The 70,085-nt window shown below is 35.8% G+C and overlaps 6 protein-coding genes, 4 non-coding genes and 1 pseudogene across 10 annotated transcripts; 5 read left to right on the plus strand and 6 right to left on the minus strand.

Moving 5' to 3' along the window:
* Window positions 1–9,487: 9,487 nt before the first annotated feature.
* Window positions 9,488–10,952, minus strand: LOC132046003 (acetyl-coenzyme A carboxylase carboxyl transferase subunit beta, chloroplastic-like; annotated as a pseudogene).
* A 4,827-nt stretch (window positions 10,953–15,779) lies between these two features.
* TRNAT-UGU (transfer RNA threonine (anticodon UGU)) lies at window positions 15,780–15,852 on the minus strand. The gene has a single exon. It is a non-coding gene; the product is annotated as a tRNA-Thr (tRNA).
* Window positions 15,853–17,480: 1,628 nt separating this feature from the next.
* TRNAF-GAA (transfer RNA phenylalanine (anticodon GAA)) lies at window positions 17,481–17,553 on the plus strand. Its single transcript has one exon. It is a non-coding gene; the product is annotated as a tRNA-Phe (tRNA).
* A 1,175-nt stretch (window positions 17,554–18,728) lies between these two features.
* Window positions 18,729–19,406, minus strand: LOC132045999 (NAD(P)H-quinone oxidoreductase subunit K, chloroplastic). Its single transcript, XM_059436556.1, has one exon. It carries the CDS (start codon window positions 19,404–19,406, stop codon window positions 18,729–18,731), a length of 678 nt encoding a protein of 225 aa, XP_059292539.1.
* A 2,172-nt stretch (window positions 19,407–21,578) lies between these two features.
* Window positions 21,579–23,470, minus strand: LOC132046002 (ATP synthase subunit beta, chloroplastic). Its single transcript, XM_059436560.1, has 2 exons — window positions 21,991–23,470; window positions 21,579–21,925 (listed from the first exon to the last, which is right to left on the minus strand). Exons 1-2 carry the CDS (start codon window positions 23,468–23,470, stop codon window positions 21,579–21,581), a joined length of 1,827 nt encoding a protein of 608 aa, XP_059292543.1.
* A 520-nt stretch (window positions 23,471–23,990) lies between these two features.
* On the plus strand, window positions 23,991–25,704 carry LOC132046001 (ribulose bisphosphate carboxylase large chain). The gene has a single exon (XM_059436559.1). The coding sequence runs from the start codon at window positions 24,244–24,246 to the stop codon at window positions 25,702–25,704; it is 1,461 nt and encodes a 486-aa protein (XP_059292542.1). The 5' UTR covers window positions 23,991–24,243.
* A 618-nt stretch (window positions 25,705–26,322) lies between these two features.
* Window positions 26,323–27,853, plus strand: LOC132046000 (acetyl-coenzyme A carboxylase carboxyl transferase subunit beta, chloroplastic-like). Its single transcript, XM_059436557.1, is given in 2 exon segments — window positions 26,323–26,366; window positions 26,368–27,853. Coding segments are annotated over 2 exon segments (1,530 nt in total).
* Window positions 27,854–29,088: 1,235 nt separating this feature from the next.
* LOC132046004 (photosystem I assembly protein Ycf4) lies at window positions 29,089–29,643 on the plus strand. Its single transcript, XM_059436561.1, has one exon. The coding sequence runs from the start codon at window positions 29,089–29,091 to the stop codon at window positions 29,641–29,643; it is 555 nt and encodes a 184-aa protein (XP_059292544.1).
* Window positions 29,644–30,842: 1,199 nt separating this feature from the next.
* On the plus strand, window positions 30,843–31,988 carry LOC132045998 (cytochrome f). The gene has a single exon (XM_059436555.1). The coding sequence runs from the start codon at window positions 31,026–31,028 to the stop codon at window positions 31,986–31,988; it is 963 nt and encodes a 320-aa protein (XP_059292538.1). The 5' UTR covers window positions 30,843–31,025.
* A 3,544-nt stretch (window positions 31,989–35,532) lies between these two features.
* Window positions 35,533–35,606, minus strand: TRNAW-CCA (transfer RNA tryptophan (anticodon CCA)). The gene has a single exon. It is a non-coding gene; the product is annotated as a tRNA-Trp (tRNA).
* A 195-nt stretch (window positions 35,607–35,801) lies between these two features.
* Window positions 35,802–35,875, minus strand: TRNAP-UGG (transfer RNA proline (anticodon UGG)). Its single transcript has one exon. It is a non-coding gene; the product is annotated as a tRNA-Pro (tRNA).
* Window positions 35,876–70,085: the final 34,210 nt, after the last annotated feature.

Consider the following 70,085-nt stretch of genomic DNA (forward strand, 5'->3'; position numbering starts at 1 on the left):
AAGTTTTTTGGGAATTTTTTATAATTAATTTATTTTGGGTTATTAATGAAAAAAAGAATAATTAAAAAAAAGAATTAGTTATTCAAGTTTGTTTTTTAATGACTAAAATTTAAAAACGGGGATAAAATTTGGGGGAAAAAAACTGTTTATTTTACAATGGTTCCAAAGATCAACAGAAATGTTTATTTTGGCTGCCGAAAAGAAAGAAATTTCGCTTTTTGGATCACTGTTCAAAAAACGGAAATTTTTAAAAAACCGTTTCATAAAAATTCTTTAAAAAAATTTTTTTAACGAAAAAATTAAAAATCTTATTAAATAGGGTTTTTTAATATTTCGAATCAAAATGGGATTAAAAAATTATAAAAATTTGAAATGGGTTTTTGGGAAATAGGGGAGGGGGAGTAGAAATAAAAAAGTCGTCAAAAAAAAGAGGGTAACGAAAAAAATAGATTATTTTTTTTTTTCGACGATTTTTTTTTATTTTTGGGTAAAAATCTTTTGATTTTGTTTGGGAGCGAAAAAAAATTTAACCTCTTTTTTTTCTTAAATTAGTTATTAAATTGAAGAATGCTATTTTTCTGTTTAAAATTTGGGCCGACTCATTTTCAAATTGTTTTCGATTATTAAGAAAGGTAATAAAAGATGTTACCTGTTTCGTTTTATAGCAATAGTATTAATCGTTGTTGTTTTAAAGTTATATTCAATCTGTCTAGATAATATTTTCCTTGTTCACTGACAAATCGATTAATTAAATCATGTTTCTATATCAATTTTCGATCTCTGATTGATCGGGGTAAATGCCGACGAAAGATCGCTGCATTTAGATTTATTCATAATTTTTTTATTCTTTACCTCTAAAATTCATTTTGATCGGACAAAATTAAACGATTTATTTATATAGATAGAGTTTATATAGAATTAAGAATATAGGATTTTATTTCTTTCTATATTTTATTTGTTTATATATATATATATGTAATAATACGCATACAATTATTCCTGTTCTTAAAATAAAATTTGACATATATGACTCAATTTTATCTATTTCTTGATTTCCCCATGAATTGTATAAGTTTATAACAATAGGGACAGGGACTCCTTCGGTTCTACCGACTAGGAGTGTTATGCCGATTTCTTTGAGTAATATATCTGAAACGCATCTACGATCTCTAATATCATTTTCGAACATAACTGGTACATTCCAAAATACTGTTACTGAACATCTTTGAATCTTGGCCATGAAACCTTCCTTGATTTATGATTCGTTCAAATCTTCTGGGTTTCATTTAGATCCATAATAAGAACCAAAATAGAAGCTGCTAACTTAATTAAAAATGTCTTAAATATTTCGTTGCGAATATTAATTAGTAATTAAATAAAAATAAAATAATAAGTATTATCGAATGATTTTTTGAAAACTATTTCAAAGTATTTTTATATCTGCAGGGATATTTCCAAGCTAAATTTTTTTTATCTGATTTCTCGTTTTTATGATTTCGTCTATTTCTTTTCTAATTCATTTTTTTATAATAAAAATGAATTAGAAAAAAAGGTCTCGATCGTTGATCGTATCTTCTAAATTTTTTTATTCTTTCTGATGTTAATAATTCAGAATTAAAAGGAAGTGTTAATATCTGAAATAAACGATTAATCTCTATTAATAAAGTTCTGCTAATCGAAACGAATCCATAGAGTGTTTTAGTACTCGGTGCTACTGAAAGATATGTTTTTAGATCTGCTATTTGACTTTCCTTCTTCTTCTTTATTGTATTACAATATATATAGTAATATATATAACTATAGATGTACATGTAGTTAAGAAGTTCTTGCATTTGTATATGTAACCTCATTTTCAAAATTAGAATTGAAATATTAAAATCTACTAGAATGATCTTATAGATTCTATTTTAAAATGGAAACGTTTTATAAATTTGAAATTTTTAGATTTGCTCTAAAAAAAGTAATTTTTTTAATTATATATATGTTTGTTACTGATATGATATGAAAAAGGAATAAAAGATAGGAATTGGAAATGACATTGCAAAGGAATTATATGTTTGGTAGCGCGTTTGTTTTTTGGGTACAAATGTACGGGTGTTCTCTATTATTGCTCTTCTGAAAGGAACGAGGAATCTATTTTAGATCTATCTTTTAATAAAATTGACATACATATATTCCTGAAATTTATGATATACTATGATATAGTATATCGTATAGAAAAAATATTCCCTTAAAGAATGTCCTTCTAGTTTTCGTTTTTTTGAAAAAAAGAAAGCGCTCTAGTTTCAGTTCCCGGGAACTCCAATGTCGTAGGTTCAATTCAGAGGATGTCACTTGTTTAGATTGGTCAAATTCCGTTCGCAAATAAATTGACAGCAATCTGAATTAGATTCCAATGAAGAGAGGTGTCAAAAAAAGAGATGTTAATTAAAGTCCCAAACTCACGTCATGAAAAAAATAGCCAGGATTCTAATAATGGAATTAGATCTAAGACGATTCCAAATAAAGAAATCTCAATCATTTTCATTTTTGTTTTATTTTGAAAGGGAGAAAGAGAGACTATCATTTCCAGCTTTAATCGTACGATTTCAATGACAAAATTATAACAGGGAAAGAACTTCCCAACATATGAAATACCCTATTCTTTTGACAAAAAGACATCAATTAATTCAAAGTCGTTGTTAATGAGGAACTGAGGAGTGCTTTCGCTAGTAGAAAATCGAAATAATCCAGTTATAGTAGGGCATGAATGACTCATTAAAATATGTTTTTTTATACATAGTTTCTAGTATTTCCTGAAGTTTCAATAAAAAAATTTTTAAGATAGATACAAATACTAAAGTTCCAAGAATCAAAAATTATTCTAAAATTTGTGAGTATCATTATGGGTGGTATGAACAAAAAATAGATAAAAAGAAAAAAATTCCAAATTCATCGTCTTTGCATCTGTACCGTATCCAGATTCAGAATTGATGCACTGATTCATTGAAAAAATTCTTTACTTTTCTAAGAAAAAAATAATACATAAAAATAACTCTATTATATAACTTCAGTTGCCAAAACATAGAACTTTTTGAATAAAGTAGATTAATATATAGAGCAGTTTTCTTCATTTAATCTACGAAAATAAATTAAAGCAAACTCTTACTTATTAAACGAGACAGTCAAAAAAATAGTTATTTATTTTAACGAGATTTTTAAAACTTGTAATTAGGCAATTTTTCTTATCGTTTCTCTAGGTTTTAGGTTTTTTTTTCTTTCGATATTATATAGAAAAATAGAGTGAAAAACCTATCATCTTTGTAGTTAGTTAAAGAAATCCTTGAATTGAATACTATGCATTCCAAAAAAGATTTAGTATTATTATTTTTTTATTATTTGTTGTTCTTTGAATTGATTCTAAAATCTCATTCTTCCTTTCTTGTTACTGGAAATTAATTCCTTTAAAATAGCCAAAATGAAAGGGGGGTCATATTATCATTACAAAAATCTTCTACAATTATATATGCAATAAAATGAAATTGATGGGTTTTGGATTCAATTGACTTAAATATGAGAATTTTCTTAATGAATTATTAGAATTAGAAATTCCTCTTGAATTTTCATTTTATCTAATCTTTAGTTTATTTTTCTAGTCCAAAAACAAAATAAAGGATCGCTTTATAGATTATAGATGTTAGTGGAGAAGGCATGGACATCGATAAGCAAGAAAAAACGAAATAAATTATCTAACACTTCATTTATACTAATTCAAATTGCGTTGCTGTGTCAGAAGAAGGATATACTGACGGTAGACTCTAAAAATACTTTTTTATTACGATTCATAAAAGTAATCTCAGTGAATTTGAGTTTATTGATTCATCTTACAGAATCGATTCCTTACGAGAATATCTGGAGTTCAGCATGTCTGGAAGCACAGGAGAACAGCCTTCTGCTGATATTATTACAGTATTGATACTGTCATTCATAGTATTACTTGTCTTCCATTGCTCATTGGTGACAGGTTATTGTCGTTAATGGGTTTACGACGCATAGGCCTCGCCAAACGAGCAGAGAGCGACAAGCGCATTCCATTAATAACAGGCTGTTTTTGAATAATCGACGTTTAGATCTTTTAGAGGATCAATGATATAGATATCAAATCCTTTTTAATTGTCTGACATAGAAATTTTGCAGCTCATCCAATGAAAAACCGAATTAATTTAGATATGAATAATAATCGAACGAAAAAAATGTTGAATTAAATCGTACTTTCAATTATTTTTGTATTTGTTTTTTTTTCAATTATTTTCAATTAAAATTAAAAAAGAGCGTAGAATAATAAAATAAAAGAAAGAGTAGTAATTATTCATTATCCGATGGATTATATATCATAATTATTCTGATCGTTTTATTATCACTCGATGAGGAAGGAAGATAAATGGCTGATACTGGAGGATTCTCCTTTGGGTAATAGGTGGCCGTAGCTGGTATTCTTGCGATCGGTTTTCTTTTATGGCTCATATTCAGGATTGTGTTCATCCCGTAGAAATTGGATGAACTGAGTTATAGACGGAAACATAAGAACTCAACGGGGTCTATCCTCTTCTTGTCTGATTCGAGGGGGTCCGTTGAAGTGCTAATATCAGAACAATTTTATCGTGTTTTGAAAATGAACTTAATTAGATTAGTAGGCCATGAATATATAGTATTTATTATTACCTTTCAAAGATAGAAAGGGGAATCAATTTAATTTATTTTCTGTTTTCATAGTTGATACAATATTTTATCATTAGATCTATCATTAAACTTGTCTATATTAATAGAAGTTTTTCTATTTTTATTTATTTAGTATTTCATCAAAATTGAAATAAAAATAAATAAAACTACAAAAAAGTAACTATTATTATACTATTAATTAATAATTATATATACTATATATATTAATATAGATATATTAAAACGTTATATATATAGAAACAGTAATATATATGTAAATAAGAATAGATTTTTTAACGAATGCAATTAAGAATGAAGATCGACATAGCAGGAATTTTGCATCCCTTTCTTGTGTCGAAGACTCGCAAGACAAATAATACTTATAGTCCCTAAATTTGCTATTTCGCCAATTTATAGTTCCTTTTTTTCTGCGCTTGCTTCCCCTTATCTTAGTATCTAGTCAAATTTTTCCATTCTAATTACAAAAATCCTTGATTATTGATAGATTCTATCAATTTCAATTGTCATTAACGACAGATATACATTACTCTCCCATTTTTTCAATATACCTTGTATTGAAAAAAAGAAAAGGGGATAAATGAATCTGTCTTAATATACATACTAGATTAGATAATAGACAGTAATTCTTGACATCTGTCGAAAAGGAATCGAAAGTTTCCAAAGAGAGATAAAGGCTTTGATAATTTTTTGCCCTTTCTTTACGAATTTGATAAGCTAAGAAGATTAAAAATTATCGATAATTGAATCTTCAAACTGTTCTTTTTAAAAACCCAAAAAGATTTGTAAAATAAGATCTAAAGAAGTTTTGACGATAATTGGATCTGTACTTTGACCTGACCCAATTAATATTGGGATTGCGTTAATGGTTGATCGAGTTTGGGATTCGCCCTTGAAACAAGACTCATTTTCAGGTACATATGCATTACTTATTTCTTTCTGACTTTTCTTTTCGTAAAATTTGTTTATTATCCTCCTGCCAGCATTATAAATTGTATTGTTATTTTCTTCAATCTGCCCTTTCCTATTTACCTATGTATATAGATATTTAAGAAGTGAACATCTTATTGTAGTTCGGGCAAATTAGAAAGGTTATTTCACTTATTTTGACGGGAAAAATTCCATCAAAGAATATCTTTTATTGGGGTAATTCTGAAAAGATTCTATCTTCTTGATCTCGGGTAAAATTTACGATCACAAATCCCAGGTAAATAAGTTTCCCACATTCAAGCCCTTTCCCATTAGCTAGAACTTGTTTTAGCTGCATATCATAAGGAATTTTACAACTGCTTCAAATACAGTATCGGGAGGGGTTTTTGGAACATCCACGGTCTTTAAGGTAATTGGCACAATACGCCCAGTTGTTCGTGGATTCTCATAATTTGTTAAGTAAAATTGATTCCTCAAATGGATGCCCAAGTTATTATATATATCATGAGGAGATTAGATATGGAGCGAAAATCTCTTCTTGGCCCAAGAAAAAGGTATTTCTAGTTTGCATGGTCCAACATATCCCGAAAATTCTTACAATAAAAGTTAGTAGGTCGATAATATACTTCTAGCCGCTATTTGTTTACTGAAAAAATTTCCTTTTATTGAAATATACAAGGTTTCTCGGCAAAAAAGAGTAAAGTAAATACGACTTTGATGTATAAAGTAAGAAAGAGTAGAATTGATTGCGAATCGTGTGTCATTTATTGCATGATAAATCACAAGTGACGATGACATTAATGATTTAAATAACGAAAGATCCACATTTAAAAATTGTATCAAGAATGATTGAAAGGTAGAAATTCAGACAGATAAAAGCCCATAATGAAAATATCTTGTAAATATACCAATCATTGCTCTACCGTGAGGCGAATGGAATCCGATACATAAATCAGTTAATAAAAGAATCGAAAGCTTTTACTTGTATCAATTTAAATATATAGGAATCTTTGAAATCCCAAGAATTGAATAAAAAGTTTCTTTCTCTACCTAAAAGGGAATTCACCATTTAGGAATAACGAAGATATTAGATCTGTCGAGAAGCGCAAGATTGTATGGACATATTTCGTATCTTGATGAATTGATCGTTCTCTGCGGGATTCTGCATTGTTCAGCAAATCGGCTCTCTGGGTATTACTATTGTCATTTCCAGCTGGAATAGTCTCTAATTGTATGAATTTTTCTAGAACATCTTTTCTTGAATATCATTCAAGAAGTTTCGCATTGTCTAGTCTACCTCACTAATCTAGTTTTCAAATTTATTACAGCAGAGAGAGATTAACTAGGGCAAAAAGATATAGATGTAAAATAAAAAAGGAATGAATGCTTTGCCATTTGAATTCGTGAATTGTTAATGAATTTGTTGCGTATTTGTTGATTCTATTAGATTACTATTTTTATCGAGCATGAGTTTCCCTATTCTAATTAGAATGTATTGAGTTTATAATTTCTTTATTTTTCTTGATTTAGTACTTGTCTTTGCTTTGAATCCAGAAAGAATACAGAAATAGACTCAGAATACACTTCCAATTCTGGAATCAAGAAAAATTGTATTTCCAGGATGTTATTCCCCTTTTCGATCACTATTAAAAGAATTTCTTTTAATTTTTAAAATAAAATATGATTCTATTTTTCGAGACGAATAAACTCCTCTTCTCTATTAAATATATAAAAACGAGCATAAAGAATAGATGAATACTAACTGAAAAAGAAGTTAAATTCTTCGTTTTCTTTCATTGCCAAAGGATTTAGTCTTAAATTTTTAAAGAATTCATTTAAAAATATTTAATTATATTGACGCAAGAAGTAAGCTTCGTTGTTTCTTTGCTCAATTTCGTGTGTGTGTGTCTTCAGTCATGAAAGGAATATTCTTGGACTTCGAATTTCCATATATGACAGGAGTCAGTAGAAACATCTTCTGTCTTCGATTCTGATCGACTGAATATCTTTCAAAGGAACCGTAAAGATGCGACGGCTTTTCCAGTGAAATTCCCAACGAAAATACGTACTTTTCGGTCGAAAAGATCATAACCATTACCAATTTTCCAAAGTGAGGCACATAAATAGCAACATTGGAGCTTTATGAAGTTTATCATTGGAAAAATGATTTGAGATAACCAAAGAATAAAATTTCCAAGAAATCCAATGAATCAGAAAAAAGGGAAAAAGCCCGAGAATTTGTTTTTCGAGACCGTTATAAATCTAGAATTGATCCCCAAACTATATAATTAGATCATTATAATTTTGGAATTGAGAAATTCCTTCTTTTTCAAAGTCTCACATTCATACATTTTTTGTGAACCATTTTTGAGTAATTATATAATTGTTTATATCTAAAATAATAAATCCCCATGGATCCTTATAATTATATACATATGTTAAATAAATACATTGATAATTATATATACAATTAAATACATATTGACTTGAATTTCCATACTAGCAATTATCCATTTTTCAAAGAGCGCAAATTGAGTTACCCCATATACAAGTTTACGTATAAAAGCTTTTAGCTATGTTTGCAGGGAATCTATGTGTTATACAATATTCTCAAATGTCTTATAAATCGAAGTTTTTAAAAAAGGGATTTTATAGCGATTCGGTTATCCGATCTAAAAATCCATTTTTTGAATATGAAGAAAGAAGCTACAAATGCCGGAAATTGTGTTTCTAAAGGCATAAAATAGTGGGTTGTTGAAAGTTGTCATAAAACGGGGTACTTCAATTTATTTGTACCGTTATTGTTATATTCTGAATTTAAAGATATCTTAGAATATCTTGTATTTTTATTATTCTATTATATATTATATAATTATACTAAGTATCTTTAAATATATATCTAATACTAATATATACCCCAATAGAAATATATAGAATAGAACCTACTATAAATAGAATAAAAAATACAAGAAACGCCAAATAAAATAAATTTATTAATCTTCAAAATCAAATAGATGTATTATCATACTTCTGTTAGATTTTATTATTCTCTTGTTCTTTTGTCTTTAATAAGTCATTAATAAAGAAAAAATTTTATTCCATTAAAATTTATACAAAAATTTATTGAATCTGATTCAAATACAGGTAATTTCGGGAAATAAACGATGCAAGATTCTCTATAGATCTATATCTCTATTTGAATTGTCTATCCATATGCAGCAAGAGAGGAAAAACTTTGCTTAATTTTTAGTCGAATTTGAATCCTCCGAAAGCAAAATTCACTTTTATCTTGTTGATAAAGGTTTACTGAGTAGTAAACAAGAATATCGATAAAAAAGGATTCGAAAGAAAAATGAATTTTCAGGGTTTCGTTTAATTCTCGATAGTCCAACTGTTCTATTTGATTTCATTTTTGTTCAAAGGAAAATGGAGCTGAAATTACCATTACAACATCTTTAAGGATTACGCGGTACATATTCGTTTTCCATGCAAAAGATCAGTTTCTTTCGGCAGGCTTTTTCAATGTTTGCACTTCTTTGTTTCCGCAAATTTAATAGGCATAGGTCTCGGCAATAATTCAACTTCTTTACAGTAGTAGGAGATGAAGAATTGAATTTTAGAATAACCTTTACTTGATTGATAACAATATAAACCGAAGAATTTTGCCATTTGCATCAAACTTAAATTCCTTTTGTCCTCCGAAGAACACACTAAATAAGATAAAACATTGGTGCATATCGATCAAACGAGTTATTTTTTCGTTATGTCTTATTCTCATAAACAAAAATCCATAACCCCAAGAGGGAATACATTTAGTTGATGTACCGTTTGAATAGCTAACCCTGTTTTTGAGCAGAGGAATACGCTTTTGGTTTTTTCCGAAATTTAGGGGATTCCGCAGAGAACCATGTTCATCCATAGGATTTGTTGATCATCGAAAGCTCAATTCCTTCTGAACTGGTCATTTTCAAATAATGTCCACTTTCACAAACATTTCATTTTCGACTTTCTTATACATTACATCCATAACAATTATCGCATTGAATCCACAATTGATTGTAGTTTTTAAGTTATATCGAAATTAGAACATATGATTATTATTAGTTCTTATTTGCTATTTGCTTTCACGAATCTTCCACTTTTCCTTTCACGTAAAAATGAAATTATAAATGTAATTTTCATTGGAATTACTATCGCTTAAAAGGTGATCAGAGGTGCGTGAGAACGAAAATAAGAGTCAATGGCCCATTAATGTGATTATTACAATTATATTTATATTTAATGCAAATTATAGTGCAGAGTCGTTGTCACTTTTAGATATTCAGATAGAACTACAATAATCTTAAAAATTTTCTAGGTCACGTCAAATGTTGTTAATCTCAAATTTTTCTTTATATCAAAATATATAGAATAACTATTTTTATTACTATCCCTAACAAAAAAGGTGTCATCCAAGGAAATTCGAATGTCCTTGAGCAACTAAAGATCAACATTATTGTATCTAGAACGCTCACCTTACCATAAAAGTTTTTATACATATATATAAACTGGTCTTTACTTATAGTAGTCTTTTCAATTAGAGCAAAACTATCCATTGCTTCGTACTAAATTCTGCCTCCTGTCAGACAAACGATACGATTTTCCATAGAGTTTCTAGCCTCTATTTACATGAAAAAATAAAAAATACACATCATTCAATGAAAAAAATAAAAATGCAAAAAAATTTGAATAGTTAATTTTCTATTCAGAGTAAGCAAGCATGTCGATGCAATTGCTAATTAAGATTATAAAGCAATTGAAATTAATAAATTCAATTTAAATGAAAATAAGGATTTTCTATATTGTGTTCTCATTAAAAAAAAAAGAAATATTTGTTCTTCGCTTATGAATATAATGATATGAAGAACTTTCTTAGTAAAAACTGCATTAATATATAAAAAATTTTTATTTCCTAATACGGAATGAAAAGAAACAGGATAACATGAAGCAGACATTGCGCTTCCGACACAAATCCTAAAAAGAATACAAAAATCCTAAGAATCTATATATTTCGTATAGAATTTCTGTGGACATTACACATATAAAATTGTAGTTGTGTTTAATCTCTTTTTTCAGATTTTGTATATCTAGATTAGTATGATCTATCAAAAACAGTATATACACTAGAAATTTGGCCTCTTTTTAAAAAAGATTGAGCCGAGTTTATCGATAAAAATAAAAAAATACTGAACCCCAATTTGTCTTGGCCATCTATTCGATGTGAGTTAAGGATCTTCCATTTCACAAGCAGCAGCAGTTAGATCCATTTGCAGTCTTTAGGATAATTTCTTCTGATCAAGTCCTCTTTATTGCTTGTACACATTTTCTAGTTTCTGGTTATTAAAGGATTCGGTGCATTTCCCAAAGGGGGCCTATTTCGCCACCCAAAAGTAGAATACCCCGATTCAGCGAAGATAGCCAAAGGAATACTTCGAAACACAGGTAGAAACCTGTATGAGATCATCCAGCGAAAAATACACGGCTTCGGTCTTTCAACATATCATCGGAAAACAGTCTAAATTGACGTCTCCTTTTAAGTTTACCTATTACGTTACGCAAAATTCATCGATAGACGTAAGTTTGACATTACGGAGTGTCATATCTCGTCTAAAATAATAGCGGGAGCATCGGCGGGGTGAAGAGTAGGCCAACTAATGAGCCAAAATATTTGGTGAATCCCCAGTCATCGCATTACGATAGAACTCCATTTCAAATACCTTTCATCATTTGCATTTGCAAACAAATTTAAATAATGTCCTGATTTCACTCTGTGATTTAATATTTCGGCACAAAAAAAAGAAACGGTCTTCCAACGAAAAATGGGACCTTTCTCATCATCTTGGTAAACCACGTAGAATTCATAAACCCGTTCACTATTCTCTCGGATAACCCAACTTGTAATACATCCTATAGACGTCCATACCTTTCTTCTTCAACTTGATCATAAAGGTCTCAAAGTTTAGAAATGAAGGGAGGCAGATTTCCAAAAGGTAAGGCTTGAACCCAATATTACCATACAATTGAGGTAACATGTGTACAGATTTTCTTCAAAAGGTCAAGGGAATACGCAATAAATTGAGTTTTCCTCCTGGAACGGGCTCGATGCAGCATCTGCTCTTGTAAAAGTCTATGGTCCTATGTCCATGTACCAGCAGAGATTCAGTAGTTACTGCAATGTCGTGGAATTTTTTTGCCAATTATCAGTATCCTTGGTCATTAAGATTACTTTACAGCCTTGGAATCCAACATTTCGTTTCTAGTCTTCTGCCTGCGGTAGACAGTCTCCTCCCCCAAGTCATGAGAATTCTTGCAATAAAACAAAATATAAATTAGGAATAGATTTAATTAACTCCTTTTTCATTGTGAAATCTTCACAAATTATCATTCAGAATGATTCTTTTCTTAGACCATGATATTTGATTCGCCAAATACATCATTATTGCATATTCTTATGTATAGAACTTTTTTAGTTTTGAATCTTTGACTTTTTATAAATCGAAATATTTAATATTAAATAATAAAATCACTTTGACAGTAATATATGTTGTATATGAAATCCTAGATATGACAATATGCGGAATTATCCATGAAAATGAAAATAGGGGAGTTGATATGATGTATACGCATACTGATATGCTAAAATGAAAAATATGAAAAAAAAAAATGAGATCGAAATATGAATCATAAATAGAGTCCCATTCGAATTGCTAGATAAAATAGTCTCTGTCATTATGACAAATAAATCAAAGATTTCCAAAATTTTTTTATTCATATATTTTTTATTTTAAAACTAGTTTTCGGTTCGGCTAGTTGAGCTTGAAAACGACTCATTCTTCATTGAAATTTAATTAAGTAACAAATTGAATTGTATATTCTAAGTGGGCAATGAAATGAGTTTACTCTCATTTATTATTGAATTAACTAATGAATTTTATCGAAGATTTTCTGCACTGAAAATTTCAAAATAAAATTGAACATATTTTATTATGAGAATAAACTTACATTGGATCCAAAGTTTTAATACGTGAAAAACAACCTGGGATGCATTGCCAAACATTGGTCTGAAAATTGATGTAAGCCTTCTTCAAGTAAGATGCCTAATATAATGTCTGGTGTTGCTGTCGAGATATGCTGTCAAGAAATTAATGTGACGGTAGGCATGTTACCATTAGAAATACCGAGTTGAGCTGCAGTTATGAGCGCGACCGAGGGTTTAAAGAGAGGATGGACGTGTTGATATGGGAAATCTCAGTAAATTTGTCGCATGGTTTATTCTTGTGACGAATTTCAATGCGAATTGTAGTTCCTGCTGATAATTTGTGTCCTGTCGATATTAGCATAACATTCCCATTCATAAATTCGCGCCTGTAGTTTTTATATTAGCTAGATTACAAATTATCTATTTTTGAAATAGGAATTAAGTAGTAGAAGTATATTCAATTTATAAATAACCGAGTTTCATATCCTAAAAATAGTATTTATAAATTGAACTACCCGAACAACAAATCACCTGAATATTTTCTTTTCCAAAATAGTTAAAGAAAAAAATATTTGAGTTATCCGATATTTTTATCACAAAAACTGAATTACAAGAAAGATATTTAAATTTATCTGATAGTTTTATCTATAAATCCATAATTACAAAGCCAGAAATCAAACCAGAACTAAGTTAGAGCATTCTTTTTTTCATATTAGCCGGTTTTCTACTGAAACCCGTAGCAAAAACCAAAATAAATTCCATATCAAAATTTGTAAATAATTGAACACTTACTAAGAACCAAAACTCCAAAAAATAAAATACCCAAACCAAAAACTGAAGAGGACGAATAGGTACACGAAATTACAATTTTTAAATGGTGCATTGATCCACAAGAGCTCAGAAAAAAAATATTCTATTTTATATATTATTTAACTCTTCTTTAGTAGAAGTTCATATATAGTTTATAGATGACTGGATATAAGATATAAGTTATGTTTTTATATCTGATATGGATCTCAAGGGGATATTTATCAATATCAAACATGCAAAACCTAGTGGCTATATATAATTAGCATTGACCTATGTTCTTCATGTAGCATTCTATTAAATTCTACCAACTGATATGTTTATAAAGAGGATTCTAATAACCCTGAAAAGATAATGGTGGATCCGGTAAAAACACAGAAATATTATAATATTTTTTAATAGAATTAGTTAAACTTCTCATATATTCTATAGTACATAAACATTAGGAATTATAGAATTAAAAAATATTGGATTTGTCATATAAAAGTAAATGCATTGTATTTATGCATGTTGGGTCTTTGAAAGAGTTATGCATTTCAAACGATAAATTTTATTATTACAACTGTAATATAATTTGATACTCTTTGATCTATTATATCTTTCTAGCCGTATATGATGTTTTAGACCTATTAATAAATTAAATTTATTATTGCTCAAAATATAGTTTTTAATGGGTTATAGATACAATGAATTAAATTAATGGATAAAAAATTTAAAATTTTAGAAAATGATGCAGAGAAGAATAGTGAATTGACCCACGAGTCAGCAAACTTGAAAAGGGAATTTAAAAAAAAAAAACAATTGGGGAAAACGAAAAAGGGGGGTTTTAATGGATTTATTTGGGAAATTTAGTGAGGCAAAGATCAAAAAGGGAAAATAAAAAAGTATTTTCTTATTAGAAATTACTCACGGTGCAATTTTCTTAAAATTTTTTAAAATATTTCCCCGAAAATTTAAACCCACTGATTTGTTTTTTTCATGAAAGAGAGGATTTTTCATTAGATTATAATATTATTTCTAAGTTAAAAAACCAAGAGATAAAAAGAGATATAATGTCTGATCGAAATATTTAAGAAATTATCTACATGATAAGATAAAATATGGATCAAAAACAAGGGCTATAGCTCAGTTAGGTAACTCGTTTTACGTGCAGCAGAGGAGCATCACGAATCAATTGATTGATCTTATTAATAAATCGTTTCTTTTCCCATGACTTTTTTTAGAAAGAGGAGAAAATTTAAGGCCTATTAATCCATTTAGTAGGAATTAAAGAACCCATCATTCTGGAGATATTGATAGGGAATACCAGTCTATTTAAGCTAGGCAGAATGAGAAGGAACCAAAATGATCTTTCGTCCTAGAATTAAGGGGTAAGCCCTATTTGATTTACAGATGTTGAAATTATTTAACTTATTGATCTAGACAAAGAAAATTCTCGAAACAATTTCTGTAGTTCTTCTGTATTGATTAGAATTATAGAATTAAAATATATTGTGACATAAACGTAAAGAGTGCTTAATACTTTTTAATTTAAAAAATATATAAACAACTAAAAATATTATTATCAGATTTTTAATCTACAAATCATTAAAATATTTTGTTGTCATATTGTTTTAGTGTTTTTATCAAAATATTATTGATACAATGGGAGAGGATATATTGTTAGATAATTTAGAATTCAAAACATTTATTGCAAAAATAATAACACACATCAAAATGTAATTAAATACAAACTTGTATATAAAATAATATAAATAGAAGTCATTATATAGCTCAAACATATATCTATGAGCGATATTGTTCCACAAAATATAAGAACACAATGGCCACTCCAAATACAAAAATATAAATACCTATTTGTTTGACAAAAGAAATAAATTCTCACATATACTTTTTTGCCAAACACTTTTTTGCATTACACATTTGTTTCCAACACAGTTGTTTTTGATAAAAAATTGTTTAATCATGTTTATGATTGTTAAATAATTGGTCTCAGAGCCGGGCCCATTTTATGTTTGCATCAACCTAGTGCACAAAAATGATATTATTTTCTCTTTCTTCAAAATCTTGATCTGAGAAATCTGATGTTAAAAATGATAGTAAAGACAGTGGTAATTTAAATATATTAAATTTTCCTTTTTAGATTTGTACTTAAAGTAGAATCAATGTGCTTCAATAATGCGTTGCATTTATGATTTGCTAATAATTATATAAAATAAAAGAAAATAAAAGATAAAAAAGTATAAAAAGACTGTCATTGGTCTAGAATACATTAAAAATCATGTAAAAAAACGAAAAACTATGTAAAAGCCGGCTATCGGAATCGAACCGATGACCATCGCATTACAAATGCGATGCTCTAACCTCTGAGCTAAGCGGGCTCAACTAAAATAGTGTATACAAATTCACTAAACTACTAGATCGTATTAATTAACTATTCTATTCATATTTTTCCTTATCTATTTAGAATTCATCATATTTTCGATATTCTAGAACAGAATATAGCTCAAATAAATAGTGACTATCATTAAATAAATAAAACAAAACCTTAATTAATTAATAGAATATAGCAATAGATCGACTTTCTAATTTTGATTTCATGAGTTTCTAAATAAGAAAATTTGAATTAGACCGGAAAGCTTTTTTTTTTAAAGTTAAATGATATCTGATTTGAAATTCTTGGTTTTTTTGTTCTAACCTCATGCGATTATTATTATTTTATACTTTTTATCTTTTTATTTTCTTTATTATTTTATATAATTATTAGAATGAATATTCAAATATTCATTTCGAATATAATTTTTTCTAATTATTCGAATTTCAAATCTACGAAGTAGACTTATAATCTTTTTCCGTTGCACATTGTAGAATTCTAAGTTTCAATAATGATCATAAATTTCTTTTCATGGAAGTAAAAAAAACAAATCGACCGTTCGACTATTTCTTAAAATTTAAAACAACGATGAGAAAAGGAAGAACATATATATGTTCTCTAATATATAACCATATTGAATTGCAAATACAAAAATGATAGAATCTTTGTTGATTAAACTAAATCAATATGGATGGGGCTAAAAAAAATGCAAGAAGATACCAAAGAAATAAAATAAGTATCTATATGTAATGAATTCCAAGGTTTCGGCATAAGAAAAAGTGGAAAGACATCATAATGAGATCCTAATCTCAAAGCAAAAAGGGGGATATGGCGGAATTGGTAGACGCTACGGACTTAATTGGATTGAGCCTTGGTATGGAAACCTACTAAGTGATAACTTTCAAATTCAGAGAAACCCTGGAATTAACAATGGGCAATCCTGAGCCAAATCCTGAGTTACGCGAACAAACCAGAGTTTAGAAAGCGGGATAGGTGCAGAGACTCAATGGAAGCTGTTCTAACAAATGGAGTTCAATCCCTTGTGTTGAATCAAATGATTCACTTCATAGTCTGATAGATCCTTGGTGGAACTTATTAATCGGACGAGAATAAAGATAGAGTCCCATTCTACATGTCAATACTGACAACAATGAAATTTATAGTAAGATGAAAATCCGTTGACTTTTAAAATCGTGAGGGTTCAAGTCCCTCTATCCCCAACCCTACTCCCTAAAAAAGTCTGTTTGACACCTTACCCTTTTTTTAGTTATTCAAGAATTCATTATCTTTTTTCATTCATCCGACACTTTTACAAACTCGAATTTCTTTTCTTATTATAGACAAGTCTTGTGGGATATATCATACATATACAAATGAGAAAGAAATATCGAAGATCCAATGAATTCGGTCCAAAACTTTTTTCATTTACTACTTTTGCGTTTCTTTTAATTTAGACCTAAGTCATTTAATTATTTCGAATCTAAATCATTTTTCATTCTAAAACTTAGAAAGTCTTCTTTTCGAAGATCCAATGAATTCCCGGTCCAAAACTTTTTTCATTTACTACTTTTGCGTTTCTTTTAATTGACATAGACCTAAGTCATCTCATAAAATGAGAATGATACTTCGGTAATGGCCGGGATAGCTCAGTTGGTAGAGCAGAGGACTGAAAATCCTCGTGTCACCAGTTCAAATCTGGTTCTTGGCATAGGATTGATTAATTTTGATAAGTTTCTAGTCTTCAAATTAAACGTATCTTTAGTAAAAAAAGTGCAATCATCCTTTATCCCCCTCTCTTTTTTTGTTCATGTTGTGGATCCATCCGTTCAAAAAAAATGTATAAGACTTTATACCTAATACATATTCGAAAGGAAAGTTCTGGTTGAAAGAATAAAAAAAAAAAGTAAAAAAAAGATCTATATCTATCTATATCTATAGTATCTATCGTTGAAGGGCAGAAATACCCCCAAGATTCATTAGATACAATAGAAATAGAATTTTAACCCCCCCATTTATTGTATTGCTTTCCGATCTTATTTATTCATTCCCAGTTATGTGACTAAAGTTGACTAAGTTATGTGCGCGATACAAAGTTCATAATGCAGAACTCTTTTTTTTTTTTTTAGTTCATCCTATTGGCTCGGCTTTTAGGAAAAAAGTATCTTTCAAATTGGAGATTAAGCTATCTATAATAATATGAATACGACCTTTATTCTTCTGTTTGTTTGATCTAAAAACGAATCGAATTAAAAATATTCCGCGAAGGTCCGTAGTTGTAGAAACTAAGACTCATTTTTTATCATTCAATAAGCATCTTGTATTTCATAAAAATTGGGGGCAATATAATCCTTACGTAAAGGCCACCCTATCCAACTTTCGGGCATTAAGATCCGTTTCAGCCGAGGATGGCTATCATAAGTGATTCCTAACATATCATAAGATTCCCGTTCTTGAAAATCCGTACTTTTCCAAACCCAGAAAACAGATGGAATTCTGGGATTACTCCTGTGAGTAAATACTTTTATGCAAACTTCTTCCGCTTGATTGACACCATATTCTATTCTCGTAAGATGATACACACTGGCTAAGAGGCCACCTGGTGCCACATCATAGGCACATTGGGAACGTAAATAATTGTAACCATATACATATAAAATTACAGCAATAGAATGCCAATCTTCGGGCTTTATTTGTAAAGTCTCTATTCCTTGGTAATCGAAGCCCAACGATCTATGAACCAGCCCCCGTTTGGCTAGCCAAACGGACAAAGTGCCCTGCATCTTTTTTATTTCCCCCACACCTTTTTTATATAAATTTAAGTCTTTCACATTTACCATGAGTTCTAATTTATGAAGATTTTTTTCTTATTCTCTCAAATCCTCCCTAATTCACTAATTCGTGGGAAGATACTGGGCTTTTGTATTTAAAAAATGTTTCAGTAGAGATCTCTGAAGTAGATGATGGTGGATAGAGTAATTCTTGATCATAATTTCCAGTCTGCGTACTGCGTACAACAAAAAACTTGTGATTGGTAGTAAAACACCGATTACCCCGTTGAGGTCTAATTCGATCCTTATAGATTTCTCTAGCTATTTTCTTACGAAGCTTTGTTATAGCGTCTATAACAGCCTCTGGTTTAGGTGGACAACCCGGCAAATAGACATCTACAGGAATTAGCTTATCAACCCCTCGAACAGTACTATAAGAATCGGTACTGAACATCCCCCCTGTAATTGTACACGCTCCCATAGCAATAACATACTTTGGTTCAGGCATTTGTTCATATAATCTCACTAAAGAAGGAGCCATTTTCATTGTTACTGTACCTGCTGTTAAAATAAGGTCCGCCTGCCTAGGACTTGATCTTGGTACTAGCCCATAACGATCAAAGTCAAATCGGGAGCCTATTAATGAGGCAAATTCAATAAAACAACAACTGGTACCATAAAGAAGCGGCCATAGGCTGGAAAGTCTTGACCAATTTGAAAGATCATTTAACGTAGTTGAAATAACTGAGTTTTTTGTTGTTCGATCAAGTACGGGAAACTTAATGGAATTCATAATTGTTTCAATGGTTTTTTTTACTTTTTTTTTTTTTTGTTATTGTACAAGTATTCAGGAAACGAACTAAGACCATTCCAACGCTCCTTTTCGCCATGCATAAACTAAACCAAGAATTAGGATAAGCACGAAAATGAAAGCTTCTATAAAAGCGGATACCCCTAGTACATCGAAACTCATTGCCCACGGATACAGAAAAACGGTTTCAACATCAAAAACAACAAAAACTAGAGCAAACATATAATAACGGATTCTAAATTGTAACCAAGCATCCCCGATCGGTTCTATACCTGATTCATAACTAGAAAGTTTCTCCGGCCCCTTCGTAATTGGAGATAAAACCCCGGAAATTAGAAATGCCAAAACAGGAATAGCACTTGATATTATTAAAAATGCCCAGAAAATATCATATTCGTAAAGCAGAAACATAGACGAACTCCTATGAATGTGGAAAAAATACCCGCTTAGTCACTTCCAATCGGAGTGGATTGGGCAAGGGATATATAACTCTTGCTTCAAAACCAAAATTAAGGTTAATCGAATTAATCGAATTATTTATTTTTGTTTGGTTGCTGTGGTAGACGTCCCCTTTTAAGATTTATTGATTGTAATCTTATTTTCAGTACACTTATTACTTAATATTTCCATGTTTCTATTACTAATAGTTTCTCATATTAATAATATAATATTAATATGATTAATAACTAGTAATTTTTTTTATTTCTGTTTCTTAAATTTGTTTTATGTTTTATTTAAAAATAAAACATAATTGATAAAAATATCTTCGTTTTTAAAATTATGACGTATCAAAAAATCCACTTACGACTAATGAATAAAAAACGTTTATTCTAAATTATAAGTATATATCTAGATATATCGATAGATAGTGATTGGATCCACCGAAATCAAATGAAATCAAATTTGGTTTTACGTTTTATTCTGAACGATCCCCAGGACTTATGGTTTAGGGTATGGGAGTTTTTTTTATGAACCAACAAATTGAAAGTAACCAGTTAGAAATAAAGAATACAATAATTAAGTAATAAGTCAAAAATTATCCAATTATTTGGATTTGAATGTCATTTATTAGAATAAATTTATTAGTTAGGGCTATACGGATTCGAACCGTAGACCTGCTCGGTAAAAGAGCTCGAACTTATTATTATCAAAATGATTCGAACTCTTTCAAAGACCCAACATGCATTTTTTTTTTGCATTGGGCTCTTTCATTAACTGATAGAAAGATCAGTTAGTCTACCATATTTTTTCTTAAAAAAAAAAGATAAGAAATGGTTCCAAGTACTCTGATTGATTATTTTTTAATTCTATAATTCTAATACAATACAGAAGAACTACCAAAGTGTTTCAAAGAAGGGTTGGGTTCTCTTGACGTAGGTTTGCTTTTGGTCTAGATCAACTTAAGTTAAATATAGTCTCTAACATCCTGATTAAAAAATCAAATATGAAACTTGCTACACCTTAAGGTTCATAGGACGAAAAGATCATTTTTGAGTTCCTTATACTCATTCTGCCTAGCATTAAGTAGACTGGGTATTCACCCTATCAATATCTCAAATCAATGATGGGTTCTATTAATTCCCTACCTAAATGGGGTACTTTAATAGGACCTAATGTCAGGCTATTGTTCTCCTCTTTTTCCTAAAAAAAAGTCATGGAGTAAGACATCGATTTATTAATAAGATCAATCAATTGGTTTGATTGCGTGATGGACTCCTCTGAAAAACTTTGGCGCACGTGTAAACGAGGTGCTCTACCTAACTGAGCTATAGCCCTTGTGTTTATGATCCATATTTTATCTTATCATGTAGATAATTTCTTGTCAAGATTAATATTATACGATCGAACATTATATCTCTTTCATCTCGTTGTTTATTGGTATTGCTTAGAAATAATATTGGATTTATAATCCTATCGATGTGATAAGTATCCCCTTGCCTTCTCTTTACGATGATAAATAACCTACTTAACTCAGTGGTTAGAGTATTGCTTTCATACGGCAGGAGTCATTGGTTCAAATCCAATAGTAGGTATAACTTATTAGACACCATTGATCAATGGTGTCTAATAAGTTTTTGTAGCCATCTTTTTTTTTATTTTATTATTTTTCTCGCTTTTGGATCCTATTTTTTTATACGTCAGCTAGTTACAAAATCAAATCATATTGAGAGCCTCGACGCGTGTCCGAGCCCGTCTGAGAGCTAGATTTGCCTCAATTGTTTGTCTCTTGCCTTCAGCTTTTCTCAAGTTCGCTTCTGCTATTTCAAGAGTTTGCTGAGCTTCTTGTGGATCAATGTCACTATTCTTCTCTGCATCATTTACTAAAATAGTAATTTCATTATTGCCTATTCTAGCAAAACCGCCCATCAGAGCCATTGTTAACCATTGGTTATTAAGGCGTATTTTCAAAATACCTATATCAACAGCTGTGGCAATCGGCGCGTGATTTGGTAATACGCCAATTTGTCCACTATTAGTAGATAAAATGATTTCTTTTACTTCTGAATCCCAAACAATTCGATTCGGAGTCAGTACACAAAGATTTAAGGTCATTTCTTCAATTTACTCTCCATTTCTAAGTTCGTAGCCTTCGCAGTAGCTTCATCGATGTTACCCACTAAGTAAAAGGCCTGTTCAGGAAGAGAATCAAATTCTCCGGAAAGGATCAATTTAAACCCTCTAATTGTTTCCGCTAGACCAACATATTTTCCCGGAGAACCTGTAAATACTTCTGCTACGAAAAAAGGTTGTGATAAGAAACGCTCAATCTTTCGTGCTCTTGCGACGGTTAAGCGATCCTCTTCGGATAATTCGTCCAACCCCAGGATAGCTATAATGTCCTGAAGCTCCTTGTAACGTTGTAAAGTTTGCTTAACTTGTTGCGCAGTTTCATAATGTTCCTCGCCAACGATTCGAGGTTGTAGCATAGTTGACGTTGAATCTAAAGGATCTACCGCTGGATAGATACCTTTAGCAGCTAATCCTCTTGATAGTACGGTAGTCGCATCTAAATGTGCAAATGTGGTGGCAGGAGCAGGGTCAGTCAAATCGTCTGCAGGTACATAAACTGCTTGAATAGAGGTTATGGACCCTTTTTTCGTAGAAGTAATTCTTTCTTGTAAAGTACCCATTTCGGTACTAAGGGTGGGTTGGTAACCCACAGCAGAAGGCATTCTACCCAATAAAGCGGATACCTCGGATCCTGCTTGTACAAAACGGAAGATATTGTCGATAAATAGAAGTACGTCTTGCTTATTAACATCTCGGAAATATTCTGCCATAGTTAAGGCAGTCAGACCAACTCTCATACGAGCTCCCGGCGGTTCATTCATCTGACCGTAGACTAGGGCTACTTTGGATTCCGCAAGGTTTAGTTCATTAATGACTCCAGATTCTTTCATTTCCTTGTAAAGATCATTTCCTTCACGAGTTCGTTCGCCTACTCCACCAAATACGGATACACCACCATGAGCTTTGGCAATGTTGTTGATCAATTCCATAATTAGTACTGTTTTACCCACGCCAGCCCCACCGAATAGTCCGATTTTCCCCCCACGACGATAAGGGGCCAAAAGATCTACTACTTTAATTCCTGTTTCAAAAATAGATAATTTTGTATCTAATTGTATAAAAGCAGGCGCGGATTTATGGATAGGAGATGTTGTGCTAGTATCGACAGGACCTAAATTATCAACAGGTTCCCCAAGTACATTGAAAATTCGTCCTAGAGTCGCTCCGCCGACTGGAACACTTAGAGGATTTCCCATATCAACCACGTCCATCCCTCTCTTTAAACCCTCGGTCGCGCTCATAGCTACAGCTCTAACTCGGTTGTTTCCTAATAATTGCTGTACTTCACAAGTCACATTAATTTCTTGACCAAGCGTATCTCGACCCTTAACCACCAGAGCATTGTAAATATTAGGCATCTTGCCCGGGGGGAAGGCTACATCCAGTACCGGACCAATGATTTGGGCAATACGTCCCAGGTTGTTTTTTTCACGTATTGAAACCGCTGGATCCGAAGTAGTAGGATTTATTCTCATAATAAAAAATATGTTCAATTTTGTTGCGAAATTTTTCGAATACAGAAAAAATCTTCGATAGTAAATTCATTGGTTAATTCAATAATAAATGGGAGTAAGCACTCGATTTCATTGGTACCACCCAAGCGAATATGCAATTCAATTTGTTACTTAATTAAATTTCAATGAAGGAATAGTCGTTTTCAAGCTCAACTAACCGAACCGAAACCTAGTTTTAAAATAAAAAATATATGAATAAAAAAAATTTTTTTGGAAAGTCTTTGATTTATTTGTCATAATAGGCAAGACTTTGTTTTATCTAGCCAATTCGAAATGGAACTCTATTTATGATTCAGTATTTCGATCTCATTAGCCTTTTTTTTTCATATTTTCATTTTAGCATATCCGGTTATGCGTCCCATCGATATCAACTCCCCCCCCCCTATTTTTCATTTTCATGGATGAATTCCGCATATTGTCATATCTAGGATTTACATATACAACATATATTACTGTCAAGAGTGATTTTATTATTATTTTAATATTAAATATTTCGATTTATAAAAAGTCAAAGATTCAAAACTGGAAAAACAAGTATTAGGTTGCGCTATACATATGAAAGAATATACAATAATGATGTATTTGGCGAATCAAATATCATGGTCTAAGAAAGAATCATTCTGATTAGTTGATAATTTTGTGAAAGATTCCTGTGAAAAAGGTTAATTAAATCTATTCCTAATTTATGTCGAGTAGACCTTGTTGTTTTGTTTTATTGCAAGAATTCTAAATTCATGACTTGTAGGGAGGGACTTATGTCACCACAAACAGAGACTAAAGCAAGTGTTGGATTCAAAGCTGGTGTTAAAGAGTATAAATTGAATTATTATACTCCTGAATATGAAACCAAGGATACTGATATCTTGGCAGCATTCCGAGTAACTCCTCAACCCGGAGTTCCACCTGAAGAAGCAGGGGCTGCGGTAGCTGCTGAATCTTCTACTGGTACATGGACAACTGTGTGGACCGATGGGCTTACCAGCCTTGACCGTTACAAAGGCCGATGCTACCACATCGAGCCCGTTCCAGGAGAAGAAACTCAATTTATTGCGTATGTAGCTTACCCCTTAGACCTTTTTGAAGAAGGGTCTGTTACTAACATGTTTACCTCAATTGTGGGTAACGTATTTGGGTTCAAAGCCCTGGCTGCTCTACGTCTAGAGGATCTGCGAATCCCTCCGGCTTATACTAAAACTTTCCAGGGACCACCTCATGGTATCCAAGTTGAAAGAGATAAATTGAACAAGTATGGACGTCCCCTATTAGGATGTACTATTAAACCTAAGTTGGGGTTATCCGCGAAGAACTATGGTAGAGCAGTTTATGAATGTCTACGTGGTGGACTTGATTTTACCAAAGATGATGAGAATGTGAACTCTCAACCATTTATGCGTTGGAGAGACCGTTTCTTATTTTGTGCCGAAGCTATTTATAAATCACAGGCTGAAACAGGTGAAATCAAAGGACATTATTTGAATGCTACTGCGGGTACATGCGAAGAAATGATGAAAAGAGCTATATTTGCCAGAGAATTGGGAGTTCCTATCGTAATGCATGACTACTTAACAGGGGGATTCACCGCAAATACTAGTTTGGCTCATTATTGCCGAGATAATGGCCTACTTCTTCACATCCACCGTGCAATGCACGCTGTTATTGATAGACAGAAGAATCATGGTATGCACTTCCGTGTACTAGCTAAAGCTTTACGTCTATCGGGTGGAGATCATGTTCACGCGGGTACAGTAGTAGGTAAACTTGAAGGAGACAGGGAGTCAACTTTGGGCTTTGTTGATTTACTGCGCGATGATTATGTTGAAAAAGACCGAAGCCGTGGTATCTTTTTCACTCAAGATTGGGTCTCACTACCAGGTGTTCTACCTGTGGCTTCAGGGGGTATTCACGTTTGGCATATGCCTGCTTTGACTGAGATCTTTGGAGATGATTCCGTACTACAATTTGGTGGCGGAACTTTAGGCCACCCTTGGGGAAATGCACCGGGTGCCGTAGCTAACCGAGTAGCTCTAGAAGCATGTGTACAAGCTCGTAATGAGGGACGTGATCTTGCAGTCGAGGGTAATGAAATTATCCGTGAGGCTTGCAAATGGAGTCCTGAACTAGCTGCTGCTTGTGAAGTATGGAAGGAGATCACATTTAACTTCCCAACCATCGATAAATTAGATGGCCAAGACTAGAAATTAGATTAGTAATTCACGTCCGTTTTATTAGTTTAATTGCAATTAAACTCGGCTCAATCTTTTTTTTACTAAAAAGATTGAGCCGAGTTTATCTAGTGTATATACTGTTTTTGATAGATACATACTTAATCTAGATATACAAAATCTGAAAAAAAAAAGAAGATTAAACACAACTACAATTTTGTATTGTAGTGTCCACAAGAAATTCTATACGAAATATGGATTCTTAGGATTTTTGTATTCTTTTTTTAAGTTTCGTGTCAGGGCTTGAACCAAGTATCCCCACTTCTTCTACCCATTCTGCATGTTGTCCTTTTCTTTTCATTCCGTATTGGAATAAAAACCTTTTTTTTTATATTAGTATACGAGATTTTACTAAAAAAGTTCTTCATATCGTTATATTCATAAGCGAAGAACAAATATTTCTTTTTTTTAATGAGAATTTTACACAATATAAGAAAATCCTTATTTTCATTTAGAATTGAAATTTATTAATTTCAATTGCTTTTACTTAATAATCTTAGCAATTAGCAATTGCATCGACATGCTTTGCTTACTCTGAATAGAAAATTAACTATTCAAATTTTTTTTTGCATTTTTTAATTTTTTCATTGAATGACTATTCATCTATTGTTATTTTATTTTCATGTAAATAGAGGCTAGAAGCTCTATGGAAAAATCGTGGTTCAATTTGATGTTTTCTAAGGGAGAATTGGAATACAGAGGCGAGCTAAGTAAAGCAATGGATAGTTTTGCTCCTATTGAAAAGACTACTATAAGTAAAGACCGGTTTATATATTATATGTATAAAAACTTTTATGGTTGGGGTGAGCGTTCTAGTTATTACAATAATGTTGATCTTTTAGTTAACTCCAAGGACATTCGGAATTTCATATCGGATGACACCTTTTTTGTTAGGGATAGTAATAAAAATAGTTATTCTATATATTTTGATATAAAAAAGAAAAAATTTGAGATTAACAATGATTTGAGTGACCTAGAAAATTTTTTTTATAGTTATTGTAGTTCTAGTTATCTGAATAATAGATCTAAAGGTGACAACGATCTGCACTATGATCCTTACATTAAGGATACTAAATATAATTGTAATAATCACATTAATAGTTGCATTGACTCTTATTTTCGTTCTCACATCTGTATTGACAGTCACTTTTTAAGCGATAGTAAAAATTCCAATGAAAGTTACATTTATAATTTCATTTTTAGTGAAAGGGAAAGTGAAAGTGGAAAGATTCGTGAAAGCAAAAATGACAAGATAAGAACTAATAGTAATCGTAATAATTTAATGAGTTCTAAGGATTTCGATATAACTAAAAACTACAATCAATTGTGGATTCAATGCGATAATTGTTATGGATTAATGTATAAGAAAGTCGAAATGAATGTTTGTGAAGAATGTGGACATTATTTGAAAATGACCAGTTCAGAGAGAATTGAGCTTTCGATTGATCCGGGTACTTGGAATCCTATGGATGAAGACATGGTCTCTGCGGATCCCATTAAATTTCATTCGAGGGAGGAACCTTATAAAAAGCGTATTGCCTCTGCTCAAAAAAAGACAGGGTTGACTGACGCTATTCAAACAGGTACAGGTCAACTAAATGGTATTCCCGTAGCTCTTGGGGTTATGGATTTTCAGTTTATGGGGGGTAGTATGGGATCCGTAGTAGGCGAAAAAATAACTCGTTTGATCGAGTATGCTACCAATCAATGTTTACCTCTTATTTTAGTGTGTTCTTCCGGAGGAGCACGAATGCAAGAAGGAAGTTTAAGTTTGATGCAAATGGCTAAAATTTCTTCGGTTTTATGTGATTATCAATCAAGTAAAAAGTTATTCTATATATCAATTCTTACATCTCCTACTACCGGTGGGGTGACAGCAAGTTTTGGGATGTTGGGGGATATCATTATTGCCGAACCCTATGCCTATATTGCATTTGCGGGTAAAAGAGTAATTGAACAAACATTGAAAAAAGCCGTGCCTGAAGGTTCACAAGCAGCTGAATCTTTATTACGTAAGGGCTTATTGGATGCAATTGTACCACGTAATCCTTTAAAAGGTGTTGTGAGTGAGTTATTTCAGCTCCATGCTTTTTTTCCTTTGAACAAAAATGAAATCAAATAGAACAGTTAGTTTATCAGAATTAAACGAAAACCCTGAAAAATTCATTTTTCTTTCGAATCCTTTTTTTATCGATATTCTTGTTTACTACTCAGTAAACCTTTATCAACAAGATAAAAAGTGAATTTTTGCTTTCGGGAAGTTCAAATTCGACTAGAAAAATTAAACAAAGTTTTTTTCCTCTCTTGCTTGCATATGGATAGATAATTCAAATAGAGATATAGATCTATAGAGAGTCTTGCATCGTTTTGCATTTCCCGAAAATTACCTGTTGTTGGATCAGATTCCAATAAATTTTGTATAAATTTTTAATGGAATAAAATTTTTTTCTTTATTAATGACTATTAGAAGACAAAAAGAACAAAAAGAATAATAAATCTAACAGGGAGATTATGATAATACATCTATTTGATTTTGAAAGATTAATAAGTCCATTTATTTAGTTTGGCGTTTCTTGTACCTATTTTTTTATTCTATTTATAGTAGGTTCTATTCTATATATTTCTATTAGGTTGTATATTAGTATTAGATATATATTTACTTAAAGATACTTAGTATAATTATATAATATATATAATAGAAATAATAAAAATACAAGATATTCTAAGATATCTTTAGAATTCAGAATATAACAATAACAGGTACAAATATTAAATTGAGGTACCCCATTTTATGACAACTTTCAACAACTTACCCTCTATTTTTGTGCCTTTAGTAGGCCTAGTCTTTCCGGCACTTGCAATGGCTTCTTTATTTCTTCATATTCAAAAAAATAAGATTTTTTAGATCGGATGAGACCGAATCGTATAAATCCCTTTTTTATTTTAAAAACTTCGATTTGATAAGACCCATTTGGTAGAATATTGTATAACACATAGATTCCTACAAACATAACTAAAAAAAGCTTTTATGCATGTGTAAACGTATTATATGGGGTAACTCAATTTGCGCTCTTTTGAAAAAATGGATCATCATTGGACCGCTGTATGAAATTCAAGTCAATGTATTTAATTGTATGTATATAGTTATCAATGTATTTATTTGTATGTATATAGTTATAGGGGATCATATAAAGGAAGGAGATGTTATTATTTTAGATATAAACAATTATATAAATTACTCCTAAAGTAAAGGTTCACAATAAAATAGTTATAGTTGATGAGAGTTACTTTGAAAACAAAAAAAGGAAAGTCATATTTTCTCAATTCCAAAAAATTGTATAACTGGATCTAATATATATGAGTTGGCGATCAGAATCTCTATGGATAGAATTTATAACGGGGTCTCGAAAAACAAGTAATTTCTGCTGGGCCTTTATCCTATTTTTAGGTTCATTGGGATTCTTATTGGTTGGAACTTCCAGTTATCTTGGTAGAAATTTTATATCGTTAGTTGCGTCTCAGGAAATCATTTTTTTTCCACAAGGGATTGTGATGTCTTTCTATGGGATCGCGGGTCTCTTTATTAGTTGCTATTTGTGGTGCACTATTTTGTGGAATGTGGGTAGTGGTTATGATCTTTTCGACCGAAAAGAAGGGATAGTACGTATTTTTCGTTGGGGATTTCCTGGAAAAAGCCGTCGCATCTTTTTACGATTCCTTATGAAAGATATTCAGTCGATCAGAATCGAAGTTAAAGAGGGTGTTTCTGCCCGGCGTGTCCTTTATATGGAAATTCGAGGTCAAGGGGCTATTCCTTTAATTCGTACTGATGAGAATTTTACTACACGAGAAATTGAGCAAAAAGCTGCTGAATTGGCTTACTTCTTGCGTGTACCAATTGAAGTATTTTGAAATGAATTCTTTAAAGTTTAAAGACTAAATCCTTTGGCAGTAGGAAGAAAAAACGAAAGAATTGCTTTCTTTTTTTTTCAATTGAACATTCATCTATTCTTTTATGCTCGTTTTTTTTATATATTTGATAGAAAAGAAAGGGAGTTTATTCGTCTCGAAAATAGAATCATATTTTTTATTTTAAAAATTAAAAAAAGTTCTTTTAGTAGTGATCGAAAAAAGGGGGAATAACATCCTGGAAATACAATTTTTTCTTGATTCAAATTGGAAGTGTATTCTGAGTCTATTTCTGTATTCTTTCTAGATTCAAAGCAAAGACTAAGTATTGAATCAAAAGAAAAAGATAAAAGGGATTATAGGCTCAATACATTCTATTTGAATTAGAATAGAAACTCATGCTCGATAGAAATAGTAGATCTAATAGAATCAACAAATGCGGTAGGTTCATTAACAATTCACAGATTCAAAATGGCAAAAAAGAAAGCATTCATTCCTTTTTTTTATTTTACATCTATAGTCTTTTTGCCCTGGTTGATCTCTCTCTGCTGTAATAAAAATTTGAAAACTTGGATTACTAATTGGTGGAATACTAGACAATGCGAAACTTTCTTGAATGATATTCAAGAAAAAAGTGTTCTAGAAAAATTCATACAATTAGAGGAACTATTCCAGCTGGATGAAATGATAAAGGAATACCCAGAAACCGATTTACAACAATTTCGTCTAGGAATCCACAAAGAAACGATCCAATTCATCAAGATACACAACGAGTATCGTATCCATACAATCTTGCACTTCTCGACAAATCTAATATCTTTCGTTATTCTAAGTGGTTATTCCTTTTGGGGTAAGGAAAAGCTTTTTATTCTCAATTCTTGGGTTCAAGAATTCCTATATAATTTAAGTGATACAATTAAAGCTTTTTCGATTCTTTTATTAACTGATTTATGTATCGGATTCCATTCGCCTCACGGTTGGGAACTAATGATTGGTTATATTTACAAAGATTTTGGGTTTGCTCATTATGAACAAATTTTATCTGGTCTAGTTTCTACCTTTCCAGTCATTCTTGATACAATTTTTAAATATTGGATCTTTCGTTATTTAAATCGTGTATCTCCGTCACTTGTAGTGATTTATCATGCAATAAATGACTAAAAAACGATTCACTGATCCAATTCTACTCTTTCTTACTTTATACATCATAACCAAATCAAAGTCGTATTTACTTTACTCTTTTTTACCCACGAGGGATTCCTTGTATATTTCAATAAAAAAAAATTTTTTTTCAGTAAATGTAAATAGCAGAATTGTGGCTAGGGAAGTATATTATCGACCTACCTAACTTTATTGTAGAAATTTTCGGGATAAATGATTGGACCATGCAAACTAGAAATACCTTTTCTTGGATAAGGGAAGAGATTACTCGCTCCATATCTGTCTCACTCATGATATATATAATAACTTGGGCATCCATTTCAAGTGCATATCCAATTTTTGCCCAGCAGAATTATGAAAATCCACGAGAGGCAACTGGGCGTATTGTATGTGCCAATTGCCATTTAGCTAGTAAGCCCGTGGATATTGAGGTTCCACAAGCGGTACTTCCTGATACTGTATTTGAAGCAGTTGTTAAAATTCCTTATGATATGCAGCTAAAACAAGTTCTAGCTAATGGTAAAAAAGGAGCTTTGAATGTGGGAGCTGTTCTTATTTTACCTGAGGGGTTTGAATTAGCCCCCCCCGATCGTATTTCACCCGAGATCAAAGAAAAGATAGGAAATCTGTCTTTTCAGAATTATCGCCCCAATAAAAAAAATATTCTTGTGATAGGTCCTGTTCCTGGTCAAAAATATAGTGAAATAACCTTTCCTATTCTTGCCCCAGACCCTGCTACTAATAAAGATGTTCACTTCTTAAAATATCCTATATACGTAGGTGGAAATAGGGGAAGGGGTCAGATTTATCCTGATGGTAGCAAAAGTAACAATACAGTTTATAATGCTACGGCAGGAGGGATAATAAGCAAAATTTTACGAAAAGAAAAAGGTGGATACGAAATAACCGTAGTGGATGCATCGAATGAACGCCAAGTAATTGATATTATCCCTCGAGGCCTAGAACTTCTTGTTTCAGAGGGCGAATCCATTAAACTCGATCAACCATTAACGAGCAATCCTAATGTGGGTGGATTTGGTCAGGGGGATGCGGAAATAGTACTTCAAGATCCATTACGTGTCCAAGGCCTTTTGTTCTTCTTAGGATCGGTTGTTTTGGCACAAATCTTTTTGGTTCTTAAAAAGAAACAGTTTGAGAAGGTTCAATTATCCGAAATGAATTTTTAGATCTGTCTATTTAGCTTTATCAAATTCGTAAAAAAGAAAGAACCAAAAAAATTATCAAAAGCCTTTTTGTCTCTCTTTAGACTTTCGATTCCTTTTCGACCAGGTGTCAGGAATTACTTGTCTGATAGTCCTAATCCTAGTATGTATATTAAGACGAATTCATTTTATCCCCTTTTCTTTATTTTTCAATACAAATTTGTATTGAAAAATGGGAGGGGGTGTAATGTAACTCTGTCGTTAGTGACCAATTGAAATTGATAGAATGTATCAATAATCAAGAGTTTTTTTGTAATTAGAATGGAAAAATTTGACTAGATACTAAAATAAGGAAAGCAAGCGCAGAAAAAAGGGAACTATAAATTGGCGAAATAACAAATTTTAGGGACTATAGGGAGTATTATTTGTCTTGCGAGTCTTCGACACAAGAAAAGGATGTCTAAAATTCCTTTTCTTGTGTCGATCTTGTCATTCTTAATTGCATTCGTTAAAAAATCCTATTCTTAGTTTACATATATATTACTGTTTCTATATATATAACGTTTTAATATATCTATATTAATATATATAGTATATATAATTATTAATTAATAGTATAATAATAGTTACTTTTTGTAGTTTTATTTATTTTTATTTCAATTTTGATGAAATACTAAATAAATAAAAAATAAGAAAAAACTTCTATTAGTATAGACAAAAGTTTAATGATAGATCTAATGATAAAAAATATTGTGTCAGCCGGGAAAGCAGAAAAATAAAATTAAGTGATTCCCCCCTTTTTTTCTATCTTTGAAAGGTTAATAATAAATACTATATGTTCGTAACCTACTAATCTAATTAAGTTCATTTTTCAAAAACACGATAAAAATTGTTCTGATTATTAGCAGTTCAACGGGACCCCCTCGAATCAGACAAAGAAGGAAGAGTTGGGCCCCGTTGAGTTCTTATGTTTTCACGTCTATAACTCAGTTCATCCAATTTCTACAGGGATGAACCTAATCCTGAATATGAACCATAAAAGAAAATACCTATTAAACCGATCACAAGAATACCAGCTACAGTACCTATTACCCAAAGAGGAATCCTTCCAGTAGTATCAGCCATTTATCCCGCTTCCCTCCACATTTCATCGAGTGGTCATGCTAGAAACATAAACAGTCAGAGATAATTATGATATATAATCCATCCGAATGGGATAAGAAAATTACTACTCTTTCTTTTTTATTTTATTATTCTACGCTCTTTTCTTAATTTTAATTGAAGAAATAATTCGAAAATAAAACAGCAAGTACAAAAATGAGTAATAACCCCCAATAGAGACTGGTACGATTTAATTCAACATTTTGTTCGTTCGGATTTGATTGTGTCATAGCTCTATAATTGAATTCGGTTTATCGTTGGATGAACTGCATTGCTGATATTGACCCCAAAAAAGAAACGGTAGGTACAGCTAGTCCATGAACAGCCAACCAGCGCACTGTAAAAATTGGATAGGTCCTATCTATAGTCATTGGGTCCTCCTAAAAAGATCTACTAAATTCGTCGAGTTGTTCCAAAGAATCAAAACGGCCTGTTATTAATGGAATGCCTTGTCGGCTCTCTGTAAAATACTCGTTTGGGCGAGGGCTCCCAAACACGTCGTAAGCTAAACCGGTGCTGACGAATAACCAGCCCGCAATGAATAGGGAAGGTATAGTAATGCTATGAATGACCCAGTATCGAATACTGGTAATAATATCAGCAAAAGAACGTTCTCCTGTGCTTCCAGACATACTGAACTCCAGATATTCTCGTAGGGAATCGATTCTGTAAAAGATGAATCAGTAAACTCAAATTCACTGAGATTACATCTTTGTGAGATCGTCAATAAAGTACCAAGGGTATTTTTAGAGTCTACCGAATCAGTATAGCTATCCTTCTTCTGACACAGCAACGCAATTTGAATTAGTATAGAAATGAAGTGTTAGATAATTTATTTCGTTTTTTTCTTGCTTGTCGATGTATAACCATGTCCCACTTCTTCAAATTCCTGTATCTGTAATCTATAAGGGCTTTGATCCTTTATTTGTTTTGGACTAGAAAATAAACTAAAGATTAGATAAAATGAAAATTCAAGAGGGTGGTTTCTAATTCTAATAATTCATTAAGGAAATTCTCATATTGTCCCAAGTCAATTGAATCCAAAACCCATCAATTTCATTTTTGTTGCATATGCATAATTGTAGAAGAGATTTTTTTGTAATGATAATGTGACCCCCCCTTTTTTGCTTTTTATTTCATTTTATTTTAAGGAATTAATTTCCAGTAACAAGAAAAGGAAGAATAGTTTTGGATCAATTCAAAAGAACAACAAATAATAAAAAAATAATAATACTAAATCTTTGGAATGCGTGCATTGTTTTGTTGTATTCAATTCAAAGGTTTTTTCTTTCTTTAACTAACTACAAAGATGATGGGTTTTTCACTCTATTTTCTATATAATATCGAAAGAAAAAAACCTAAAACCTAGAAAGGAAACGATAAGAGAAATTGCTAATTACAAGTTTTAAAAATCTCGTTAAAATAAATAACTATTTTTTTGACTGATCTCGTTCTCCGTGTAGGATACTGCTTTTTGGTTTAATTTCATAGATTAAATGAAGAAAACTGCTCTACTATATTAATCTACTTTATTCAAAAAAAGTTCTATGTTTTAACTGAAGTTATATAATAGAGTTATTTTTTTATGTATTATTTTTTCTTATTAATTTCTTAAAGTAAAGGGTTTTTCAATGAATCAGTTACGTGAATTCTGAATCCTGAGATGGTACAGATGCCAAAGACGATGAATTTAGTTTTTTTCTTTTTATCTATTTTTGTTCATACCACCGATAATGATTGATAACTCACAAATTTTCAAGTGAATTTTTTGATTCTTGGAACTAGTATTTGTATCTATCTTAAAAATTTTTTTTTATTGAAACTTCGGGAAGTACTTTAGAAACATATGTATAAAAAAACATATTTTATTGAGTCCCTTCATGCCTACTATAACTAGTTATTTCGGTTTTCTACTAGCAGCTTTAACTATAACCTCAGTTCTATTTATTGGTCTAAGCAAAATACGACTTATTTGAAATTAATTGAATGAATCTTTTTTGATCAAAAAAGATTTATATGGTATTTCATATGTTCGATAGTTCTTTACCGTGTTAATTACCCAATTTTGGTCATTGAGATTCATCGGCAATACAGATTAAGAGCTAGGAATAGATAGTACCTCTCTTTTCTCCCTTTCAAAAATGAAAACAAAAGAAAATTGAAATGATTGAAGTTTCTTTATTTGGAATCGTCTTAGGTCTAATTCCTATTACTTTGGCTGGATTATTCGTAACTGCTTATTTACAATACAGACGTGGTGATCAGTTGGACTTTTGATTAATTAACATCTCTTTTTTTTTGACTGACCTCCTTCTTGCTTTCATATGCGGGAGGTCTAATTCAGATTGCTGCTCAATTATTTGCGAACAGTGGAATTTTGACACAATCTAATAAACAAGAGTGACATCACGCTCTGTAGGATTTGAACCTACGACATTGGGTTTTGGAGACCCACGTTCTACCGAACTGAACTAAGAGCGCTTTTCTTGTTTTTTCTAAAAAAACGAAAAGGCTAGAAAGAGGACATTCTTTAACCCGAATCGATTTTGTATTTTGTACGTATATACTATATCATAGTATATCATAAATTTCAGAATTATATGTATGTCCAATTTTATTAAAAAAAGATAGATCTAAAATAGATTCCTCGTTACTGCTCAGAAGAGCAGTAATAGGTAGGGATGACAGGATTTGAACCCGTGACATTTTGTACCCAAAACAAACGCGCTACCAAGCTGCGCTACATCCCTTTCAATTGGTTTACAGTGTCATTGTAAACAATTCCTATCTTGTTTTCCACATCCTTCTTTTATTTTTTTTCATATCAGATAACAAACATATATATAATTAAAAAAATTACTTTTTTTAGGCAAATCCTAAAAATTTCAAATTTACATAAAAAGGCGTTTCCATTTTAAAATGGAATCTATAAGATCGTTCTAGTAGACAATATTTCAATTCTAATTTTGAAAATGGGGGGGGTTACATATACAAATACAAGAACTTCTTAACTACATGTACATCTATAGTTATATATATTACTATATATATTGTAATACAATAAAGAAGAAAGAAGGAGGATTTCAAATGCGAGATCTAAAAACATATCTTTCCGTAGCACCGGTACTAAGTACTCTATGGTTCGTTTCGTTAGCAGGTTTATTAATAGAGATTAATCGTTTATTTCCAGATGCATTAACATTTCCCTTTTTTTAATTCTAGTTATTAACATCAGAAAGGATAAAAAAATTTAGAGATACGATCAACGATCGGGGACTAACCCCCCCTTTTTTTCTAATTCATTTTTATTATAAAAAAATGAATTAGAAAAGGGGGGGCGAAAGGTCATAAAAACGAGGGTTCAGGATCCAATAAAAAAAAAAGTGTTGCTTGGGAAAGAGTATCCTACGAGATACTTAAAAAAAATACTGTACAAAGATTTGAAATATAGTTTTCAAAAAATCATTATATTACTTATTATTTTATTTTTATTTAATTACTAATTAATATTCATTGCAACGAAATATTTAAGACATTTTTTTAATTAATTAACAGCTTCTATTTTTTTGGTTCTTGTTCTTTATGGATCCTAAAATGAAAACAGAAGGTTGGGGGTGAATCATAAATCCAAAGGAGGTTTCATGGCCAAAGGTAAAGATGTTCGAGTAACAATTATTTTGGAATGTACCAGTTGTGTTCGAAATGATATTAAGAAAGAATCGGCTGGAATTTCCAGATATATTACTCAAAAGAATCGGCATAACACTCCTAGTCGATTGGAATTGAGAAAATTCTGTCCCTATTGTTATAAACATACAATTCATGGGGAAATCAAGAAATAGATAAAATTGAGTCCTTGTATGTCAAATTTTATTTTAAGAACAGGAATAATGAGAGTATCTACGTATTATTACATATATATAAATATAAACAAATAAAATAATAGAAAGAAATAAAATCCTATATTCTTAATTCTATATAGAAACTCTATCCTATATAGAAATAGAAATCGTTTTTATTTTGATCCGATCAAAATAGGATTTTAGAGGTAAGGAATAAAAAATTATGAATAAATCTAAGCGACCTTTTACTAAATCCAAGCGATCTTTTCGTCGGCGTTTGCCCCCGATCCAATCGGGGGATCGAATTGATTATAGAAACATGAGTTTAATTAGTCGATTTATTAGTGAACAAGGAAAAATATTATCTAGACGGGTGAATAGAGTAACTTTAAAACAACAACGATTAATTACTATTGCTATAAAACAAGCTCGTATTTTATCTTTGTTACCTTTTCTTAATAATCAGAAACAATTTGAGAGAAGTGAGTCGACCCCTAGAACTACTAGCCTTAGAACCAGAAAAAAATAGACTTATTCTTCAATTGAATAACTAATCTGAAGGAATTAAAAAAGAGGTTAATATTTTGTTCGACAAATCCAATCAAGAATCAAAATTTGATTGTTACGTCTGTGTCTGTCATAAAAATAAAAAAAAAGAATCGTCGAAAAGAAAAAGAATAAGTCTATTTTTAGCGACTATATACCCTCGTTTTGTTTTGACGACTTTTTTTATAATACTAATTTCTACTCTACCCTCCCCGAGCTTATTATACTTAAGAACTCTATTTCAAATATTTTAGTGGATTTCTTCCAATCCCCTCATTTTTTGATCTCATTTGAAATCGTATAAAGACAACTCCTATTTAATAGAGCTATTTGTGCAAGTATTTTTCGATTAAGAAGTAATTGCTTCTTGTACAGATTGTGTATGAATCGGTTATAACTATAGAATACCTCCGTTTCGTGAATTACGGCATTTATTCGAGTGATCCATAAACGACGAAAATCTCTTTTTCTTTTACCCCTATCCCGACGAGCCGAAACTAAAGCTCTTATTCTCTGTTGAGTCATAGTTCGTGTAAGTCGTGAATGAGCCCCTTGAAAGCTTGATGCAAATAAACGAAGTTTTGTTCTACGCCTCCGAGCTATATATCCGCGTTTAATTCTAGTCATTGAATAAATCAAACTTTGATGAATAACTAATTCTTTTTTTAGTTATTCTTTTCCCCTTTACTAGTCATTAATAACCAAACTAATTATTCCAATGTATAAAAAAAAAATTCCAATGGCTTTTGCTACTCTAACCTTCCCCACCACTATTTTTGGCTAGGTATTTTCCTTTGCTTTGAAAGGATAAATTGCCTTGGTACTTGATATAAAAAAAATAGAATAACTACAAAAAGTAGTAAATAGAAATGGATAAATAGTGGGTTCCTTCGTTTCTATGGTTACTTCTAAAACGGTGAGGTCCTCTCTATACACCGGAGCTCCTTCTTTTAATTAATCAATACTATTGGTAACTTGTACAATTCACATTCTTTGGCTCTACCCCATTAATATTCCAGTAAATAGGTCTTTCACAATGAGATCCACTTTATACAGTAACGGTATTTTATTTTAAAATTGATTTGGTCATTTACCCTGTTAGTCCGTTTTTTTCTTTCAAGAGTGGAATCTTTTTAATAAAAAATGGGATTTCCCCCGCTTAATTGATAACCATTTGTTATCATTGGGGGTTTTCTAAAAAATGGAGTTGATTGGATTTGCACCAATGTAAACCATAAGTTTCAGACACAATAGAAGATATGAACGATCTATCTTTTTGAAATAATGAATCGAGTTCCTCCATTCTATTTTATTAACAGGTACTGATCCTTGATATTTAAAAAAGAATTTCCTTTTTGTGTTTCAGTCTATGATCTAAACGAGTCATGACGAGTAGTTAAGGACAAGACTATGTTCTAAAATTATTTTAATACATTAGTAGGTTATGAGCATTATTTATGGACGTTGGTAGTATGGAAATGTTGAGAAAGGTTAAGGGTAAAAAGGAAAATTCGGAAAAAGGGTTCATGGAAAATATCATGAGAGGACTAAGGGTGAAATGGGAATTTTACAAAGTTCAAGAAAATTCAAGAAAAGTGCCATATGGCCGTACAGAGGGATGCTGTGGTGTGTGCCATATTTTAATTAATAAGGGTAATTGTGCATGTGCATGGATGAGGTTTGGAAAGAAGACAACTAGTCTTAACTTTATTCATTATCAAGAAAAATTGGAAAAATCTAGAAATATGTAGTAGAGGGGGCATGTGCCCCTCATATGCCCATAAAGCTATATATATATATGTGTGTGTGTGTGTGTGTAGTTTTAAATCAAGAAAATAGAAGAAAACTCTAGATGAGGAAGCAAAGGGACATGAGGCCATACTGAGGGACTAAATAATAAATATGGAAAGTAGTAGGAGACATACGTATATATATATAGAGAGTCATCTTTTTAAGTTGAAGAAATAAGAAAGAAAAGATGAAGAAAAAAAGAGAGGGAGGAGAGGATCAGTCTGCCGAAACCGGCCATTTCCTTGGTTTGGTCTTGAAAAATATTTTTCCCTTGGTTCTCTACTAATTGGGAGGCCCTCGTCGACGTGGAGTAGTTGTTGGAGCGAGAGAGAATCGTTCGTTGGCGCCATGTGTGAAGCTTAGCTAAGTGGAAGATCACGGGAGAAGGTAAGAATTTATTCTTTATATGTTATGAATGGTTATGGATGTTGTGGTATGAAGAAATGCTACGGGATTCATTGAAATAATGGATGTAGGGGTGTGGCCGTATGGTATATGGTATGGTTATGGCCGAATATGTAGTATTATATAAATGTGATGAATGGATTTTATTTAGTATTTTGATTGTTGTTGTTGTCATGGATAATTTGTATGTGTGGTAATGTCAAGAAATGAATGAAGTTCAAGGATAATGTTGAAGTTGGGCCGTGCATGTGTGATATGGTATGAAGAAACCGGACTAATTTTATATAATGTGTTTGTTGTTGTTGCAATGTGTAGAGATAGATGAAAATTCATGAAAATGCGCATGTTGTTGTTGTACGAACAAGGGCTGTTTTGGTAGTTATGGTAGATTGATTTTATTTAGCATTCTAGTTGTCGTTGAAGTTAGCATGTATGAATAATAATGAAATGTATGGTAATTGTTGAAAAAGAAGTGGTCTCGGACAAAGTAGCATGTCGATTGAGTTGTTGGAAGGTTAAGTGAATTGAACATTGAAATGTTACTAGAATCCTTGTTGATAATGTTGTTGATGGTTTGGCCGAGTTTCATTCTCGGGTTGTGGTCGATTAAAATTGGCCAAGTTGAACTTGGTGGGATGGTGTATTTACGGACAGAGGAAATCTGTCACGGAATTTCGGTAGCCAAGTGTTATTTTAAGAATCCAATCCTAAGTGCACTAATCGAAGTTTGCAAACATGACAAATTGTAGATTTTGGCGGATTTGCAACTTGGATTTGGAGTACCGTAGGAGCGGAAAGGTATGTAAGGCTTCACCCTTCTTTCTATGGCATGTCTTACGTACTAAGTTGGATACTGCCCCGGGACCATTCCTTTCCCTCGAAATCCGAGATTGAAATTCGGCTACTATTCATTCAAAGAAGATTGAACTAGAAGTGCGAAATGTTGGAAAACTTCTTAGACCTTTAGAACTTGCATAAACGAGACCCGATTACCTTAAATCTCACATAAGCAATGTCCGAAACGTCTTACACGTAAATTGTGCGCGCCGCCTCATTTGACCCGAGGCGGGCCATTGCTCCCGGACTTTTCCTTATTGTTTCATTTGGCTTGTTTTGGAGTAGAACTTAGAAACTTGGTCCTTTGTCCCGATTATCAAGCGATAGGTTCAACGCTATCCTAATGTAAATATGTCTACGATGGCCATGATAACGATAACGCTAAGAAAGAACATATGTCCATGATAAGCATGACAAAGGTGATTCCTGATCATGCGAAGAATATGATCCTATGACGATAACAATGGAGCCGAAAATGAACAAAATGCCTACGTTAGATATGAGACTAAGACACTTTGCTATAAAAATGAAAATATGAGAATATCAACTATTTCTGATATCCCAATTCTATGTAGGGGTCATGACTATTCTAAGGATTCTAAATACATGGATTCATGTCTTATGACCCCGATTGATGCGTGTACCCGACACGCACCGTATATGAACTGCACCAGAGCGCTATATGTAGACGATAAATACACACGATATATAAGTATACGCATATGATAATAGAATCGAGGAGCGCTATAGACGCTGGTAAATATATATATGATATAAGTATGTGCATGTGACAAAAAGAATCAGAGCGCTATAGACGCTGATATATGTATGTGATATGAATATATATATGATGAAAGAGCCAGGGCGCTATAGACGCTGATATATTTACGGGGAAATGGAGATAAGGCAGTAGCGTTATATATACGCATATCCACCGATCGTTGAGTATGGCACATGATATCGTCCGGACGGGATGCCCGGGACGCGGGACGTGTATATTATGGTTAAATGGATGCCGCCGACGACGCTCGACAATATGATATATTTTATTTTTCTATGTATATATGTATATATATATGAGCAAGGAAAGCTAAGAAATCAAAGATTCTGCCCAATAATTTATAAAGCAGTTATCCTCTGTATCTCATCCACGGATTCTATATAATCCCATGTATCGTTGTTCATACTTACGTTCCTGGTCGTATTATTATTATTCATGTCTTGCATACTCGCACATTGCTTCGTACGACCCCTTCTTCTGGGGTTGCGTTCATGCCGCGCGGCACACCTGCGGATCGGGGGGGCTAATATAAGAGAGGATGTTCCGGCGAAGTTGGCAAGCTCCATTTAGCTCCGGAGTGTAGCCGAGTCGAGTACACGTGCAGATTCCCGATTACGGTTAGGAGACTTTGCGTACGTAGTCGTGGGTACCGAGAGTTAGTCCGTCGCTGGCCGACAGGCCAATGTGTCGGTTTGTATTATGACACAAGTGTTATACGGTTACAAATTCAAATTGCTCTAGCAACGGTAAAGAATATTTTAGTAAGCTTTGTCATGTGTTTGACTTAGAAAAAAAAATTACGCTTGGAATAAGAGTCGAGGGTTCGCTCTAGCCCTAGGTGGTTAAGGGTGGTGCCCATCACACTCGATCAAGACGGGGGTGTGACATTTTCTTGGGATCATTCGTCCTCGAATGATGGGTTGTGGTTAAGATCAGGACTGGATGGCTTGAATACAAGAACATGAAGGAAACATAACGGAAATGTGGGACGCAGAATGACGTGATTACATGGGGAAACATGAAGATCGAAGCATAAGACATGAAACATGAGCGCGGATACACGATACGAGCGTTGAAACACGAGACATGACATACGGGCTATGGAAATTTAGCTTGAGCGTTCTCCGCTTTCTCTTCAAACAAAAATGGGTACTTGAATTTCATATCTTCCTCGGCTTCCCTGTAGCTTCCTCAACTTTCTGACTTCTCTAAAACACTTTTACTGAGGCCACTTCCTTAGTTCTCAACATGCGAACTTGGCGATCAAGAATGGCTACGGGGATCTCCTCATAGGTCAAACCATCCTTAACTATTATAGTATCTGCAGGAACAACCAACGACGGGGCTCCTACACACTTTCTCAATATGGACAAATAAAACACTGGATGTACAACAGCCAGCTCTTGTGGTAACTCAAGTTCATAAGGTACTAGACCAACCTTTCGCAGAATTCTGTGAGGTCCAATATATCTGGGATTGAGTTTTTCTTTCTTCCCAAATCTCATAACACCCTTCATTGGTGAGACTTTGAGGAGCACCTAATCATTAACTTGAAATTCTAAGTCCCTTCGCCTCATGTGTGTGTAAGACTTCAGGCGACTCTGAGCCGTTTTCGAACGCTTTTGAATCAACTTGACTTTCTCCATAACTTGATAAACCAAATCTGGCCCTAACAATTCTGCTTCACTAGCTTCAAACCAACCAATCGGTGACCTACACCTTCGCCCATACAAAGCTTCAAATGGCGTCATCCCAATGCTAGCATGATAACTGTTATTATAAGAAAACTCAATGTGGGGTAGGTGATCATCCCAATTAACTTTGAAATCTAGGACACATTCTCTCAACATGTCCCTAAGAATCTGAATAGTTCGCTCTCGCCCGACCATCCGTACGTTGGATGGAAAGTCGTGGCCGAGGTTCACCTTGGTACCCAATCCTTTCTGAAAGGATTTTCAGAAGATCGCTGTGAACTGAGCACCATGATTTGAAATAATAGACACTGGGGCCCCATGCAATCTGACAATTTCATTAACATATAACTTGGTGTAATCCTCTGTTGAATCTGTAGTCTTGACTGGCAAAAAGTGCGCCGACATAGTAAGCCGGTCAACGATCACCCAAATACCGTAGTCATGTCTCCTAGTCGAACGAGGTAGACGATACAAAGTCCATATTGATCATTTCCCATTTCCCATTTCCGGACGGGAATATCAATATTCAGGGAGCTTGCCACCGGCCTCCGGTGTTCGCTTTCACTTGCCGACACCGAACACGTAGCCACAAAATACGCTACAATCTTCTTCATATCATTCCACTAATAAATCTCCTTAAGATCATGGTACATCTTAGTGGAACCTAGGTGAATGGAATACCTGGAGTTGTGAGCTTCTGACATGATTCGCTCTCTAAGCCTATATACATCTGGAACACACAATCTGCCTCGGTACCTCAAGGTGCCATCTTCTCCCCCTTGTTCCAAAGCCGTCATCTTATGCTTGTGAATCCCCTCTTTCTGCTGCAACAAGTAGGGATCATTAAACTGCTTCTCCTTGACTTCAACGACTAAAGAGGAAAGAGCTCTATTCTGAACAACCACACCACTATCCTCGGAGTCCAAAAGTCAAACTCTAAGACTGGCCAAACGGTGAACTTCCTTGGTCATAACTCTCTTATCTATATCAACGTGGGCTAAACTTCCCATGGAACGCCGACTAAGAGCATCGGCTACAACATTAGCTTTCCCCGAATGATAGAGAATATCCACATCATAGTCCTTAAGCAATTCGAGCCATCTTCTTTTCCTAAGATTCTGCTCCCTTTGCTTGAAGATATAGTGCGCGGTGCTTTTATGATCTGTAAAAATATCCACATGCACTCCATACAAATAATGACGCCATATCTTAAGTACAAAATCCACGGCAGCCAACTCTAAATCATAAGTCGGATTGTTCTTTTCATGAACCTTGAGCTGACGAGATGCATAAGCTACAACCTTACCATGATACATTAAGACACATCCGAGACCAACTCCCGAAGCATCACAATAAACCACGAACCCTTCGGTTCCTTCTGGTAGCGTCAAAACTGGAGCAGAAGTTAGTCTCTTCTTCAACTTTTCAAGGCTTCGGTCACAAGCATCTGACCATTGAAACTTAACCCTTTTCTGAGCCAACTTAGTCAACAAAGCAGAAATAGAGGAAAATCCTTCTACGAAACGTCTATAATAGCTTGCTAGTCCTAAGAAACTTCTTATATTAGAAACTGAGGTGGGTCTGGGCCAACTCCTTACAGCATCAATCTTCTGAGAATCAACTTTAACACCTTCGCTCGAGATCACATGGCCTAAGAACGCCCCGACTTAACCAAAAACTCACACTTTGAGAATTTCGCAAAAAGTTCGTGATCCTTAAGAGTCCGCAATACTATTCTGAGATGTTCTGCATGATCGGTCTCACTACAAGAATACACCAAAATATCATCAATGAAGACAATGATGAATAAATCAAGTTAAGGCTTGAAGAACTTGTTCATAAGATCCATGAAAGCAGCTGGCACATTTGTCAACCCAAATGACATAACAAGAAATTCAAAATGGCCATAACGGGTCTTTGAAAGCGATCTTCGGAATATCAACTTCCTTAACCTTTAACCGATGTACCGATCTGAGGTCAATCTTGGAATAACATTGGGTACCCTGAAGTTGGTCAAATAAGTCATCTATTCTAGGAAGAGGGTACCTGTTCTTAATGGTGACTTTGTTCAACTGGCGGTAGTCAATACATATGCGTAAGGAACCATCCTTCTTTCGGACAAATAAGACTGGATCACCCCAAGGCGAAACACTGGCCTAATAAAGCCCTTATCATGAAGATCTTTCAACTGGGCTTTTAACTCCTTAGCTTTACTGGAGCTATTCTATATGGCAGAATAGATATCGGCTGAGTGCCGAGAAGTAAATCAATTCCAAAGTCAATTGTCACGACCCAACCCTATGGGCCATGACTAGTGCCCGAGCTGGACACTCGTATACGAACCTGTTAGATATAGTCAGACTGAAATTAAGGACAATATGGGAACTTGCAAAACCAAGACATTATCTCAGAACGCTATATATCATAATAAGCCCATCTCCTAAGGAGTAACAGCAAACTAAAAGATAGCACAATACGCAAGCCGACAAGGCTGCCACTACGTCCAGGAACATCCCAAAACAAGCCATATTGACATGGTGAACGACACACATATACAACCCACACACATGTCTACGTACCTCTAAGAGTATCGATAGTGAAATATGACGGACGGCCCCGCCCCGTACCCCCTGGATAAACATAAGTCTACATCAGAAGATCTGTACCAAAATAGTCTAGGCTTCGGAACAATGAAGCTTTCCAAAACAGCTGAGCAGAAGTCCTAAGCTGGAGGATCACAAAATCGAGTATCTGTACCTGCGTGCATGAAAAGCAGCCCCCCGAAGAAAGGGGATTAGTACGAGATATGTACTGAGTATATAAAGCATGAAATACAATAAAGAAGATCATGACTGAAATAGAGATTACAAGAGACAAGTACGACAATCAAGATACCACTGTACTTGTGCCTTATGAAATGAAAATCATGCATAGCTCTATCATATACCATATCCGGCCCATTATGGACTCAGTGAATAAAGTCGTATACATGTATACCATGCTCGGCCCATCATGGGACTCGGTGCCATCATCACATCATCATATCATCTTATAGATATATACCGTACCCGACCCTCTAGTGAGGGACTCGGTGAACAATGCAGTGAAAGCGCACGAAACATACCGGCCGGGACTTGGTGAAAAGATATAATAACGAGATGCACGGCGTAGTAGTGAGCAACCATATGCAAACTAAATCATCATTTGAGACTCAATAGAATAAGTAGAATGAACTAACACTTGAGTATCAAAGACAACAGTCATGTCAAGTACCCCTCGAATATCACTATGGAGTATAACAAATAGAACTTCAGGAATCATCGACACGTATCAAGACAATATGAAATAGCTTATGGAAATCGAGAACATTAACCATCCTAGTGTCTCTAAGAATAGGAGCTTATACATTCGTCGTCTGTTTGTTGCATATAGATCATGCCAAAAGAAAGAAAGGATAGCTTTACATACCTTTAACGCTTATTTGTGATACAATACGAATACGCTGCCCGGAGTATCTCAGCCTATATTAAGACGTTAAGAACTATGGTTAAGCTACGGAAAGGTTTAAAACGTATTTCAACATTAGCAGCTTATTTCTAGAAAATTGGGCGGTATTTCTCCTATATTGTTCATTTCCCTCTCACTCAAGCTAACTATGAAATGACCAAATTAACATCAACAACCACACGTCCAAGTTACTATATCACAAACTAGCCAAAACAAGATTAAAGAATACCCCGAGACAGCCCGCACAACATTCTAAATCAGCCCACACATTACAACATTCAATAATAGTCAACATAACGAATACGACATATTCAAGTTACTCTTAATAATCTATAGCCACAACACTTCATCGAAATGACCTTAATAGTCCAACAATTACAACAACACAATGCATAATCTTAACTACGCTTAGTCCTCCAATTCAACAAGAACAACAACACATATTCCTACTTATAACTATATTTCCATCCTTTCAACATAACCGCATCATTCTCAAATACGGACAACTATAACCTTAAATATCAAATTCCTTCACTTTCATCATATAATCAATGACAACAATAACGACAACACTAATCAAAATTAATCCATCATTATTAAACTATAACATCCCCAAATACGGCCCAAAGTAACCTTAGCATCAACATACACAATTCCTTGCATCGAATTCCACATCCACCGAATTACACAATGACCAAACCATCTCTAAAACAAGTAGGAGGGAATTAAACCTTACCTTAGCAAGCTTGGCCTCTTAACGTTAACGGAAATTATGAATTAAAATTGCAAGTGTTCTTTTGTTTGCCCCAAGGATTAAATTCACGTTACTAATCACTTGAATGTTTAGAACACCTTAGAATCTTAATTTTTTGCTACCAACATCATGAACTAGATCATTTAACTCGCCATGGTAGGCGTGAGCTTCATGGTGTGGTACCTCTCTCTCTAATTCAACTTTGTGAATGAAGAATATGAATTATGAGTCATCACTTATGAACTTATATCTTGCCCTTTGAGAGTTGACACATGCCCCACTATGGCATGGACCAATCGCATTTTGCCATGTTGTAGTGAGGTCCATTTAGTACACTAATTAATCTTAATTAATCACTAATCCCCACTTAATAATCTAATCATGGTTAATTAATCCTAATCTACTAATATTTCTACACTAATTGAAATTTACAAGCAAGTCATGCCATATTAAAAAAATCGGGATTAAAAGTCCTTATCTCATATCCCAAAAATAATCTTGTCCTTGAACTTATATCGATTAGCTTACGAATAATCCAATATACAAAAATACGGGATATAACATCCTTCCCCCCTTTAGAACATTCGTCCTCGAATGTTAAACTAGACCTATAAGGTCTTATAAAAGTCGGAAAGTCCCTCTATCGGTGTTATACCATACCAACTGATGCCCCAGCTACCTACGATGCCTCACAGGCCACAATATCATATAATCTCATCTACCAATCAATGTAATCAAGTGAGGAATTTAAATTACCTGCAGGCATAGGGAACAAGTTGGGGTAATTATTCTTCATCTCGTCTTCGGCTTCCTAGGTCATCTCTTCTCTATTATTATTTCGCCATAATACTTTGACGGAAGCCACATCCTTAGTACGCAATCTTTTAACTTACCGATCAAGTATAGCTATAGGGTTCTCCTCCTAAGACAACTCCTCCGTTACCTGGACATCATCACTGGGGAATACTTAGAAGGGTCACCAATACATTTACGAAGCATTGACACGTGAAAGTTTGGATGTCTGCTTCCAAAACCGATGGTAGGTCCAACTCATGGCAACCTTGCCTACCCTACGAATCCCCGATAAGGCCCCATGTACCTAGGGCTAAGCTTCCTTTCTTCGAATATCATTACACCCCATGGGGTAACACCTTCAAGAACAACCAATCACCAATCCGAAACTCTAGCCGTCGACGTCGATTACCGCATATGACCGTCGACTGCGGTCGCTAATAACCTCTCCTGAATAAACTTCACCTTCTCAACAGCTTGTTGAATCATGTCCGGGCCTATCAATTTAGTCTCACCAACATCAAACCAACCACTAGGTGACCTGCACTTCCTCCCATATAAGGCCTCATACGGTGCCATCTGGATACTAGAATGGTAGCTATTATTGTAAGCAAACTCGATAAGTGGCAAATGATCGTCCCAGCTACCTCTGAAGTCAATAATACAAGCTCGCAACATATCTTCTAGCGTCTGAATAGTACGTTCGGCCCTTCCGTCAGTCAGAGGGTGAAATGTTGTGCTAAGACTCACCTGTGTCCCCAACCCCTTCTGGAATGATCTCCGAGAAGTTACCGTAAACCGAGTTCTCCCGTCCGATATAATAGATGTGGGAACCCGTGAAGTCTCACTATCTCCTTGATATATAACCTTGCATAGTCCTCGAAATTTGAATAAGTAGTCGATTTGGAAGAAAGTGGGTTGATTTCGTCAGCCTATCCACAATAACCCATATAGAGTCATACTTCCGCGGAGTGCAAGGTAAACCTGTAATGAATTACATATTAATTACTTCCCATTTTCAAGTTGGGATCTCTATCTCCTGTAATAATCCACCAGGGTTCTGATGCTTGACCTTAACCTGTTGGCAATTCGGGCACTGAGCAACAAACTCCGCTATGTGCCTTTTCATGCCATCCCACCAATATAAACATCTGAGGTCATGATACATTTTCGTTGACCCCAGATGAACAGAATAACGAGCATAGTGTGCCTCTCCCATAACCTGTTGCCGTAGCCCTACAACCTCAGGTACACATAATCTGCCTCCATATCGTAGCACTCCGTCAGGTGTAACCTCGAATGGGGTCTTCTCCTTTTGAAGAGCTGTATCTCTATATTGTGCTAGAATAGGGTCCTCATACTGGCGTCTCTTTACCTCTTCTATGATAGAGGATTCGAAGAACTTCTCGAACGGTAAACTCCACCATCTCCGAATCGGCCCAAACGGACTCCAAGGTTAGCTAGCCGGTAAATCTCACGGACCATTTCCTTCCTTTCTGGTTGCACGTCCGTCAAGCTACCCATAGATTTATGGCTAAGTGCATCTGCTACAACGTTTGCTTTCCCTGGATGGTATAGGATATCAACATCATAATCCTTTAGCAACTCTAGCCACCTTCTCTGCCGTAAATTTAGCTCCTTCTGCTTAAAGATATATTGGAGACTCTTATGATCCGTATAAATGTCAACATGCATGCCATATAAACAATGCCTCCATATCTTCAAAGCATGAATTACCGCTGCTAACTCCATATCATGAGTAGGATAATTTCTTTCATGCTTTCTGAGCTGTCGGGAAGCATAGGCTATAACTGTTACACATCGAAAATTTCCCCTTAACGTACAAGTGAATAGACTCATTAGGGACATGATGAACATGAGGTTTAGATGAGCGAGAGATAGTAATCGATCGACCTAATTAAGATTTCCAAAGACATCCGAGTTAAGAAAAGGAAGTTGTTAAAGAAGCGAGTTGTAAGTTGAGAGTATCGGATAAGGAGTACGAGCGTTGAGTTAATGGTATATGAATGATGCCCCAAGGAGAGTTATAACGTCCTTAGAATGGTATTGAAGTGATGAACAAGTGTTAAGAAGGTTCCACAAGGATCGGAGATCAAACGAGTCGACGAAACAACTTTCGGAAACACTGGGCAAACATACGGCCGACATGCGGCCGTATAAAATCTCGGCCGTATGTCCGGCCGTAGAATTAGCCCGTAATGACTTAAGCCACTGGACCAAATGTACGGTCCAACATACGGCTAGTATAAATTATACGGACCGTATGTTGGTCCGTATATTTCCAATCGGGCTAAACCTGATTTTATATAAGGGATCCTTTCCTTTTCATTTTTCATTTCCCACTTCACCTCTACACTTCAAGAACCCTCTAGAACATCTCCTACACTTCAATCACAAGAAAACAAGAGAAATCAAGGATCAACAACAACAAATCAAGAGAACCAAGTAAAAGAAACTCCATCAAAGTCATACAAATCAAGAAAATCCCAGAGAGAGAAAGTAGGGTTTTGGTGGAAAAGGTGAATTGTCATCCAAGGCCTATTCCTTCATCATCTAAGGTAAGTCTCATGAACTTTACATGCTATTTGAAGTATGATTGAGTTAAGATTCATGGATTGTAGAAGAGTACAACAAATGGGTCATTAAATGGATGATTAGTGTCATTAGTGATTAGTAGTGGATTGAATCATGGAAATGAATACGTTGATGATATAAATATGTTGTAAATGACCTATAGAACATGAAATGAGCATTGGATACGAAAGAATACGACGATGGATTTTAGTCATGATTAGGGGAAATTGAAGTAAGATTATGAAATGCAAATAAGATGAATGAATGGCGATTGTTGTTAACGATATGGCGATGATTAAAATGAATGTTGGGAATTGATATGGAATATGGCGGAGAGTAGTATAAACAAAGGAAATGCTGCCCAATTTTCCCTAGAAATAACGATACGTTCTTATAGTCGACTAACTAACGTTAATGCGAATTCTCTTGTGAAGGTAGCAACGTGACATTGAAGGAGAACAAGTGAGTGATAGCTTAGCTCAACGACAAAGGTATGTAAGGCTAACCCTTTCCTTCTAAGGCATGAATCCCTGTATGCATTTTCTCCTCTCCTATGAGATTCCTATTTCCAAGAAAGTCAAGATCCTCACTCATGAATAGCTATACGAGATAAGAGCTACGAGATGGATACGATGATGATAATAGTAAGCTAAAGTCTAGAAATGCTATAGCCTATGATATGATACTCCTAAGAAGCTAGTGATGCTATATATATGAAATCAAATGGTATTGATTCCTATTCCCACTCACCTTATACTTGTTCCTTCAAGGTGAGGCTGAATACGCATGGATGCTCCATAATGACATCGGGGGTCCACGACCTTACGCCCCCCCTCCTCCCCGATAGAGTATGATATCTAAGAGTCCCTATGCATGCATTGTGATAAGTATATGAAGTTATGTATATATGACAAGATATGATAGCAATATGTTAAGCCACGATACGCCCATGAAATGAATGATAGTGATGTTAAGTACGATAGAACCATGATATGCTTATAAGACGATTCATAATCATAAATCTACAAGACGCCCGATAATGAGTATGTGGTATGTATGCACAAATATATGTGTTATGACGATATGAGATATATGTGATATGCTGTCGAGCCCTCGCGGCCGAATACGATATCTTGTCGAGCCCTCGTGGGCCGAATACGATATGTTGTCGAGCCCTCGTGGCCGAATACGATATGTCGAGCCCTGTCGACGCTTGTCGAGCCTCGTGGCCGAATATGATATCTTGTCGAGCCCTCGTGGCCGAATACGATATCTTTGTCGAGCCCTCGTGGCCGAATACGATATGTTGTCGAGCCCTCGTGGCCGAATACGATATCTTTGTCGAGCCCTCGTGGCCGAATACGATATGCTGTCGAGCCTCTGAGGCCGAATACGGATAATGATCAAATGTGTGTGAGTAAATGCGACATGAATATGCATGTGTTATGATGAATGCAGAATGGTGACTAGTTATGTTAAGTTCATGATACCGACCTATATGAATACGATTATGATACATGTATGATATTTTCATTAGTACGACTATGTTATATGTATGATTATGCCATGTGCATCACGTCCACGTAAGTAAGAATGAAATAAGTATATGACATCCATACGAGCACGAAATAGAACATGGAACGTCCCTACGGAAAGCAGGTAAGTACTATGAAGAGAATGTTAATGTCTCCCATCTTATGTTATTTCATATATTACCGTTATGTTTCTCCATCATTTCTGCTCATGCTTTACATACTCAGTACAATATTCGTACTGACGTCCTTTCTTCGGACGCTGTGTTCATGCCCACAGGTAGACAGGGAGGTGATCCGGATCCATAGGAGCTAGCGGCTGATTTGAGAGCACTCCATTATTCGGAGGCGCTACAAATTACTCTTTTGGTACATATGTTTGTATATTCCTATTTTGGGCATGACGGGGTCCTGTCGCGTCCAGATGTGTAGTACTCTAGTAGAGGCTCGTAGATACGCAGTGTGGGTAGCATGGTCCCATGACTTTCCCGTATATGCTTGTATATATTATTTTGATAGCCGAAGGGCTCATGATTATAGAAGCAAATGTATTTGAAAATTACGGTTTTATATGATTACGAGCATACAGTATGAGCGATAGCAGATAAGCAGTAAAGTGAGCGGTGTTCGGTGGTTAGCCCCGGATACCCGTCGCGGCCCGTAGTTCGGGTCGTGACAAAGTGGTATCAGAGCAGTTCAGTCCTAGGAAGTGTCTACGAGCCGTGCCTAGTAGAGTCTTGTTTATGGTGTGTTGCGCGCCACGCTAATAAACAGGAGGCTACAGGGCATTTAGGAAAATGACCATCTTTCTTCATACGAGATCGTGCGATAGAGCCGAGTATAAGATGAAATTCCTCCCTAATGAGTATGTTATGATTTCAGAAATGCCGCCAAAGGGAAAAGCTAAAGCCGCCCAGAGAGGGTGAGACCACGACGAGGAGGCAGGCAGAAATAGAGCCGCCTATGAATACAGATGAGGGCGAATCACAGGATGAGGTTCCATCTAGTGCCTCCACTACTCCGCCCGTTACGGAAGAGCGAGAAGGGGCCTCAGCTTCAGTTCCTGTACCCCCAGTTCCTCCGCCATCTACTTCAGGCCAACAAGTGGCCGAGGCCATTAACTTATTGACACAGATAGTTGCCACCCAGGCACAGCGGCAAGATTCGGGCTTGAGTGACAGGGCCGCTAGTGCTAGAGCCCGTGATTTCATGAGTTTGAATCCCCCGGAGTTTTTCGGGTCGAAGCTGGATGAAGACCCTCAAGGTTTTATTGATGAGATGCTAAGAACGTTGCAGATTATCCATGCCTCTGAAACCGAATTAGTGGAATTGGCATCTTATAGACTCCGGGATGTGGCGGTTCTATGGTATAACAATTGGAGATCGTCAAGGAAAGAGAATGCGCCCCCTCCGGTTTGGCTAGAATTTGTAGATGCCTTCACCCGTCATTATTTGCCACCCGAGGTCCGCCGAGCTAGAGCGGATAGATTCTTGAATTTGAAGCAAGGAAATATGAGCGCCCAAGAATATAGCCTTCAATTTAATTTGTTGGCTAGGTATGCTCCAATGATGGTGGCCGACATGGGTGACAGAGTGTACAGGTTTGTGAGTTGCTTAGGGCCACATTTATATCAAGAATGTTTAACGACTTCATTGCAAGACGGGATGGATATTTCCCGCATTCAAGCCCATGCCCAAAATTTGGAAGAGCAACAACGACCGCAAAGGGGTGAACGTGAAGGTGACAAGGGGCAAAGTAAGAGGGCGGATCCATGGGTGCCGATAGCGACTATAGAGGAAGATCGAGGAAGTCATACTCTAGACACTCAGGCCAGGGGTCCGATTACTCCATTCATTCCGGACCGAGTCAGAGTTTAGAGAGTCGGGCTCTCGGTATAGAAGTGATTCGGGCCAGACGAGATCGTCCATACCACAATGTACCCAGTGCGGTAAACAACATTGGGGACCATGTCGAGTGGGGTCGGATGTTTGCTATATTTGTGGCCAGTCAGGTCATATTATGAGAGAGTGCCCATTTCGAGGTGGCAGGCGTGCGGTCCAGCCCACGGGGCCCGCAGCTGGGTCTTCATCATCCATGCGCCCCGCGGGGCGAGACTCCCGGACGTTAGCGGTGCGGGGTAGAGTAGGGGAGAGCATCTAATTCAAGTGGTCCTCGACGTCGTACGTATGCATTGGCCGGCGACGGGATCCAGAGTCACTCTCCGATGCCGTCACAGGTATATCTACATTTCTGATAAGTGTTAAAGGAAGAATAATAATTGTAGCAATAAGCAAGTAGAAATTAAGAAGTTATATTATGTAGCGAGGGTAATGGGGAAAGAATGATGTGTGGTATTATGGTTCTCAAGTTTAAGGAAGTAAGATATGAAGAGTAAAACTTCCAATATAGTGATGACGATGAGTTACGACTGTAAGATGCTACTTATGTATAGGGTAAAGAGAAGAGGTAAGGCACGAGTATGTTAAGCCTCCACATATAGATTATCGTAGCTATGGATCATCAGAAACAGCATGAATAAGACGCATTATAGTAAGAGGTATACGAATTAAAGATTTGAAGGCAAGACGTGAATTTAAAAATGGTATAGGCAAGACCCCAAAGGGGGAAGCGAGGAAAAGAAACGCAAGTGTAGAAAGTTAACGATAGACCCTAATACGTGTCAAATAGATGTGATAAGCGATGATAGTAATGATGTTAAGAGATGCTTATGATCTTATATGTATATGTGCCTATATATGACTATTATGGAAACCTCGAGCTTGTATGACCGGGTAGAGTACGATATATGTGTATGAATATGTATACATGAAGATGAGCACGCACCATTATAGTTAAGTACGGATGACCGGGGCCTTGGCCGGGCCAAGTATGTGAAGTACCGATTCTTTATAGTCGGGTATGTTATGTAAATGTTATATGAATGCTATGTATACGAAATCAATACGAATATGAATATGTTAAGCATGTATGATATATACGATATGTGAACGATACAAATATGAGTACAAATATGTTACGAATATAGAAATGCGATGAATATGGGCATGTAAATGAATGTGATCATGAATAGAGATATGGCTATGAACACGAGTATGTGTATGGATGTGGATATCTGTATATGTGTAGGTGTATACGCACATGAATCAGCCAAGAGAGGTGATGCGACTTGCAAGCAATTATACTTCGCTAATGAACCCAGCGAGATAGAGTTGCAAACCATGTAAGATTTGATGTCATTATGGGATAAGGAAGGGGGATGCATTAAATGAAGTGTAATAATTAGAGTATCGAACCCCCTATTTCCATCATTACTCAGATATTATGTCCCCTATTTGTGAAACAAAATATTGGACCCTACGAGATAATCTGCACTTATTTTAGCCCGGAAGAGCTATATGAGGGAACACTGGGATGACAAGGTATGACTACTTTTCTTTTATACAAATGGGTCGTGTGTGGCCCAATTTATACTGTCATTGTGTTGTAGCCCTGTGAGGCAACGATATTTTGAGTTGTTATGACAGGATGGTATCACCATATTATAGGGAAACTCGGCGAAATTTTTCTAGGATTCCCGATGATTTAACATTCGAGGACGAATGTTCCCAAAGGGGGGAAGAATGTTACACCTCGAAAATTTCCCCTTAACGTACAAGTGAATAGACTCATTAGGGACATGATGAACATGAGGTTTAGATGAGCGAGAGATAGTAATCGATCGACCTAATTAAGATTTCCAAAGACATCGAGTTAAGAAAAGGAAGTTGTTAAAGAGAAGCGAGTTGTAAGTTGAGAGTATCGGATAAGGAGTACGAGCGTTGAGTTAATGGTGTATGAATGATGCCCCAAGGGAGAGTTATAACGTCCCTTAGAATGGTATTGAAGTGATGAACAAGTGTTAAGAAGGTTCCACAAGGATCGGAGATCAAACGAGTCGACGAAACAACTTTCGAAAACCTGGGCAAACATACGGCCAGACATACTGGCCGTATAAAATCTGCGGCCGTATGTCCAGCCGTAGAATTAGCCCGGAATGACTTAAGCCTTTGGACCAAATGTACGGTCCAACATACGGCTAGTATAAATTATACGGACCGTATGTTGGTCCGTATATTTCCAATCGGGCGAACACGATTTTATATAAGGGATCCTTTCCTTTTCATTTTTCATTTCCCACTTCACCTCTACACTTCAAGAACCCTCTAGAACATCTCCTACACTTCAATCACAAGAAAACAAGAGAAATCAAGGATCAACAACAACAAATCAAGAGAACCAAGTAAAAGAAACTCCATCAAAGTCATACAAATCAAGAAAATCCCAAGAGAGAGAAAGTAGGGTTTTGGTGGAAAAGGTGAATTGTCATCCAAGGCCTATTCCTTCATCATCTAAGGTAAGTCTCATGAACTTTACATGCTATTTGAAGTATGATTGAGTTAAGATTCATGGATTGTAGAAGAGTACAACAAATGGGTCATTAAATGGATGATTAGTGTCATTAGTGATTAGTAGTGGATTGAATCATGGAAATGAATACGTTGATGATATAAATATGTTGTAAATGACCTATAGAACATGAAATGAGCATTGGATACGAAAGAATACGACGATGGATTTTAGTCATGATTAGGGAAATTGAAGTAAGATTATGAAATGCAAATAAGATGAATGAATGGCGATTGTTGTTAACGATATGGCGATGATTAAAATGAATGTTGGGAATTGATATGGAATATGGCGGAGAGTAGTATAAACAAAGGAAATGCTGCCCAATTTTCCCTAGAAATAACGATACGTTCTTATAGTCGATTAACTAACGTTAATGCGAATTCTCTTGTGAAGGTAGCAACGTGACATTGAAGGAGAACAAGTGAGTGATAGCTTAGCTCAACGACAAAGGTATGTAAGGCTAACCCTTTCCTTCTAAGGCATGAATCCAGCATGCATTTTCTCCTCTCCTATGAGATTCCTATTTCCAAGAAAGTCAAGATCCTCACTCATGAATAGCTATACGAGATAAGAGCTACGAGATGGATACGATGATGATAATAGTAAGCTAAAGTCTAGAAATGCTATAGCCTATGATATGATACTCCTAAGAAGCTAGTGATGCTATATATATGAAATCAAATGGTATTGATTCCTATTCCCACTCACCTTATACTTGTTCCTTCAAGGTGAGGCTGAATACGCATGGATGCTCCATAATGACATCGGGGGTCCACGACCTTACGCCCCCCCCCCGATAGAGTATGATATCTAAGAGTCCCTATGCATGCATTGTGATAAGTATATGAAGTTATGCATATATGATAAGATATGATAGCACTATGTTAAGCCACGATACGCCCATGAAATGAATGATAGTGATGTTAAGTACGATAGAACCATGATATGCTTATAAGACGATTCATAATCATAAATCTACAAGACGCCCCGATAATGAGTATGTGGTATGTATGCACAAATATATGTGTTATGACGATATGAGATATATGTCGATATCGAATACGATATCTTGTCGAGCCCTCGTGGCCGAATACGATATCTTTGTCGAGCCCTCGTGGCCGAATACGATATCGATTGTCGAGCCCTCGTGGCCGAATATCAATACGTGGTCGAATACGATATCTTTGTCGAGCCCTCGTGGCGAATACGATATCTTTGTCGAGCCTCGTGGCGAATACGATATCTTTGTCGAGCCTCGAGCCTGCGAGGCCGAATACGGATAATGATCAAATGTGTGTGAGTAAATGCGACATGATGACAGGTATATGCATGTGTTATGATGAATGCAGAATGGTGACTAGTTATGTTAAGTTCATGATACCGACCTATATGAATACGATTATGATACGTGTATGATATTTTCAGTAGTACGACTATGTTATATGTATGATTATGCCATGTGCATCACGTCCACGTAAGTACGAATGAAATAAGTATATGACATCCATACGAGCATGAAATAGAACATGGAACGTCCCTACGGAAAGCAGGTAAGTACTATGAAGAGAATGTTAATGTCTCCCATCTTATGTTATTTCATATATTACCGTTATGTTTCTCCATCATTACTGCTCATGCTTTACATACTCAGTACAATATTCGTACGCGTCCTTTCTTCGGACGCGTGTTCATGCCCACGGGTAGACGGGGGAGGTGATCCGGATCCATGGAGCTAGCGGGCGGTTGAGAGCACTCCATTTTCCGGAGCGCTACGGATTACTCTTTTGGTATATATATGTTTGTATATTCCTATTTTGGGCATGACGGGGTCTGTCCGTCCGGATGTCTAGTACTCTAGTAGAGGCTCGTAGATACGCAGTGTGGGTAGCATGGTCCCATGACTTTCCCGTATATGCTTGTATATATTATTTTGATAGCCGAAGGGCTCATGATTATAGAAGCAAATGTATTTCAGAAAATTACGATTTTATATGATTACGAGCATACAGTATGAGCGATAGCAGATAATCAGTAAAGTGAGCGGTGTTCGGTGGTTAGCCCCGGATACCCGTCGCGGCCCGTAGTTCGGGTCGTGACAATAACCCTGCCATGCTGCATCAATACACAACCTAGCCCAACACCAGAAGCATCACAATAAATGACATAGCTATCTGGTCCCCTCGGGGAAGTTAAAGCTGGGGCGCCAGTCGACTTGTCCTTGTGCTTGGAAGCTTTGCTTTCCTGACGTCGATCATTGGAACTTACGTTGCCTTTTGAGTTAGCCTTGTTAAAGGCGCTAAAATCGAGGCAAACTTCTCTACGAATCTCCTGTAATATCCTGCTAGCCCCAAAAAACTGCGTACCTCAGTAGGTGTCGTAGGTCTAGGCCAAGTCTTTACAGCTTCAATCTTCTGTGTATCTACCCGAATACAGTCGGCTCTAATAATATGCCCCAGAATGCTCGAAGTCAACGAACTCACATTTAGAGAACTTAGCACAGCACAGTGTTTGGAGCACCTAATCTTTGTTCTCAAATGGTCTGCATGCTCCTCTTCTGAACGTGAATGACCAAGAATATCATCGATAAATACAATCACGAACATATCTGGGAATGGTTTGAACACTCGGTTCATCGGATCCATAATCTGCTGGAGCATTGGTCGCCCAAAAGACATCACTCTAAACTCGTAATGGTCGTATCGGGTCACGAATGCGATCTTCGGAATATCTGCCTCCTTTTCACCTGATGATAACACGACCGCAAGTCTATCTTGAAAAATACTTAGCACCACTGCTTTGGTCAAATAGATCATCAATCTGGGAGGATATCTATTCTTTATTGTTACTTTATTCAGCTGCCTATAATCAATACACATCTGCAGCGACCCATCTTTCTTTCTCGCAAAATAGTACCGGTACTCCCCAAGGTGATGTGCTGGGCACGATGAACGCTTTTCTAACAAGTCCAGGTTGCTCGGTAACTCCTTCACTGTAGGGTGTCATTCTATAAGGAGGAATAGATATGGGCTGTGTATCTTGCAACACATCTATAGTAAACTCTATCTCCCGCTCAGGAGAAAGACCTGGAAGTTCATCTGGGAATATATTTGGAAATTCATTAACTATCAGAACTGACTGAAGAGTCGGTATAGTAAACTCTATCTCCCGCTCAGGAGAAAGACCTGGAAGTTCATCTGGGAATATATTTGGAAATTCATTAACTATCAGAACTGACTGAAGAGTCGGTACTTCTGCTTTCAAGTTATGCACACGAACCAAATGATAAATATAACCCTTTCTAACCATCTTCCTTGCCTTGAGGTATGAAATAAACTTACCCCTCAGCGATGCCGTATTCCCTATCCACTCTATAATTAGCTCTCCTGAGGAGGCCGAAATCGAACTCTTTTCTCTACAATCAACGTTAGCATAACAAGAAGCTAACCAATCCATACCATAATAACATCAAACTCGGTCGTATCTAACTCTATCGAGATCTGCCATGGTATGACGACTATATATAACCATAGAACAATCTACATATACTTGCTTTGCTATAACGGGGAATCTCCTACCGGTGTAGCTACCTCAAATGGTTCTATCAACTCAGATTCTATTCCGAATTCTACTAGCAACAAAGGGAGATATATATGATAAGGTGGAGCCTGGATCTATCAATGCATATATGTCCCGAGAGAAAATCGATAATATACACAGCAACCACATTCGGTGACGCCTCCCGATCTGTCTACTAGCCAAAGCATATATGCGGTTTGAAGGACAGCTAGAGCTGGAAGCTCCGCCATGACCTCCCACCACGGCCTGCTGGTGTGCGGTCTACTGCCCCATGGGGGCGCATAGCCCTGAGAAGAAGATGAACCAGCAACCGACCCAGGAGGCTGAGCCACACCACCTGGACCACCTCCATAAGGACACTCTCTCAAAATATGGCCTTGACGGTCGCAAGAAAAACAAGCACCTGTAGCAAGACGGCATTCCCCATAATGGAGCCTACCACAGGAACAGGCAAAGGTGGCACTGACTCGAACACGTTTGTCATCTTGAACACAGCACGGAGCTGCGGCCAGCTCCACAGACACCTGTGTTGTCAAATCTCCTACCTGTGAACTATGGGGGTGCACTCTGTGCTGGCTGGGAAGAATACCTACTATGCTTTGGGCACTGCCTCGATACTGCAGGGATAACTAGCGGGTCCTAGCCCTCTTATCTTTGGCCTCTGCCGCGCCGATCTCTGTCGTGGCGTCCTCGTGTCGATCCTCTACCCCCTGTGTATATGCACACCGCGAGCAATATCCATACCTGGCTGAAGAGCCACTGCCATACAACCATCAATCAAGTAACGATCCAGTCCCATCACATAGCGATGCACTTTATCAGCCATATCAGCTACAATTGTAGGGGCATATCTAGCCAACGAATCAAACTCAAGACTATAATCTCGAACGCTCCTGCCACTCTGCCTCAGATGTAAGAATCTATCAACTACGGCCGCCTCATCTGCGGAGGCGGAGAGGGGAGCGGCCAAGGAGGCCTCCACAAGCTCATCCCGTGGCACGGAGGAGCACCCTCGCCCCCTAGCTAACTCCCAGAGACTCATACCAATTAGCTGCAACATCCCGCAGCCGATACGAAGCCAACTCATGGACTCGAGTCTCGAAGCCCTAATTATCCTCAATGTACGCTGCATCTTTGCCGGATAAACTCACTGCGTATCATCCTCAGGATTTGACCCGTGAACTCTAGAGGATTACAATTTAAGAAGTCATGAGCCCTCGAACTATGTGTCTATCTACATGGTCACTGCTAGTCCGTACTGCGGGCACCGCCTTACTAATACGTCGTCGGCAAGTGACGCATCTCTCGTGGTCCTATCCTCCGCCCCTGGCTGAGGAGTTGGAGAGCTCGGAATGCTGGAGCCTCGGGGGCGCGGTGGGCCGCCCACGATGCGGGTAGCTGGCGCTCCGATGTTCCTCCGGAGGTGGTGGTGTAGCGAGAACTACGCGGCGGAGCACAATCTCGGGCATAGACTGGGCACGGGCCCTAGTAACTTTCCGAGTCGACTAGTATCTCTGCTACACGATTTTCCCTTACGGTGTTTTGTCGCTTTTCTTTGGAGGCATAGGCCAGCAAACACAATAATTTGTTAGGGAGGGATTATCTGATAGTATAGCTCTATCGCACGATCGAGAGTAAGAAGGAAAGATAACATCCTAAATGTCCTGTAGGCTTACTTGTTTATATATGTGGTGCCGACACAACGATAAACAAGACTCACTAGACACGGTACGTAGATACTCCGAGGATGAACTGCTCTGATACCACTTTTTTCACGACCCAACAATATGAGCCATGACTAGTGCTCGAGCTGGACACTCGTATACGAACCTGTTAGATATAGTCAGACTGAAATTAAGGACAATATGGGAACTTGCAAAAACAAGACATTATCTCAAAACGCTATATATTATTATAAGCCGATCTCCTGAGGAGTCACAGCTAACCAAAAGATAGCACAATACGCAAGCCGACAAGGCTACCACTACGTACGAGAACATCCCAAAACAAGACATATTGACACAGCTGAACAACACCTATATACAACCTACACACATGTCTACAGACCTCTAAGAGTATCAATAGTGAAATATGACGGGACAGGGCTGTCACACCCCCAACTTAATAGGGCATGATGGGCACCCGACCCTTACTTAGGGCCGAGCGAACCCGCTGACTCTCGTTATACTCATAATCTTACTGTACTCTTAAATCAGGAAATGAATGCATAATGTAAGCCTTTCAAAGAAACATGCTTTTAGTCCTTCTCAAATCAAATAAAAGTTGTAATCATATGAAATCTGTAATACAATGCATAATGATACATCGGCTTACGGACGACACAAAGCGACATGTTATATCGTGACTTTGGAAAGTCTGCAACACGACTCGAATACCATAACATAGATACTCTGACTCGGCAGCACTCCGGGAGGAAATGAAGCTCCGCCATCATCCCGAACATCTTCTACTAATATCCTCTACTCATCTGTGTACACCTGCGTGGCATGAAACGCGCCCCCGAAAAGGGGTCGGTACGGAATATGTCTTGAGCATGTAAGCATGAATTACGATGCGGATCATGCGAAATAAGGAGTATAGAAAACTAGTACAGTAACCAGAAAACCACAAGGCTTGCCTTTGAAACATAACTCATGCATGTCCATATCATATCTAATTCATTATGGGACTTAGAAACATAAGTGAACAATCATATTGTACATGTGCATATATAACGTGTCCCGACCCTTCAGTGAGGGACACGGTAAATAAGATCATATAATCATCATGTATAGCCGTATATCATCATATATATACCGTACCCGGCCCTCTAGTGAGGGACTCGGTGAGTGAGATCATATCATCGTATATATACCGTACCCGGCCCTCTAGTGAGGGACTCGGTGAATGAGATCATGTCTCCATCATATATATCATATTCGGCCCATCATGGCCGCGCCATCATCATATCAAATATACCGTACCCGGCCCTCTAGTGAGGGACTCGGTGAACAATGCAGTGAAACTGTGCACGAATACATACCCGGCCCGGGACTCGGTGAAAGATATAACAACAGCTTGCACGAGCAGAGTAGTGAGAAACCACATGCATACAAATCATCTTTTAAGACTCGATCGATAAGTAGACAAATCAACGCTCGAGTATCCGAATAATAGTCACACTTAGAACTCTTGAAATATCATTACGAAACATGTCACATAACGTCTCAGGGATCACAAACATGTATCAAGCCCATCCGAGCCCGCCTATGAAAGTTACGGGCATTATTCATTATAGAATTCTCTACAAACATATCATAGCAATCCGAGACCATATATGAAAGTTAGGGACATTTTCATCATAGGACCTCTGAGGAATAGGATCTCTTTATGCAACATATGCTATTCAATTATACAAAAGACTCAAGGGCGATAGCTTGACCATATTAAGGATGCCAATATCAAGGAGTGAATAAGAATCGTAAACAAGCTCGGAATTTAAGAATGGAGTTACCCCGAGGCTCATATCATGTCATATCTTACTTACGTCTAAGACATGCCAAAAGAAAGAAAGGGTAAGCTTTACATACCTTGTCCGCTTCCTAAGCTAATCAGAACTTAAGTCTCGGGCTTCCCAATATCTACAACAACGTCGGTGAATACCAAACATTAGCCATAGGCACTTAGGAATCCAATTCTAAGCTAGCACTTCATTTTACGAAATTCGGGTAGCATTTCCCCTGTAAATTCAACAACCCCGAGAATTCAACTCGGCCAAATCATCAACAACAATACCAACAACCATCCTAACAACATCAACAAGTAATTCAAAACGCATTCTAATGTTAGTAACTCTTTTCTATACAATTCGACGACATTTCATTTACATTCAAATCAACCACATACAATCAAACCAACACCAATGATCACACGTTCAAGTACTAATTCGAGATCATTCAAACAAGATTCAAGAACACCTCAAGCAATCCGGACAATATTCAAAACAACCCAACCAACATGTCACTCCACCCGAAACCTTCCAAACTCAATAAGAACAACAACAACACATTCCTTTCTTCCAAATTCATAAACTATATCAACAATCCACACGTTAACAACTTTATTCTCATAATTACAAGAAACTATATTAGAATCACATTAGCTTCTAAAATAGCTCACAACGATTACAACTTCAGTTTGAACCATCAAACCTTTATTTTCATCATAGAATCTACATCAACAACAACCAAGAATACTAAGTAGATTTAATTCATTCCTTCTACACAAAACAGCCCACTCACGGCTACAACACCAACACACATAATTTTATGAATTTCATCCATTTCTACACCCAACAACACGCACAACCATCCATAATACATGAAAGAGGAGATTAAATCTTACCTTTTCCACTTAACCTCTCAACTTGGCTAGGGTTGTGCTTGGCAAGAATAAATGTTTTGCTTGCTCCAACAACTACTTCACGTTATAGAGGACCTTCCAATTGGTAGAAAAGCTGAAGAAAATTATTTTTTGATCACTTCTCAAGGACACCAAATTCGGCCAGCCATGGCCGAATGGTTCTCCATTCTTTTTCTCCAAACTTCTCCAAGTTTCCAAGGTGGTAAAAGATGAATAATAGTCTTGCTTGTCATCCATTCTCTACATATACAAGGTAAACACATGTACATCTCATGGCTTAAGGCAATTGGCCAAGTCATGGGTGGTGGGAGCCCACACACCCACACGGCCACATGGCCACTCTTTCATGAAATTTATTTTTCAACCTCTAGCCCCTAATTTTCCTTAATATTTCCATCCAATAAAATTCATGAGCAACTTGTGCGTTAAACAAAACTGGAAAATAGCCTTGTCCTTAACTTATCGCAACTAGATTAAAATATTCCAATGTACGAAATACGGGATATAACATCCTTCCCCCCTTCAGAACACTCATCCTCGAATGTTAAACTAGTCTCATAAAGTCTTATAAGGATCTCAGGGGGGTTTCTTTTATTACTATAACATGCAGTCTCATCTCCCAACCATATTTCTTCTTCATCTTCTCTTCAGCTTCCAAAGTCATCTTCTCCCTGCTATCGCTCCGCCACAATACCTTAACAGAAGCCACGTCTTTAGTACGCAACCTTCTTACCTTACGAACAATGTAATAAGGCCCAATATATCTCGGGCTAAGCTTTTCCTTCTTGTCGAATCTCATTACACTTTTCATGGGTGATATCTTCAAGAATACTCACTCGCCAATCTGGAACCCTAAGTGTCGACGTCGATTAACTGCATATGACTTATGTCGACTCTGAGCTGTTAATAACCTTTCCCCGAGCAAGTTTTACCTTATCAATGGTCGAGTCATATCTGGGCCGATTAACCTAGTTTTCCCCAACCTCAAACCAGCCGATGGGTGATGCGCACTTTCGCCATATGCCAGCCTCATACGGTGCCATCCGGATGCTAGAATGGTAGCTATTATTACAGGCAAACTCTGTAAGTGGTAGATGACCATCTCGGCTACCTCTAAAATCGATAACACAATCCTAGAACATATCTCCTAGCGTCTGGATAATACGCTCGGTCTGTCCGTCAGTCTGAAGGTGGCATACTGTATTGAGACTCCTCTAAAAGACTTTAACTGTCACTCTACCTTTTGCTTTTAGTCTCTATCTTTAGAGTTGGTTATCAAGTAGCGATGAAGTCCTCTCATATAATAACTTTACCTAGCCGCTCCCGGCTTTAACTATCATCAGCTGGTATAATTCTGAAAGAATTTGGCATATAAATTTACCCTCTTTTAGTAACCAGCTAGTTCTGATCATCTTGCTTAAATCGTCTTATAATCCCCCTTTACTCAACTTGTAACATTCTAGGCACATTATCTCGTGTCGTCTCTTTATCTTTAATTCAAACCTTCTATTGTCCTTTGCTCAGATCTTGCTCTCAACTTTCCTGTCACACATGATGTCGCAATCTTTACGCGAATATACGAAGGTGATCAAATTAGCCCAAAAATACCTTAGCGTGGCTTCACTAATCCTTATGTTTTACTTTGTCTTCGTCTCTCTTCTCTTACAGCAGTATCGAATAGATCTTTGGTTCAACCATAGCCATGTCCGTGTTCTCTTTTCCCTTCCTTTATTTACTCCTTTAATGTTCTCACTTCCTACTATGGAGGTTTTCTATTTTTTCCCTTACTACTCATAGGTCGCGATGTCATTAGCGGACACCCCTATTGCCCACATCTTAGCCGTAATCCCGGCCACTGGCGGTGTTACCTTTCACAATATCTCTGTAAGTTACTCATTATCATTCTCTTGTCGTATTCTCTCCTTTTTTTTTATGCATCCACTTTCCAGTGTCATATCATTTAAGATCTCCACAATTAATTCTCAGCACTATCTCAATTATCATCCTGACTTTTACCCCTTTATTGTTGGCTTTTAGATCTTACTAACTTGTCTCAGCAAGGAACCTTACCTGTAGCCCAAGCATCCGTATCAAATATATTGTAGTGTCGATTGTCTTCATCTTACACTTGCATCTCTCGCACTCTCTTCCCCCCTTAAGAGTGTACTTATACTATTACCCAATTATACTTTGCCTATGTATTTTCAATCTCAATTAGGCGGCACTTATTCCGACATTTTGATCCCCTTGCCTTTCATCTACTCACTTTTCTTTTTCCAATTATCATTGTACTAGAACATTCCAAGCTTAATCTGTAGTGAAAACAGCATCAGCTTGCCTTGTAACTTTGTGCCATCTATATATTGTTTCTCACTTGAACTTAGTTACCCTGTCCAATTAATGCCTTCCATATACCGCCACATTGGTTGCCGGAACACACATATCCGCTGATATAGCCATGTACGGGATATCTTGTGCGTACCTATATACATATATAATTTCTACTATCTTGCTTACAAAATATTTCCAAACGCTATTCAACACCTGTACAGAGCCGTGATGCACCTTCTTTCTCTTCACTGGTTCAGTTTGCCTCGTCCTATGTGACCTCTTAAGGCTTCCGCCCACTCTGTGCACTCCAATTTTCCTTAGATTACTCCAGCTTCTCATTTGCTTCTTACGTCTGAATTTGTAAGACTTTCAGAACACTTCCCAGGGGGTCACCCATCCTAAAATTTCTCTCACTCCAGCACGCTTAACCTTGGAACTCTGATGAAATACGATGCTTTAATACCAGTATGACAGCATACACCTCACCGCATGACCCTTCGTCACATGTAATCGGGAGTAAGTTGAAGTCTTGATTTCGAAACGTTCCGTAACACACTCTCTCTCCGAATTAGAAAGGATGGTCTCTTATTTTCCGACTCCACAATTACTATTTTAGCCCTTTTTCAATCCTCAATATTCACTTTTCACCTATGGATATGACTACTTTCCGTCCTAGACTTCCGGATTCCCAAAGGTGATGAACACGCCTTGATCGCCGTTGCTTATAAATACTTGGTTATAAGCCTTTGGATTTCTCGCTCTCGTTTACCTCGTTCTCGTCCTTTCTATAATCGAGTCTTTCACAGTCCCGTCACTTATAGTACTCGTATCCTTTGGCTCACACATGTCGTGGTCTATTACCACACCGTTATCTCGCTTTCTTCTTATTTCCTCCTTCCAATTACCCTTTCTTTTCTTAGACTCGCTATCATTTCCGTTATCATATAACCACTTATTCCAAACTTCCCTACAGAACTTGATAAGCCTTCCTTATTCGTTCTATAGCTCGCTTTTCCGTTCCACACTTGCCTTTATATTCTAGCTACATAATCACATCATAACTTTGGCCACTTTCTCACTAGTTTTACTTATTTTCATAACAATCTTCATTATATCTTATTCGTAATCAATCCTATAATGTAACACTTGTTAACTTTTTACCCTTTCCCCGGTCCACTTTGCTCCCTAATATCTTACAAGTCGTCTTACCAATACATTCATATCCGTCACAATTCTTTTCCTCCGTACTCTTGTCTTAACCATACTATTACTTCTTTTAACTATAAGCTGTCCATAATTCATCCCTCGCTTATCAATTGGTCGGACCTTAAATAACACTCCATCAAGATTTACCAGCCCTTTTCTAAATCATCTCAGGATTACAAGCCCTCTCAAATTCTTTTTACCACATCGATATCGACCTCTAATTATGATTATTCCCTAATTCAGCAATTAACTTCTTTCTCGATATCGGCCGTACTCGTAGCTTAGTCAAATCTTATCATTGCTATTGGCACGACCTCTCAAGATATATTACAAACCTATATCTCATTCTCTCTTTATTTCTAGGAAAATTTTGGCGAGTTTCCTACAGAATTGTTACTATCTCAAAACACGCACGCAGAAATACCAACAATGCCTCACGGGGCCAACATATATGAATATATATATCATATCATATCACGACCACGCGGGGCTCCAACAACGACAAGGACGTAAAAATGATGAACATACCTCGTACGACTCCAACTGCACCGGTTACACTTTCTTGTTTACTTTTGTCACACCCTAATTTCCAATAGAGCATGATGCACCTTCTTTCTCTTTACCGGTCTAGTCCGCCTCGGCCTACGCGACCTCTTAAGTTTTCCGCCCACTCTGTACACTCTAACTTCCCTTAGGCTATTCTTGCTGCTCATTTGCTTCTTATGTCTGAATTTATAAAACTTTCAGAATAATTCCCAGGGGGTCACCCATCCTGAAATTTCTCTCACTCCAGCACGCTTAACCTTGGGACTCTGATGAAATACAATGCTTTAATGCTAGTATAATCACGTCCACCTCGCCGCATGACCTTCATCACCTAATCTGGAGTAAGTTGGGATCTTGACATCTTCCGAAACATTCTCGTGACATCCCCCCCCCCCCCCCTCCGAACTAGAAAGGGTCCTTTACTCTTCCGATTACACATCTCTATGTTGCTCCTTTTCAACCCTCAATATTCGTCTTTTACCTATGGATATGACTACTTTCCGTCCTAAACTCCAGATTCCTAATGGTGACGAACACACCTTGATCGCCGTTACTTATAAACACTCGGTTATCAGCCTTTGAATTTATGTTCTCATCTTATCTCGTTCACTTTCTTTCTATAACCGGGTCTTTCGCATTCTCGTCACTTATAGTACTCGTACCCTTGGCTACACATGTCATGGTCTATTACTACTTTGTTATCTCACTTTCTTCTTATTTCCTTCTTCCAATTACCCTCTCTTTTCTTACACTCGCTATCATTTCCGTTATTATATAACCCTTATTCTGAACTTCCCCTACAGAACTTGATAAGTCTTCCTTGATCGTTTTATAGCTCGCTCTTCCGTTTCACACTTACCTTTATATTCGAACTACATAGATCACATCATAGCTTTGGCCACTTTCTCACTAGGCTTTACTTATTTTTTCACATCAATCTTCATTATATTCACATTATATCTTATTCAGAATCAATCCTATAATGTAACACTTCTTAACCTTTTACCCTTTCTGACCAACTTTATCCTTAATATCTCACAAGTTGTCTTATCAATACTTTCATATCCATCACAATTCTTTCCTCCGTACTCTTGTCTTAATCATCGTCACACCCCAAACTTCACCCGGTGGCGCGACGGCACCGACTCCCCGTAGTCGAGCGAACCCTTAAACGTCGACTCAAAATTTTTTTTTTTTTGAAATAGCAAGCGAAATACTAAAATTAACACGCAACATAAAAACATCTCAAGCATAATATATATGTACACGCGTAGAATAAGGGGACCGGGCCCCCCCATTTCGACCAAAAAAAGGGGACAAAGGGAAACAAAA

This window comes from Lycium ferocissimum, unplaced genomic scaffold (genome assembly GCF_029784015.1).
Source record: "Lycium ferocissimum isolate CSIRO_LF1 unplaced genomic scaffold, AGI_CSIRO_Lferr_CH_V1 ctg8985, whole genome shotgun sequence".
NCBI lineage: Eukaryota > Viridiplantae > Streptophyta > Magnoliopsida > Solanales > Solanaceae > Lycium > Lycium ferocissimum.

What these genes read in the sequence shown, in the direction of transcription:
- LOC132046001 (XM_059436559.1), top strand. Translation starts at nt 24,244, where the DNA reads ATGACTTGTAGGGAGGGACTTATGTCACCACAAACAGAGACTAAAGCA.
- LOC132046002 (XM_059436560.1), bottom strand. Translation starts at nt 23,470, where the DNA reads ATGAGAATAAATCCTACTACTTCGGATCCAGCGGTTTCAATACGTGAA. An exon ending in TACGAACTTAGAAATGGAGA is followed by an intron (nt 21,926 to 21,990) that starts GTAAATTGAAGA and finishes TTTGGGATTCAG; the next exon opens with AAGTAAAAGAAATCATTTTA.
- LOC132045998 (XM_059436555.1), top strand. Translation starts at nt 31,026, where the DNA reads ATGCAAACTAGAAATACCTTTTCTTGGATAAGGGAAGAGATTACTCGC.
- LOC132045999 (XM_059436556.1), bottom strand. Translation starts at nt 19,406, where the DNA reads ATGAATTCCATTAAGTTTCCCGTACTTGATCGAACAACAAAAAACTCA.
- LOC132046004 (XM_059436561.1), top strand. Translation starts at nt 29,089, where the DNA reads ATGAGTTGGCGATCAGAATCTCTATGGATAGAATTTATAACGGGGTCT.